Source organism: Etheostoma spectabile, chromosome 1 (assembly GCF_008692095.1).
Source record: "Etheostoma spectabile isolate EspeVRDwgs_2016 chromosome 1, UIUC_Espe_1.0, whole genome shotgun sequence".
NCBI lineage: Eukaryota > Metazoa > Chordata > Actinopteri > Perciformes > Percidae > Etheostoma > Etheostoma spectabile.
In genome coordinates, this window is record NC_045733.1 from 7,881,997 (window position 1) to 7,954,085 (window position 72,089).

Sequence of the window (72,089 nt, forward strand, 5' to 3'; positions counted from 1 at the left end):
CCAGGTCTAAAGAGCGACATCCGATGGAGGGACCGACTCTCGGAGATGCACGGCTCAAGGTAAAAAAAACAAAACAACACTCTCGCACTCTTAGGACAGACATACTACAGCGCATCTGACATGATTGACATGCTGACAGAAGTTGAGTTGCTCGGCAGACAGTCTCGTCTTTACTCTGACATCCTCACACAGGCTCACTCTGATGTTTACCTGACTGGATGCTTTTGCACGAACTGCGCACTTAGGAGTGGAATTAATTTGTACACAAACGGTTGCTGGATGCTCTGTGCAACGTGCACCAAACTATACGTGTGCGCTGACTTTGTGTTGCGGGCTGTGCTCTTGTTGTGTTGTGGATTGCACCACGATGCCATGATAGGGGCGTAATCTCATGCGCACTTTCTCAAAATCATATCACGCTCAGTGATACGCTTGAGGTGATGCTGCTAATGCAGAGGCAGACTGAGGATGCGGGGGCAGCCATACAGTCTGCAGTTTGACTGACAAGTTAATGTCACACTGAACAGATGGAACAGGTAGCCAAACGTGTAGCATGCCATAAGGAAAATCCCAAATTCCCACAGCTTTAAACAGTGAGCGATACGTCAGAAAGTGGTCTTTTATAACTTATATTTTGTTTTGATGTGCAATTGTAGACAGCGTAACAAATCAAAAATTGGATAGTTGCAACAAATCAGATGAACATCTGTAGATTGTTTTATGTCTATTGTGAAGTTAAAGCTCCTGTTTTATTTCAATACAAATAAAATAAAGTAAAAGTAGAATTATAGGGGAAAATTCGATTGATTTGTGTCAAAGATTTTAAAACCATGAGAGTCAGCCTTTAAATCCCATCATAATTAAGAAAATGTTATTCATCTTGACATAAACAATAGAAGCATAGCATACTGTATCTGGCATGCATTTGTTAACTTAAAACTGCATTAACACATATAATACTTTTACTTTAATATTGAAAAAAATGACTATTTGTAACTTGAATTGGATCACCTACAGTGATAGGCCGACTGAGAAATATTTCCTAACTCCCCAGAAAGATCTTTGTATCTTTTGGGCTTCTTTGAGCTCATTGTTGTGGATTTGTGACTTACACATTGACTGTTGTTGCCACTCAATAACCTTGTGTCCAGCAGCAAATAAGCTATGATAACACCACTGTATGCTACTTATCCAGCATTATACAGTAATTATAACTCTCTATGTGTAATAGACAATATTTTGCCACTGAGTTAGCCACAACTTAACAAAGCACAGATATGTCAAAGTTTTAAAATGAGAGATATCTATATGCACAAGAATGAGGTGTCACAGCAAACAGAAAGTAAAACTGCTTTGGATCGTCTTTAACGGTTTGACTGGAGGCACGTGGTGAGATCCTATCAATTGAACCATTTCAAGCACCTCATGATGAGAACAACAGCATAATGGCCAAATATCTCTGGTTATTAACAATCTGGGTTATGTGTGAAGTTGCTGCAGCTAAACTAAGCTTAACTAAGGATGCTCCTACAGTGGGGGTTCTCAAATTATATATTTTTAAAGAGTTGTTATTTCTTTAGAATGTATTTGCATTTTGTAAACACAGGGCAAGTGAAGATGTGTCTCTCCTGTTGATGGATTTTGTTGCCGAACAGAGAGTAAATCATTTGAGGACAGAAATAGTTAAAATGATAGACATAATAATGTAAGAGTTGTTGAAGATAATCCTGGTTTCTTTGTGATCTCATCACTTCAGTGTTAATAGATGTTACATAGGAGGTGCTTTCAAGGGAGAGATCACTGCCCAGGTTTCTATTATTGTGACATCTCTTGAGATGACAGGCTTATCCAGTGCCAGCTTTACTTAGCAGGGCAGGGAGAGCTGGCGGGAGGTTTTAGTTTGAAAGGTAAATGCTGTGAAGGTTCTGTAAAAGCAAGTGCACAGTTTGACAATGTTACAGAGCTGAGTGAACGTGAGGCAGGGTGTACTACTACGACTGACTAATTGTGTTTCAAATTGGGTCTTTGAGTGCACAATGGGGAATGGGATTGTTCTGAGCTCCCCACTGAAGCACCCAAGGATGAGAAAGTTGTCAGATTTGTAGGTCAGGCTGCAGGGGCTGTTGTTAGGCAGACTTGCGCACAGCTCGAGATGTCACAGCGGTTTGATACTGGGCTGCATTTGATGGCAAGTGTTTGTTTTAAGTTTCAATTGCTTGCAGCGGTACCCCTGCTCCTCAGTTCCCTTTTTCAACTTTCATAGTGTCATGTTTCCTTTGCATATGTCAGAGTTTTATGCCTTCTGTTCTTTGTCTTCAGTTGGCTCCTTTTCTTTATTCTTACAATGTTTGCTGTTCATTTTCTCCAACATGCTGAGTTAAAATCTTAATTGATTTTACAGTGTTAGAGGGAATTGCAGGAGTGTACCCTAATCCCATCTGGAGCTTATCAGAGCCTGACCCGGTTTTGGTGTGCTACGTTAGTGTGTAGCTCCACTGGGACCTGTCCCCTCCCCGTGCTGACAAAGGGAAGAAGGCCAAAGCAGGCCCATCCTAGCCCAGCCCAACACAATCTGAGCATAACATTGCCTTCTCCAAAGAACTAAAAGTTGATTACAGTGAAAGTTCCCCCCTCCTTCTTTCATTGTAGGTCACTTGGTCTTCTCTCCTTCATTTTGGAAAGGGCTTCCGGGGATATTTTGCCCTACAAAAAAATAATTATCTTATCTCCCTAATTCCCAATTATTATGCACAGGCTTATTTAAGAAAAAGGATTAGATTTTCTCTCTTTTTTTGGTAGCTGCACCAGCGAGTAGGGGGATGAATTTGAATGTGACACTCCTCTCCTCCGCTGCAGTGAGGGGTCCTACACTAGGATAAACTGGGGGAGGAGAGAGCACAGTGAGGCTGTCATGTAAGTCGTCTCCTCTGGGGCCACCTCTCGGTGTGTGCTGCTTCCTGCCATAGGTAGAAGCCTCAGTGTTAATGCTGCTGGGGCGTCAAGCTGCTCGCTCTCCTTTCCTCTCCCTCCCATTGAGAAGCCAACAGCTCTACTCTCAAAGCACAGCAATGGAGAAGGTAAGAGTTTAGTGTCAGCATTGTTTCCTATCTTTGCACAGCTAGAGATAGTTTATTTTGTGCAGCAGTTTCTGTGTTGCACTGTTGATCCCGTGATTGAATTCCTTCAGAGCATTTTGGGCCTTTCTATGTAGAATTGGCATGCTTGCTATATTTGTGTTGCTCTCATCCCACCCTGAGAGGCATGTAAGATATTAGGGAGACCCTGCCATTGCATTTGGACAAAGAATAGGGTTTTAAAACTGGATTTGGTCCCAAGGTGGTGTTCGCTGCTTCTAAATTGGTTGGAAGGGTGAACTGCAGAGAATGAATTTCCCTGCAGGGATTAATAAAGTCTTACTTAGGTGAAACTATCTGCACTGTGCATCATCTTACTAAGTGTCTGTTGGCAGCTTTCATGCTCTAAATTAGGCTCATATCTGAATCAAAATCAGATTTTGTATTTCATAATAAAATCCTCATTTTAACACATTATATGTCTTTCCCTTTAACATGTATATACGTGGTAATGTTTAAACTGTGAAAGGTTGGGAAATTAATTCAATGTTTAAATGATTTTGCCAGCACACAAATGATGCAGTAGCACAGTTTAAGTTTTTACTCACATTCTCTTTTAAAGTCTCATGAGAACAGATAACATCTCTTTGATGTGTGATTTAACCCTTAGTGAAGCTGCAACACCAAAGTTTCTGACACATGCCACCTTGCATTTTTTTTTAATTTGCCTGTTTGTTTGTGTGTGTGTGTGTGGTGTGCGCGCGCGCGTGCGTGTGTGTGTACACTGTTTGTTTGTGTCTTTCAGAGTTGCTCAGAGTGCTCAGTGCCGACACTTGCACAGAGCCTGTGTACGATCTGCAACAAGTGGTTGTGTTACCAGTGCACAGATGTGCATCAGCATCAGAGAGCCCCTGCCACTTCCCAGTACACTGATATGCACCAGCAACCAAGGCCCAGTGGCACCCAGTGTCCTGACCTGCACCAGAGAAGTTCCAGCTCCCTGCCTCCAACTGGACAAGGCAAGATATTTACATGTTTCAAGATGTCTTTTGTTACCTCCATTTTCCTGCTGATGACAGATTATGAGTGGGGCTACGCAGTCTGCCTCTCTCTCTGTCTTTGTTTCCCCTATGGTACACTGTTTGTTAATCAAGTCTCAGTAGGAACCATTGCAATGAATAATGCATGACAGTGGCGATGGTTGATAATAGTTCCTGTAGATCCCTGTGTTTTGTTACACCCTTTTTTAATGTGGCCCAGATTCTAAACTGCTCACATGATTACATTTTTGCTAATATTAGTGTGTTGCTATTTAAAGACCCTCAAGTAAGCCTGGCAGCTTTGTTGCCAGATGCTTTTGCAGGTCTGCATTGCACAAGTTGTCAAATCATAACAAATAAGTCCTGGATACCTTTTATTGTTACTGTTTGGTTTATGTACTTGTGAGAAAAAGCTGCATGACTGCACTCACAGACAGGATGTGGTCAGTTATATCAGGTTGATGCACATGGGGGGATGCTCATCTCTTTACCACAGAGAGGTGAGATGATGTGCCGGCATGAGGGGGTTGGTTGAGGTAAGTCGGCCAGCAGAGAGCAGTAGGGCTGCGTTCCTTAGCCATATCCAGCTATTGTTAGATAGAGCTTCTGTGGGCCAACAGTTTTTACAGTGACCTATTTAGAAATGTGTGAGAGAGATTTTGAATGTGTGAATTAGTATGTGTGTGTGGTTGGTGCATCAACGTCAGTTTGGACAGCACTGAAATATTGTTCACACACATCTCAACACTCTTTAACACAGCCTCATTGCAACCTTAACTTGCAACCTATTTCCCGCAATTGTATCATCATTTTCTTATCAAAGTGCATAGGTAGGCCAGTTTTAATGGTCATTACAGTTTACTTATAACCTGCTGTCCCACTTGTAGCACTATGTTAACGTTTCACAGACTGCTTATAGCCTACTATGAAAAGAGACATAAAATATTTTATTAATAAGTATTGAGAGATTAGGCTTTCATATTTTACGTATTGTGATCATTTTGAAAAAGAAGGCCCTGTTGAAAATATAATAAACAAAATATGCAACTACAAATATTGTGTCTCCCCATGTTCAAAACAGTTCAAAACAGCAATGTAATCATGCTGAAAACCCCCAAAGTATTACAAGGGGTCTACTGATAAAATACAACTCTTTTACCTGAAATCTGTTCTTTATGGGTTGATAAACTCAATCCATGCTTTCCAACGTTTGTCAAATATCTCTTGTTTCAAGGAAAGCATCACATTAAACCATTTTACAAAGGGGTGGTCCTTGGCATAACATTTTTTTCGTAATGGCTTTTTTAAATAACTGGCGACCAGCATTATTCTAAATATGAACACAATTCTAACTTTAATCAAATGTAATTTAGTTCCTCTAATCAATTATTGGTAACTTTTAGGTTATGAAAACTCCCAGTTAGTTAGTAAGTGTTGGTGTTTGTTCTCTCCAAACACTTTCTAAACTTTGTGTACACACTGACGGTCCTCCTCTGGCTGTTTGTGTGAATTTCTTATTGACTGTTGCTGAAGCTCCATGCTCTCTCCCCCTCCCTCCGTCTGTCTTTTAGGTCCGGGGTCGTATCCTTGTTCCCTTCTCATGTGCCACTCTCACAGACAGGAGCCCTTGGAGCTGTTTTGTGAGTCATGCGACCTTCTGTGCTGTAGCAGCTGTCACCTGTCCTCCCACAAAAACCACAGGTCAGTCCTCAGATATACAGCACAAGGACACTGCAGAGAAGGGTAAACCACAGGTTAAAAACTTCCTCCGAGCAACAACTCTCTTTAACTGCCTTGTCACTTTTATCATCTGTATCTGCATACACTACCCTTGGCATGCCTAATAGCTTTTAAGTATTCATACACTTTTGTTTTCTGTGTTGTTACAGTACAGTAGCTGCCTCTAAGGTCACCTGCATAATGTCTTGTCCCAAGACGAAGCCATTTTAATTCTGGTGTTCCCGAAGAAGAATTTATTAGTGAACTTTCTACATGGTGGATGTTGTTGTCTCTCATGTGTTCAGGGTGGTGCAGATTGGGAAGGCCCTACAGGATCAGCAGTGGCTGTTTGAGAACCTGATAGTGCAGGTGGATGAGCGGAGGACTGCAGTGGAGAACAATGCTAAGCAGATAGAAGACAGGTTAGTTTAGACTTAGACAGAGTCTTAAACATAGTCTCAAATCTGAGAAACTTCTGCCACAAATCCTCAATAATTTGACAGTGTGAAATATAGCAAACTAACGCATAAATGAATGTCTGAAATTCTGCTCTCTTCTTCTCCATTTGGGATTTTTCTGCCAAGACATTTATTTTCTCCGTTCTGTCTTTGTAGACTTCATGGAGTAAAGATTGCACACAGGAAAGCAGAGAACCAGATTAAAATGGCAAAGATGATTATGATGAACGAGCTTAACAAACGAGCCAACCTATTAATAGAGCAACTGGAGGTAATTACTTTCTTTTTCTTTCCTTCTTATCGTTCAGCCAGCCGTGAATCTACATACAAAGAATCGGTAACCCCCATGATGTAATCAGTCCTGAAAGCAAGCAAACGAAAACCCATAATAATCTGTCAAAGATGCTCAAGACACATCTCAGTAATTACATCTGTCAAAAAAATAAATAAAAAAAAGATCCATTGATTTAGCCCTTGCTCCAGCCATGACTCTATGTGTTCCAGTAATTACTAGATGTTTTTTATGGGTTTTGTCACAGAAAATCTCAGAGGACTTCCAGCAGCGTCTGGAGGACCAGCTGCAGGGGGCAATAGAGATATGTGGCCAGCTGGACCATGTTCAGAAGTTCATCACCTGGGCTACAACCCACCACCGTAGAGGCCCGGTACTCTTCAGCAGGGCTCTGGTACGCTGACAAAGCAGGGAATAGACGTTCACTGTTTAATTGTAACACACACATTCCTATGATGAAGTATTAATATAATACATATTCTTCTTTTAGATTTCTCTCCAGATGCAGCAACTGCTTGAGTCATCACTCCACTCAGACTCGTGGACTCCTGTCAAGATCAAATTCAACTGGGATGCTAGTTACTGGACCAAGCAGATTTCCTCTTTAGGTACAATTAGTGTTGATGGAGTGAGATGGTTAAATTACAGTGGTTGTATAACAGTTCAACATTTTCTGCATGACAATATAATGTGAATTTGCTTTTTTTAGTTTTTGAAGGCTTTAAGCATAATTAGTAATGCTAGTTAATTTGCTTCCAATGTACTGCTATCAATATTTTTTTTAACAAAAGGACATACAGTACAGGCCAAAAGTTTGAACACACCTTCTCATTCAATGTGTTTCCTTTATTTTCATGACTATTTACATGGTAGATTATCACTGAAGGCATCAAAATTATGAATGAACACATGCGGATTTATGTACTTAACAAAAAAGTGGGAAATAACTGAAAACATGTCTTATATTCTAGTTTCTTCAAAGTAGCCACCATTTGCCTTTTTTGATAGTGCTGCAAACCCTTGGTGTTCTCTCAATGAGCTTCATGAGGTATTCACCTGAAATGGTTTTCACTTCACAGGTGTGCCTTGTCAGGGTTAATTAGTGGAATTTCTTGCCTTATTAATGGAGTTGGGACCATCAGTTGTGTTGTACAGAAGTCAGGTTGATACACAGCCGACAGCCCCATTGGACAACTGTTAGAATTAATATTATGGCAAGAACCAATCTTAAGTGAAGAGAAACGAGTGGCCATCATTACTTTGAGAAATGAAGGTCACTCGGTCTGGAAAATTGCGAAAACTTCGAATGTGTCCCCAGGTGCAATCGCAAAACCATCAAGCGCTGCAACGAAACTGGCTCACATGAGGACCTTCCAAGAAAGGAAGACCAAGAGTCACTTCAGCTGCTGAGGATAAGTTCATCTGAGTCACCAGCCTCAGAAGTCACAAGTTAACAGCAGCTCAGATTAGAGACCAGATGAATACCACACAGAGTTTTAGAAGCAGACACATCTCTAGAACAACTGTTAAGAGGAGACTGCACAAATCAGGCCTACATGGTCAAATAGCAGCTAGGAAACCACTGCTAAGGAGAGGCAACAAGCAGAAGAGATTTGTTTGGGCCAAGAAACACAAGGAATGGACATTAGACCAGTGGAAATCTGAGCTTTGGTCTGATGAGTCCAAGTTTGAGATCTTTGGTTCCAACCGCCATGTCTTTGTGCGACAGAGAAAAGGTGACCGGGTGGATTCTACATGCCTGGTTTCCACCGTGAAGCATGGAGGAGGAGGTGTGATGGTGTGGGGGTGTGTTGCTGGTGACACTGTTGGGGATTTATTCAAAATTGAAGGCATACTGAACCAGCATGGCTGCCACAGCATCCTACAGCGACATGCAACATCCTATCCGGTTTGTGTTTTGTTGGACCATCATTTATTTTTCAACTGGACAATGACCCCAAACACACCTCTAGGCTGTGTAAGGGCTATTTGACCAAGAAAAAGAGTGATGGAGTGCTGCGCCTCCACAGTCAACGGACCTGAACCTAATCAAGATGGTTTGGGGTGAACTGGACCGCAGAGTGAAGGCAAACGGGCCAACAAGGGCTGAGCATCTCTGGGAACTCCTTCAAGAATGTTGGGAAACCATTTCAGGTGACTACCTCTTGAAGCTCATCAAGAGAATGCCAAGAGTGTGCAAAGCAGTAATCAGAGCAAAGGGTGGCTACTTTGAAGAAACTAGAATAGAAGACATATTTTCAGTTATTTCATACTTATTTATAAAATACATAATTCCACATGTGTTCATTCATAGTTTTTATGCCTTCAGTAATAATCTACAATGTAAATAGTCATGAAAATAAAGGAAATGCATTGAATGTGAAGATGGTTCCAAACTTTTGGCCTGCACACCTTCTCATTTTGAAGAACTTTCTACTGCATAGTTGAAATAAATCATTTTCTGTTTAAATGTACATACATTACTTTATTATTAATTTGAATGTTTGCAGGACATATTACATAGTTTTTTAACAGTCCTCTTAATGTGACTCTGCAGGTCAGCTGACTGTTGAAGGAGGAAACTGCACTTATCCTCAGGGCTTGGCCTGCTCCAGTATTCTGAGGCCTCAGCCCATTCCCTGCTTAGGTCTGTCGTCTGTGTGTCATAGGGGACCAGAACCAGGCTGTGGGTACCAGAACTGCTGCGAGCCCCAGATGTGTTGCCTTCATGGCATTCCCTCTCAGCCAGATCCGTCCAGTCTGGAAAAAAGCCAGCTGGAAGTCCCACTTTATAACTCCAGCTGTGTTCAGCCTGCCCTTACCTCTGCCTCCTTGCACCAGAGCCAGCAGCTCCAGAGGTTTTGGGAGCAAGATAGCCCATCGCAATGTCCTCCCCCTTCATCACCTGTCCCAATCATGGGACCAATCCAGTTTAACTGTCGAGGATCTACATCTCAACCACAGGCTGCTGCCTCTCAGCCCAAGTCTCAAACTAAATCTTATCTCTGTCGTCAACAACCGAGAGAAGTTTTTCCAGACAGCCAGGCTCAGCCGAGTGCAGCCCATACCAGGCAAGGCCAACATCAGAGGAAGCTGTCGACCGGCACGGCTCCGCAGCAAGATCTCAGCCACACAGCCGTGGACAGAGATGTGATGACTGAAGAGAACTGTGAGGAGAGCTGCAGAGTGGAGGAGGCTCGTACAAATGAGCTGCTGGATGTGGAGCTCTGGCAGGACAGAAGGGAGCAGAGTCCTGTTCAACACAGCAGCAGCAGCAGCAGCAGCAGCAGCAGCAGCAGCAGCAGCAGCTCCATGTTCCTCCTGTAGCAGAGCTGAGAAAAGAGCTGCAGAGAAACAGACCTGCATTGATGCTGAGAGACCACAAAGATAGCAGGGTGAGAGATTAAGTTAACTATAAACTACACTAGTAATTGCAGTACAGTATGTTAGTTCTTTTTAGCATAAACACAGCATTAAAAAAACAAAGGATCCCTTTAATTTGATTTTGGCAAGTTTTGGCAAAGATATGCACTGAAAGTTAATTTTGCTGGGAAATAAAACATTATAATCAATTACTAAAAATAGAAAAAGCAGTTGACAGTTAATTTCACCCCAGGGTCCATTCAGTAGCTGCTCTGCAGCTTTAATTCGTATCACTTGATACAACATTCATTAGGCCATCTTGACCATAAAATAACCTTTACAAGTTAAATGACAAGAAAAATACATAGAGTAGATATGTATTTGTAATTCAAATTAGCTGTTATAACTAGGGGAATTAATTCTAATTTCCCATACACTTCTACAAGGGATTTACTCAATTTAAGAATCCATTGAAGTGTACTTGCACAAGTATATGCACAAGTTAAGCCTAACTATGATAAATTACATATTACATACAAACACATTTGTCTTGCCTAGCAATATATTTGTGATTAGCCAATATCAGTCAGTAATACTACTTATGTGTTCTAGTTGGAGTCAATAACATAAAAGCATAGTCTTAGTTAAGCAACATAGTTATGAACATTGTTTGAAAATTGGGTGTATTTGTGATCAACATTGGCGGGTACTTTGAGTTTTTTTTTGTTTTCACACGTGGTTCTGCAAAGTTTCTAAATCCACAATCAAATTTGAACCCAACTCACAACTCACGAAATGGTAGACCACAAAAGACTGTTTACACACAGCTCTCAAAAACCACAATGTATCAGTCAGAGTCAGGCCTATTTCCTATTAAACAGAAATGTTCAAACACTTAGACAAGATAAAGGCAACATTAGACCAATTAGAAAACATTGGTCTTCATGTAGTAAACAACATTGTGTAGTGACATGTTTTACATATGATAAGTAATTAGTGTATTTCTGAAATGTTGAAGTTTAGGGGAGTGTTGAATTTGAGGTGGTACTCAGTTTTAATTAATATCTGTAACAACTGAAACTAAAGGAACACTTTTTTTTAATGCCAGAATGATCACTTCCCACAGTTGACAGCTAGCCTGAAACAGATGGTGCAACAGAAATGCTTCTGCTTTTATGAAGAAAGGATGATGGAAAACAAAGAGCTGCTCTGACAATTAAAGCTCAGCTGTTTATAGCATTGCATCCCAAAACCATCAAAACACTGTTCATCATAAACACACTTGATGCCAGAGGTCTGGGCAGCCACATAATCACCTCTCCAAAAATTCACAGGGTGCACTTTTACGGACACAAATATGTATTATTCTTGCATTTTCAGGTAACACTGTGTCTGAAAATCACATAAAACCACTTGGGTGCAGTCATTTATGTACTTAACCTGTCATTAATGAGTCGCTAAGGGAATAGAGAGAGCTGCCAGTTTGATTTCAGTTCTGCACTCTGAGATAATTCCTACACCCCTCCATCGTTCCAGAGAGAAGGATTATACTCTATTTTCCTCCACAGTCTGAATCCTGCATACCTCTCCCAAGGGGCATGGATCAGGTAAGTGTTTTAATCGCATGATACTTAGGCGCACACGCTCGGTGTCAGCGTGGCCTGAATATGTATGATGGTGCACTAGAAAAGAAAAAAAAAGAGGAAGGAGGGATGTGTTAAAAAAGAACCTTGTGTTTAATGATTTGTCAGCCCTCTTGCTTCCATTAGCTGAAGACACGGTTGAGGTGTTTAAAGCAGCTTTTCGAGACACTTGCATTAGTTAAATTGTAATGGAAGAGAGAAGGAGAGGATAGTAGTAAGTGATTTGCTTTTCTGGTTTAACCAAATGGCCACACTGACTGCACCCGTGATAGTGAATTTACATTTCATAATTGGTCTTGTAACCAAACCTTTCATTGCCTGCACTATAACAATAAGTAATATTTGCAGCTGTGTGGGCCATTCTCCATGTTTGTAAGGATTGAGTTGTTGAGAATTAGTCTCAGAACAGGCTCTGAATTATGTTTTTCTTTCATTTAATGTCTGCCTGTGTGTGTGCTTGTGTGACACTCAAGATTGTTTCCATTGCACACATCCCACTCCTTTTCTCTCCTGTCTGTTAATAGCTTGAACAGGGGCATCTGTGCATATGATGCAGCTTGGAAACCTGCTCAGTTTTGCATGTTTGTGTTTCTGACAGAGATCCACATCCCTGGAGGTGTCGGTGACAGCCCACAAGTGTGTAACTGATGTGCAGAGCAGCAGACTCAGCCCTAGTTTAGTGTGCACGAGGAAGGAAAGACGCTCTCAGAGCATCCCGGCAGAACTGGCAGCCCCATCCACCAGCCCTTACACTGAAAGGGCCACAGGATGTACTCGCGGCCTACAGGCAGGAGCTGCAACTAAGGTAACCCTGCAGAATGTAATCACATGGGGAGGAAGTGCAGCTTAGCTGTCAGATAGAATAGAAGCGATCACTGTTGTGGTGTACATGTGAGTTCTGGCTTTGCAAAGGAATAGTAATAACAGTCATACATAGTACCACTGAAAAAAATACTATATATTACTCTGATGTAGGACTCCAACACACTATTATTTTCACTACTGATTAATATGCTCTCAATTTTTTGATTGTTTGATTAATCTTTTGGTTGCTAAAACATCAAAAAAATTTTTAAATGTCCATCAGAGCTTCCCAGAGCCCAGAGTCATGTCTTCAGATTGCTTTTTTTTGTCCAACCAACAGTTTGGAACCCAAAAAGATACATTCAATTATATTTACAGATGTTGGGTAGTAATACTAAAGTTGTAAAAAACCTTTAGTGGCCCCAGAGGACAATGTATGAAGTCCAATAAAGTGCCTCAGGTGAGGCAGCGTCAGTTGGGGCGGAAGACTACATGTTTAAAGATTAAAAAATCTCATCTCTCATCTTTGCCAATGCCTAACATTTCAAGGCTACATTTGCCACTACTAGCATAACATACTCAAATCTATGACCTGTTGGCGGTTGAGTTGCATTGGTGGTAATGTCAGCACCATGCTTTGACAGCAAAGAAAAATGTGTGGAATACAAATTTAAGATATCCCTGGTTCTGCTGCATCAATTTTAATCGTTTTTGATTGTGTGTCCGACAGTGTTATAAGTGCAATGCTAAATGGAGTACTTTTCTTAAAGGTGCCCTGCCACACAAAAAACGTTTTTACTTGCATTTTTTGAAATATATTAGGTCCATATGTGTTTGTGTTATGTTGTGAATGTGAAAATGAACTGCTACATCCTCTGTCAGCTCTAGCCGCTAAAAAGAAAGAAGCGGAGAAATCTGTTCAATTACAAAACCTGGTCAGTCTAACGTCATGTTGCCTGAGCTCATAACTATTCATAAGTTAGCCCAGTTGCGCTGGGTAAAGGATGCTGATAGCCAGCCTCTCACTGGCTAGCTGTTAGCCAATCAGAGTCAAGCAGTTTAGCTCGTTGAAAATAATGAGAACTTGGACAAATCAAGCTGAGTCTTCCTGCAGGCTTTCTATACCACGCTAGAATGGCTTGGAACAAGGTAACCAAGGCATTTTTTCCACAAAAAATGTTACAGAGCCCATGGTAGAACTCCAGACATTACTACAAAGTAATGAAATACATGTGGCAGGGACCTTAAACAAAAAGGTGGAAAAATATAAATTCAGATCAAGAATGAACTTTGAAACCTGCATTTAAACGCAGTAGCTTTAGATATGATTGGTGATGTAGTTCTCTGTTAGGAAAGCATTTTGACAATATCCAAACTTTCGCATCAATTGTGCATGCTTCTATAAATTAAATAAATCCTTTGCATGTTGTTGTTTGGACAATAAGAACATCATGGTCAAGTTACATATACTAATAAGGTCACATAATACATTTTACATAATGTTTGCTTTGTTCTCAGTATGTCAGTATGGATCCCAGACAGAGGAGAGCTTCAGATGGGGTGCTTTGTGTGGTCAAGGAAACTTCGTCTGACACATCGCCCTCCACAGGCCACCGGTCTCCTCTACTATCTTATAAAACAGAGCCAGGTGCTAGAAAATGTTTGTACTTTGTAATATTGTAATTTCTACTTACCCTGCGATTATTTCTCATTCCTCAAAAAAACTAAATACAACGTTTGTGAATACATGCTCATGATCTATCTTCTTTTTTTTTTTTTTTTTTTTAGATCATTCTGTTACTTATGGTAATGAAGACATTGATTATGAGGCCAAGGGGAAATGCAGGGTGTCAAGAAACAGCCACAACAGGTGTGAAATAGCTGTCCAGTCAAACATATGTCCAGGTACAAAACATGAAGATAAGGTTTAATCATTCTTTCTCTACTTGCCTCTAAAGTAACAGAGATGTCCAGAATGACTTAGGACGGCCCAGGGTTCCAGTGGTTTGCTTGGAACGTCTCAAAATACTTGTGTCTCAACTCCCCCCACATGGACGAAGGCAGAGCGACCCTTTACCCGCCAGCGGGACGGAGAAGAGCGAAATGCTCCCGCAGCAGAGAGACTGGCATGATGCGGTACCTAAAGTATGTCTTATTTCTTTGCATACAGTAGAGGAAAGGGGATCCAAACACCAGAGCATTTAAAAAAATTTAAGTAAAGCTGAATTTATTTTATTGGCCAAAATCATTCTTTTATAAAATTATTATAAATTTACTACCTAATAGCTAATATATTTTCACAGCAGAAAAAAACAATTATTGAAATTAAAAGAACATATGTATGTAGAGAGAGATATATAATCTCTCTATATACAGTGGGGCTCAAAAGTTTGGGCACCCCAAGTAAAAATTTGTATTAATGTGCATAAAGAAACCAAGAAAAGATGTAAAAATCTCCGAAAGGCATCAAATGACAGAATATACATTCGTATAATATGTCACAAAAAGTAAGATTTTATTTCCATCCTTTATACTTTCAAAATAACATAAAACAAAAAAATGGTGTCTGCAAAAGTTTGGGCACCCTGCAGAGTTTTATAGCATGCACCGCCCCCTTTGGAAAACTGAGACCTGACAGTGTCATGATGGATTGTTCTCAATCATTGTCTGGAAAGACCAGGTGATGTCAATCTTAAGGTTTTAAATACCCAGACTCATCTGACCTTGCCCCAACAATCAGCACCATGGCTTCTTCTAAGAAGTTGTCTAGAAAACTAAAACTGAAAATAGTTGACGCTCACAAAGCAGGAGAAGGCTATAAGAAAGCATAGATATAATAAGATAGCAAAGCGTTTTCAGATGCCAATATCCTCTGTTTGGAATGTAATTAAGAAATGTCAGTCATCAGGAACAGTGGAAGTTAAAGCAAGATCTGGAAGACCAAGAAAAATATCAGACAGAACAGCCCGCAGGATTGTGAGAAAAGCATGTCAAAACCCACGTTTGACTGCACGATCCATCTAGACCTGGCAGACCTGGAGTTGTGGTACACCATTCCACCATAAAGAGATACTTGAACATATATGGTCTTCATGGAAGAGTCACCAGAAGAAAACCTCTTCTACGTCCCCACCACAAAAATATTCAATAAAATTTCAGCAATATTTGGACTCTAACTTGAGAGGCATTTGTGAAAAAGCTGAAGTGAAAGAGAGGATGGCTTCTACAAATGGATAATCATCCTAAACACACCTCAAAATCTATGGTGGATTACATCAAGAGGCGTAAATTGAAGGTTTTGCCATGGCCTTCACAATCTCCAGACCTCAACAAAATTGAAAATCTATGGATAGACCTTAAAAGAGCACTGCGTGACAGACAGCCCAGAAATCTCACAGAACTGGAAGACTTTTGGAAGGAAGAATGGGCGAAGATACCTCAAACAAGAATTGAAAGACTCTTGGCTGGCTACAAGAAGCGTTTACAAGCTGTGATACTTGCCAAAGGGGCAGTAAAAAGTATTAACTTTGCAGGGTGCCCAAACTTTTTGCAGATGCCATTTTTTTGTTTTCTGTTATTTTGAAAGTGTAAATGACAGAAACAAAATCTAACTTTTTGTGACAGATAATACCAATGTCTGATCTGTCTTTTGATGCCTTTTTGAGATTTTTCCATCTTTTCTTGGCTTCTTTATGCACATTAATACAAATTTTTACCTTGGGAGCCCAAACTTTTGAGCCCCACTGTACATAACTATCCATGCCAAAATGTGATTTGAATTGATGTGCCATTATATTATTATATCACCTTGTCATGTACTGTATATGGTGGAGTTTTGAATGTCAATACTGTACTTTATGGACACCAACTGCAATGTAACCATAGCAGATATCAAAAACTAAATCTCTTGTGTACAGTATTTTGTTCAGGCAGAGTTCCTGGATAACTGCTTATGTTTAAACAACATTTAACATATAATAAGTTCTGGCTTCCGTAAGTTAAGGTATTAACAACACTGTGTTGTGTCTAGAAAGGCAGATTAGACATGATGTACAGTATAGAAATGCTTGATATAGGGTTTCATACCTTATGCATGAATATATGTATGTAATGTATGTCATTTGTTTAATGTAGTGTAAGAATGATAGCTTCTAATTATTATTTTATTTAATACATCTTAGGAATCACTAGAGATTCTAGTTAACATGCCGTTAAAATGTTTGATTCATCAAATAAATTTAATACATACTGTATATAATATAATAAAAACATTCTTCTTTTCTTCTGTGTTGTAAACCTAGGGGATAGCTGGAGGCTCCGAGATCGCAAAGACCACCCGCTCATTTACAGCGTCACCATATGCAGAGCAACAGAACCGTAATCAGTCTAACACACACTCGACCACCAGTGAGTTTGACAGCCGAGGTAGAGTCAGCTCTCATAAAGCATCCATGCTTCCGACTGCTGACCCTAAATATGTGCCAAAGAGTTACTCTGCGCTGGATCCCGACTCTGACTCTGATCCCAGATCAGTCTCAGAGGACGCAATTGTTTCCAGGGTGGATCCAGACCCACAGCTAGACTCTGATGCATCACCAGATTCTGACCCAAATGCAGATTCTTCATCTGAGAAATCAGTGACTGCAGAAGAGACGGGGCTCTGCGGTGATACTGATACCGCAGGGGAGTCAGAGCCAAGTCTTGAATATGAGGCAGACCCAGAATCAGATGCAGGAGCGGGATCAGAGGATGGCCAACAGCTGGAAGCTGATGCAGAATCAGGCGATGCTGAAACCGAGTCAGACATACACCCTGACTATGATCACAGTTTTCAGGCAGAGACTGACTCTGACGTTGTATCTGATCAGCCTCCAGACTCGCAGGGCTCTGTAGCGTCTGAGCTTGACATTGAATCTGAACCTGAACTGACAACTGACGACCCACAACCGCTTCGCTCTGACCTGGAAGAGGAGTCCCCTATTAGTGCTGCTCAGAGGCCACTTCTGATTGAAAACCCTCTCGCTCAAAGAGGCACAGAGAAAGTCCAGTCTGACCAGGACAATGCCGAGATGGAGAGTGAGGACTTTTGTGCCGTGTGTCTGATTGGAGGGGACCTGCTGTGCTGTGACCGCTGTCCAAAGGTTTTTCATCTGTCTTGCCACATCCCGTCTCTGCTAAGCTTTCCCTCGTAAGCTTCTTTACCAGAAATGTATCCAGTACATTAAACATTATCTTCTTATCTCGTATCAAACTGTTTTTTTTTTAGCTGTTACTGTCAACATGATGTTGTTTCTTATCCTGTTCAGAGGTGACTGGGTGTGCAACCTGTGCAGAGACGTCTTGCAGCCAGAGGTTAAGTATGACTGTGAGAATGAGAGAACATCTGGAGAACACACATTGGCACACGGATTGGCTGCATGTGACCAGAGAGTATGTTATTTTATTAGATGCATTAATAATATTGATAGCTTATGGATTTCTGTAACTGTGTTCCTTTTCCTGCATTTATAATAATTTTCTTTCATGTTTGGTTGATTGTAGAGATGTGAGCGGCTGATTCTTTTGATCCTCAGTAACGTTCTGAGTGCTCCCTTCCATGAGCCTGTCAGTCCACTTGTAAGTAATTACTCTTTTATTACAGACCAGTTACAGAAAAGGCTAATTCATTTTATGTAAACTGTATATTGCATTAATTTTTTATTATACTTACAGGAACACAGTACAGTAGCATCACGAAAAGTTTTCCTCTTGTTTCGTCATACATTAACCCTCTGAGCCCGAGACACTCGCCCACGGATAAAAAAGTACCTCTGATTCATAGTTTAATAACTTTTGAACCATACAAGCGATTTACTCACTTTTGGTTTTGTTTAAATCCTGACGTTTTCGCGTTTACAGCGGTCTTTCTAGCCTCTACAGGGGATTTTCTATCCAGCCTGGAACTTCAGCCTCTTTGGGCTTTAAATCCATACTGTTATATCCAAGATTAATTCACTTTATATCCATAATTCATCGCGTTTTGGCTCATTTCTGCCGCTGGCTCGCTCCTCCATCTCTGCCCTGTCTCTCCCGTCTATTGTTTCAAGAAGTACATGCCCATATATGGGAGATAAAGGCACCCCTCTTGTATGGAAGGCCAGAGGGGACAAAAATGCCTATATACTCTATGGAAGGCCAAATGGTGCACTATTTAGACACATATTTGCTTGTATAACATTGCTGTGGGTGTAATATCAATAAATATGACATTATTATGTTATTATTGGCATAAGTAAATGTCCTGAGAGCAAAACGTCTTGACTTTTTTGGAAAAAATGCATGTATTTTGTCAACTGTACAAGTTATAATGATTATTTCTTCACAGTTTGACTCCCAAGACATATGAGAAGTGTTTTAGAATGGAAAATGGCTTAGGTTTTACTTATATGTCTGTGATATCAATACATATCTGGAAGATTCATTCATTCATTCATTTATTTATTTATTTATTTATTTATCTTTAAGGCCCTACAACCATTTTTAACATGCAAGTGACCTCACTGCAACCCAAATATTCTAATAACCCAGTTTGTCCTAAAAAAAAATGATGTTCATATCTTGACTGTAGACAACAGGGTTGATGTTTTACAAGCTTTTTTATAAAATAAATCCAGATGGAAATTAAACTGTAAAAATGGCCTCAGGGCCCCCAGGGTTAACACACTTTGATTGCTATTATATTTTGTCAGTACTACTATATTTGTAAATACCTTTTAGTTATCCTAACACTTTTTAACAGTCAAACTGAAACACTGGTGGTGAGCTCCAGGTCCTGCAGCTGCGGACGGCCCATCAGTGGGTATAACGCGTGCCTTTTAAATTAAAATGGCGATAGTACCTTGCTGTCCCCAGCCGTCCTGTTGGCTCAGAGTTCCACAGACTAAGTCCACAGGTATAAATTAGTTTTGCACCAAATGTATCACAAGAAGTGTTGCAAAAGTCGATGTGCGTAGACTCGCCGCTATGTGATGCGAGAGAGCTCATTGCAGTGACAGGTTCAAGAGGTTGGAATCACTGAGTTGTGGTTGTACTGAAAAAGTGACTCAAGTGAAAAAAAAAATATGAGTACAGACTTTTTCTACAAGCTCTCAAATCATATTCTACAAGTGCTCATCATATCTACGCGCTCTCATGTTTTGCACCATATTTTGCACCATATTTACCTTCATACATTTACTTGATGCATTTTAAATGCAGAAATTGCAGAGTTATGAGTTAAATATTTTGGAATGAGTCACACAAAACTAAAGTGTGTGGGTGGATTATGTCTAAAACAATGTTTTTGATGTCTTTGCTTTCATGCAGGCTCGTCATTACTACCAGATCATTAAGAGGCCTATGGACCTGTCCGTGATCAGGGCCAAACTCAACAAGAGGAATACTCAACATTATAACTCACCAGAACAGTTTGTTGCTGATGTCTATCTCATGTTTCGCAACTGTGCAAAGTTTAATTATGTAAGTTAAGAATTGATATCTTGCATGCCTCATAATTACAAATCAATCCTCGTTTAAATTATAAATATAATACTCATTAGGCAGGACTTCATTAGCACTGATCTTAGTGTAATAGCTCTTTTTCTCTCTGATCACAGCCTGACTCAGAGGTGGCCCAAGCAGGCCGCAGCCTCGAGGCGTTCTTCACCTCCAAGCTTAAGGAAGTTTTCTCAGACAGAGTTTTCCTTGCGGCTGAGGCGGACTCTGACAGTGATGAGTATGATGAGGCCTACAGGACCACTGAGAGTGGCTTCCCCTGGCCAGAGAGGAGAGAGCACTGCCACAGGAAGAGGAAGAGGAGACACTCTCTCAAGTCAAGGAGACAACACTTCTAACCAGAGGTGAATGAAGTGCAGCCATGGACACAAATATGCTGTGTTTGTGGGTAATTATACTGTTTTTATTTAGCAGCTTGTGGGGCTGTAACAGTGTTCATTCTGTAATCTTTTTTGGGGTTTGCAATAATATCACAGTGCTGCCATCCAATGGCAGCTTAACATACTGAAACAATACTTCGTTTCAGTATCACAAATATTTGAAGGACTAAAAAATGCCGAAGGAATTATTATCCCTCCAGACTTCATCTGTTCAGAGAAGTAGAAAATGTAAAAATCTGATTAGAAAAGGTTTTGGTTACATACAGTATGTTACACATTAGGAAACATTTCTCATTGGAGAAGAAAGACAAATCAAAGTTTGTTGGGTTGCTTATGCAGCTTAAAAACATTTTATAGCAGTGTATTGAGATTATGCTGTAATAGTTTAATTATCATATCATATTTTGAGTATTGATAATACTGCTTAAGATGCGCTAGAAATAACATTTATTATTTACATTCAGACCTCCTAAAATGAAATACCCGGTGTAATGTGTTTGTACAAAGAGGATGCTGTAGTTGGATGTTTATTATTCTCACTTTGCATCTTTATTAAGTGGATTAGGTGAACATAGCTCTGATTATACACAGCACTTTGAAACTTTGATATGGGTAAATACTGCATCTACCATATTAGTAAACGCTCAATATATGTGTAACTGTATAGAACGTATTTTACTATATTTGTCATTTTATTTACTAAATGATTGCAGGCAATTATCATAGGTTTAATTATTGATATAATGATGTGTCTCAGTTGTTTTTTTCAAAAAGCAGCTGTGAATCCTATTGACTTTTTTTTGACTGAGTCTTTATGACCAGAGTGATACAGAATGTGAGAGGGCACTATGACCAATGTTAGAGCTTATATGTATTTTCATGTTTGTTAGAGGATTTAACACCCAGAGGAAATGATCCAAGAACATTTTAATTTGACATTAAACCATAAATTTAATTTTTACATACATTATGTAAACTTTCAATTCCATCCATGCTTCAGCAACATGTTGTACTCCTCTATTACCTAAATATCTCACGCTTAATAAGAGTGTAAGGTAGTGATTTAATTGAGTATTGATGATTATTTGTAGAGCCACCCTGTCGAGAGAAAACACAACATTTTATATTAACCACTGTTGTAGAGCATTTTCTGTTTTTTAAATATGTTTTACTTGCTTTGTGCAGCTTAATGTAGATTTCACTTGACATTAAAAGTAATTACTGGAAAAAGTATTGACTGTGCACACCTTGATTGTGAATATACAGTATATGTAATGTTACTTGCTTTGAAATCAGTTAATGTAATAATATTTCTTATTGTATGAAGGAAGACGGATAAACTATAGTTACTGTCAATGTTTCAGGATAATTTCTTTAATTTTTTTGTAACAGTCATTAATAAATGCACATATATTAATATCAAAAAAATGCATTCAAGATAATTCTTTTTAAATATATTTTGCAATTATTAATCATATGTTACAGGAGACAAACAAATGGGAAAGAAACTGTGTTTTACATTTACAGCACCACACTTTACTGTCAATGTTTCTACTGTAATCTACTGTATACGCAGCACTAAATATGAATTGCAACCATTTATAGTTGGACTTCCAGGTTTGGCAGAAGGATATTGTGATTTTTTTCACCTTCTTCCTAAAAACTAAGAAGCAAATTTATCTACATTTCTTAACATTTTTTCACCTTTAGTTACTTTGGGATGTGACACATCAGTAAAAAAAAAAAAAAAAAACTTTTTGATAAAAAGGATTTTTCCCGGCATGGTTTCTTCTAAATGCTTTTCCCACTTTATAGGTGTTTAAATTTTTTCTGGTAATTTAATTTTAAAAGGGTTTCGGAGGTTTAGGGGACTAAAAAACTGATTTTGGCTTTTTTTTGGATTTCCCTTTCTAACTATTTAATGTTTTTCTTGAAAAATTCTATGAAGATGCTGATTGAAATACCTTCCAAATTTCCCCCTCTCTAAGGACAGTAAAAAAATCCAGTTTTTGTGTTGGATGATAAAACATGGTTTGCATCTTTAAGTGGTGAGGTGAGAAAGGGGCCAAAATGGAATTTTTTTTTTAGAAAACTGCAGGGTGTTTTTAAAAAATTTTTGTAGAAAAATCCCCCAACAGGACATAAAAATTTCATAAGCCTTTAAAATTTTGGGAAAGAAAAATTAAAAAAATTAATTAATTAAGAAACAAAATTAACAATAAATGCCCCACGCTTTTTCCTGATACAATTAGCAAAATAATTTTATTAAAGAAGATGCAAGGATCAGTTTTGAGAGGATTCTCACAATAAAGCAGGGTGAATTAACCAAACTGTAGTTCAAAATGAAGTATTGCTAACATAATATGTCAAATACACATATAAAATCCGTATCAGTTTTTGGAGTAGTTTCAGTTAGATATTTATACAGTTTTTTAATTCTGTTTTCCAAAAAAGAGGTATGGCTGAAACCGCAAGCTAAATTTAGCTTGAACAAGGCGTTCAGCAAAGGCCTCATTGCTTTTGAAACTTCTGTGACATTCGAAAACGATTAGTGAGTGGAATCTTCTCACACATCATGTGGTCTGACACCAAAGAGTCTAACTCCAAAAGCCTCTGTGACTGTCAATACCGTTGAAGAGTTAAAGCCCCAAAGTTCCCTTAAACAAACAGTTTGTTTGATATAGTTTTGGGAATTCTACTGAAGGCACTGCACTACCAATAATGTCACTGAGAGATCACATGTATCTCCATGTTTCCAGATGTGTTACACCCCTTTCGATGTTTTAATGCACTTTATTTATAGATTGATGTTATAGCAGCAAGAGAGCTGAAGGAGCTGGAGTTGGGAGGATGAGAAGGGGTGCTTTTTTGCCCTAAGTATGGCCTTTAAGCTGGACATTTTCATCAGACTGTGTGATTGTAACCCAGACCTTAACCATCTATCAAACTGCTGATGGGTCAGCAACCAGCCTGAGGGGTAGCACCTCGCTGAAAATTCTTCTCAGGGCAAAAACATTATATTAAATATGATTTTGGCAAGTTTACTAAGCCACCAGCAGAAATCCATCTTCTTCTAATCTTAACCTTTTTGACACTTGACCTTAGAAACATTTGTTTACAGCTCAGAATGTTTTAGCCATTTAGCACCATTAAACTTCCAGTTAAGATATTCTTTAAATGCTGTTTGAATCCAATTGTCTGATTGGAAAGCATGAGAGAAAGAGAGATGCAGCTTGCAGGAGTCTGTCTTCAGCACAGACATGATGTCAACCCACTGCCTGGCTCTGAGGCTTTTTTACCGAGAAGACACTGCAGGCTCCAGCCTTACCTCACACACAAGCTATTGTGAAAATGAGTTGAAAATATTGAATTGCATACAAACAATATTGTGATTGTGTCTCAAATTTAAGGGGAATAGTTCTTAAGTGTTCTTAAAAACCCAGCACAGTATCTGCAATATGTTGTAGATTTAGCAATGGAATGTATCTTAATAGGTAAATTGATTTCTGGAGAAAGCTTTTAAGACAAATCCCTGGTGGTGTGATGAAGTGTTATTGTTGTTCAACTGAAATAAGATGACTCCTCTTTACAGATGCTGTCCAAGTTGCAGTTGACATTAAGGTAGTTGTCAGTGTTATAATGTGCTGTACAATTATCATTGTTTATCCAGTTACAAGAATAAAATTCCATTTTTGATATAATCTAAAAATGCTAATATTTCTTCTATATATTCAACTGTTTCTTTTAATAAAGGAAGCATACAGCTACAAGTCAGAGGTGTTATATGTACACTGTTTTGGTCAGGGGGTATCTTGCTATGTTTTATACTTGAATAAGATTTGTGACATTTCAGTCAGCTGACCTGGAGTAAAAACATTATATGATAATAATGAGACACCTCTGTGACTTTTGATGAGCAATAAAAAGTGCAGACAGAGAAGCACTGAGATAAAAATTGGAGCTGACAAGTGAAGCAGTCTGTGAACTGAAAGTTTGAAGTAATTTTGTGCTGTGGTGGGGGAAGAGAGGGGAAGCTGTAGCTTTGTGCCTATAAGTAAATCCATTCTATGGTCTATGGGTTTGGGTTTGCAACATGTCTGTGGTATCACCATTTTTAGGGATTCGAACATCCTGATTATTCTCTCTAACATGACTTTTTTTCCAGAGGGGAACCTTTACATACTCACATACATATCTTTGGAAAGTTGTGTATGATCAATTTGTTGTGGCCTGGTGCCACTTTTGTTTAAAAAGGCTGATCCTGTAATATGATATTTGTTTCATACGAGGACAAACAAAGAAGTATTTTACACTTTTTTAATGCCCAGTCTTGTGTGTAATCGTGTGTGTGTTGGGCTGGGGGGTGCTCCTTTAATGTCCAACCTTCTTTTAATGTCTAAATGTTTCTGATTATTTTATTGTTCTACCTACCCAAGGTCTACCAACAGAAAATGGAAATATGCTAAATGTAATGTTCTTTGTACATTGTCCTGCATACATACCTGTACACATACATGTTTATATACAGTAAAGTAAAATTACATAACATAACATATACTTTTCTTATGGGTTTTACACTGTGTTTCTGTTAACCTCACTTTAATTATGTCATGTCAATTTAAGGTGAGTCAACAAAAGTTATGTCAAAAAACTGCTAATAGTATAGTATGTAAAAAAAAGTGATAAAGTCATAGTATAGTGTCGAAAAAAGACAGAATTGTACGTTGAAAAAAGTCCTAGTTGGTTTATATACAATGGTATGTCAAAAAGTGATTAAGTCAAAGTATGGTGGGTCGAAAAAAGGTGACAAAAAATGTCATAGTATGTACAGTATGTTGAAAAAAGTGATTAAAAAGTCATATGTTGAAAAATCTCATAGTATATAGTATGTAGAAAAAAAAACATCATGAATAGCACCAGCATGGACATCAAACCTGAGTCAGAGACTGTAACGATTATTTGCTGGGTGCCTGTTGGCAGCAGTGCAAACCACTGAGCCAGTGTGCCACCATCAGATTTATTTTGAAAACAGTAATAGCATAGCATGTCAAAAAAAGCTATTAAAAAGTAAAAGTATGGTATGTCAAAAAAATATCATTAACACGTCATAGTGTAGTATGTTGAAAAAAGTGATAACAAAGCCATTATATAGTATGTCAAAAAAGTGCTAAAGTCATAGTATAGTATGTCAAGGAAAGTAATAAATTCATAGTGTAGTATGTTGAAAAAAGTCATAGTATAGTAAAAAGTGATAAAAAAAAAAGTAATTGTTTGTATGTTCCAGAAATGCTTGTTACTAACCTAGCTCTGGGGAGTCATTCCCCGGAGTCCTTATGTTCTTTTTTTGCCCAGCCTGTTTCCTTGGATCAGGGAGGCTCCAAAATCATGGTAGCAGCTGTCACCATGGTCCTGCTACACGTTCTGCGGTGCCATGTTCATCTGCTACACTCTGCGGTGCCCTGCTACGTCCTGCTGTGCCTTGTAATGCCGCACAGTGCCCTGCTATGCCATGAACTACTACAAAGAACTGCTACAAACTACTATTTTTTCTATTTTTGTTATTTCCACTAACCCCAACTGGCCCGTCAGATGCCGCCTACCAAGAGCCTGGGTCTGTCCGAGGTTTCTGCCTAAAAGGAAGTTTTTCCTCGCCACTGTCGCGCTGTTGCTTGCTCTGGAGGAAACTACTAGAACTGTTGGATCCTTGTAAGTTCTGGAGTGTGGTCTAGACCTACTCTATCTGTAAAGTGTCTTGAGATCTTTTGTTATGAATTGATACTATAAATAAAATTGAATTGAATTGAATAGCACCAGCCTGGACTGGGTATCAAACATGAGTTAGAGTCTGTAATGATTACTTGCTGGTTGACTGTTGGCAGCAGTGCTAACCATCGAGCCAGTGTTGAAAACAGAAAAAAATAGCATATTGTGTCAAAAAAAGCCATTAAAAAGTATGGTATGTCAACAAAAGCCATTAAAACAACATAGTATAGTATGTCAGAAAAAGTAATAAGATTTCATAGTAAAGTACGTCAAAAGAGTGATAAAGTCATAGTCATGTATGTTGAAAAAAGTGATAAAGTCATGGTATATTATGCCAAGAAAAGTAAGAACAAAGTCATAGTGTAATATGTCGAAAAAATTCACAGTATAGTATGTTGAAAAAAGTGATAAAAAGTCATGGTATAGTTTAGCGTGTCAAAAAACCTCAATGAAAAGTACATTGAAACAAGTGATGACAAAGTCATAGTATAGTATGTCAAGAAAAATTGACGAAAAAGTCAAAGTACAGTATAGTGAAAAAAGTCATTGCAAAGTAATATTATTATGTCAAAAAAGTCAAAGTATTGCATGTCAAAAAAAGTCATAGTACTGTATTTTATAAAAAGGATAAAAGTTATAGTATAGTATTTTGAAATAGTCATAGTCTAAAATGTTTACAAAAAGAATCATGATACAGTTTGTTGAAAAAAAGTCAATGTAAAGTACATCAAAAAAATAAGTAACAAAGTCATACTATAGTATGTCAAAATAATCAACAAAAAAGTCATAGTATAAAATATCAAAAAAAGTCATGGTATATAGTGTGTCAAAAATAGTGATAAAGTCATGGTATAGTCGAAAAAAGTCTTGACAGACATGTAGGAAAAAGTGCTAAAAGAGTCTTAATATGTATGTCAAAAAAGCCATAGTATAGTACGTTGAAAAAAAATTATAACAAAGTCATAGTATAGTATGACAAATATTAAAAAGTCAACCTTTGAAAATCCCCACCTGTCACGGGGTTCAACGAAGTGGAACACCCAAATGCATCAACAGACAGTTAGTGGTGAGCTTGAAGATTCAATCAAAATCAAAAGAAATACAACCAAAGGAATCCTCTGGTTAGCAGGCAAAAATCATTCCAGAATGTAGAGAAAGCTAAAAAACAGGATTACAAAAAAACTGGAACACATGACCTGACAACAGACAAAGACAACAAGGTGAACTACGGAAAGGTGACACCAGGGCTCAAGAACAGGTGAAACTCATCAGGGTGGGGCAGACGATCACAAAGGCGGGAAATCACAAGGCAGGAAGTAAAACAAGACATGACAAGGAAGAAAAACAGACAACAAAACAAAGCAGGAAACTGGAACATACACAAACATGACACTTCCTTCCCTTCTGACTGGCAAATCACTTAACATCACCATCAGTGACCTATTGTGTAAACTGCATATTTAAAGGTTCTCATTTCAATAGGTTTTACATTTATAAATGTATTGACAAACCACCTGAAATATTTCTCAGACATCCTCCTACAACTTTCACAGGTTTGTGTAAAACCTTGAAAAATCTTTTAAAATTTTCAGTGACCTATTGTGTAAAAAATGTACATTTTAAAGTTATCATTTCAATAGTTTTCTTATTTCTGACTATACTGACAGCAAATCACCACTAACATTTCTCAGACATCCTCAGACACCCGCCAGATATTATTTCTCAGACTTCCTCACAACTTTCAGAGCTGTTAATTTGTTAATGGGACGGTAAAAGACAAGCCGGGACTGGACATTGAACAGAGTCTGCAGTGACTACTTGCTGGCAGCAGTGCTAACCATTGAGCCAGTGTGCCACCAAAGAATTGTTGAAAACAGTAATAGAAAAGTATGTCAAAAAAAGCCTTTCAAAAAAAGTCATATAGTAGATCAAAAAAGTCATGGTATAGTATGTCGAAAAAAGTGATAGTATAGCATGTTGGAAAAAGTGATAAAAAGTCATAGTATGGTGTATTGAAAAAAAGTTTATAGTATTGTACACATTTAAAAGTCCAAGAGTAGTATGTCAAAAAAAAGGCCAGGCTGAGGATTGAACCTGGGTCAGGGTCTGCAGGGACTACTTCCTGGCTGCCTGTTGGCACTTGTACTAACCACTGAGCCAGTGTGCCTGCTAAACATTAAAGTTAAAAACAATAATAGCATGGTATGTCAAAAAAAAGCCATCAACAAGGGATAGTATAGTATGTAGAAAAAAAAATCAAAGTAATGTAGGTTGAAAAAAATAGCAAGCCCGAACTGGGAATCAAACATGGGTCAGAGTCTAACTACTAATGCAAAAACTGTAAAAGATATTAAAAAGCCGATTAATTTTCTTATACCTGCATGTTTTGTTTTGTGAATAAAGTTTGCAGGATGTCTGCAGAGGATTTAAAGATTGCGCCATTGCTGCTGATGCATTCTAAGAAATGCAAGATGCCTTTTTGTGATGAATTGTGGTCATTGTCCTTGTTACTATACAAAATACACAAAATTAAAAAAAAAAGGTTTTGGTTTGAAGGTATTTATAATAGTCCCCTGTATCTAAGAGCAGAGTCAGCCTTCAAAGGTTTGTGTTGCGACGATTACGAGAGAAACACATGGTTTTCTTTACCACTAAAGTTTGCAATTTTATTGACTGCAAAACTCCAGAGTTTCATATAAAAGGATCTCTGTGACTCTACTGCCAAACCGCTAATTTAATCTGTTTTGGCACCCTTCTCGTTTAAATATGTATCACTTTTTTTTTTTTTTTCTTTTACAGTTTTCTGCAGTGGGTTATAATTTGTCTTATGTTTAAATATTTTCATAGCTTATGTAGTCAGATCAGTTGATAGAGCATGTGCTGCGTTTGAGCTCCGCATCCACCTTTGCTGAGTTGAAGCAGCGGGTGCTTCCTGGAGGAGTCTGTGAACTGGTCAGATGAATTCGGGCTGGTGTACCACATCAGCGACAGACTGTCCTTCCTCAACACCAAAAGAATCCCGCAGCAGTACAAAGAGAGCTGTAAGGAGTGCCAAGATTAAAATTCAGGCTGCCAAATGAGAGATAAGGTTAAAGATTTACAGAGCCGCAATACAAAAATGTGGCTTCTGTCCTGAGTTTGGAGCGAAAGGGGTGTATGAAAGTCTGCTCTTAAAACTGCTTTGATTTTAGGAATAAACTAATACACCACTTATTGTTAACTTTTCATGTATGATGTCATTACGATGTTATTATCCGTTTAAAATCCTAGTTTTTGTAGGACTATGTTGAATTGCTACTCTGGTAATCTTCACAGTTGATTAATTGCAAAACACTTCAAAGTGTTAACTCTCTAAGGTTGTCTTTATCTTATTTCTGAACAGGTAACCATGGCTGAATTGATTCAAAATGAATTGTACTAAAAACTCAGACAAACCCTTTAGGTTTGTCCACTAGATGGAGACTGTGGACCAAGAAAAATCCAGGGTGCCACAGGAAAAAAACTGGTTCTCTATTCACTTATATAGCCTTTAAGATAATGTATGGTCATTGTGCACGATGTAAAGTTCTGTTTTGGTCACGTTTTTATTAAAGTAAGGTCTAGTTCACGTTGTCGACACAGACCACCATGGATGTATTAAGAAAACGACACGACCCCCTGTTCATTCATTCGAGTTTTGTCCCTCTTCGCTTTCCCTAGTCACTCGCCGAAAAAGTTTTTGCGTGAAGACCATGGAAGACCAACCCTCTGAATGAAAATGATCTTCTCTCATAAGAGGTAAGAAAATTTGACTGAATCTGCAGCAGCAGTCATATTGTATATAAGGTACATTCACAATTGTATCGCTATGGACGTCTTTTTTCGCTTTTACACGTAAGTATCATGGCAAAAGCAGACACTTGTGCAATTTCATGTTTCGTTGCCATGGCAACGTGTTGCATGGGGGCACGCTAGCGTTAGTTTACCTAATAGTGACTGTTACCTAAAAGTTTTCTTTTCTATTGCATATTTCAACAAAATTAGCGTTACATTAGTTTGTTGGAACGTTACAAGAAAGCTAAATGTCTCTAATATGTATTTTAATATCCCAGGCTTTTGAAATAGGCGTTAATGGCTATTTCTAACATTAAGTTAGCTTGGTCAAGTGGTAGCGTTAGCTAAAAAGTTAAAGCAGTAACGTTAATCTCGAAGATTTTCCTTTAAATGAATATCTGTTAAAAGCTAAGTCACTAACGTTATGAAGGAGGTAGCTAACGTTAACACACAACGATTAAGCCTATGACCCACTGATTAAAGTATTGCAATATTTGTACTGTATTTATTACAAACTGGGCGTCTGGCGGGACATCTCCCGGAAGAAATCCTGTAGTACAGTCCCCCCCATTGTATCCAAAGGCTTTTAACGTAAAGGTGGATCAAACCAAAAATGCACACAATTCTGAAAACTTGAAACTCCTGTGTTAACAACTAGACTCCAGACCAGAGAAATATATTGCTATTCATTCCATAGAAATAGAATAAGATTCATTCCTAAGTAGTTTAAGTTACTGCTGCTGGAGCAGTGGATATCGATTATGTTAATATGTTTAAACGCTTCAAGCACGTGTATACTGAATATGTTCACAAGCTGTTACCTCCTGTATGCCCCCGAGCTAGGTGAACTAATGGTACTAAATTTACATTTTCAAGTCAGATAAAGTTAGACATCGTTTGTCATCGTTTTAAACCTGAATCTGAATTCTAACTGGGAAAAAAAACACACTAACATATTTAGTGAAGAGAGTCAACATTATCAGCTTGGCAGTTGGACAATGAATGATTTCTAACTGAAGGTGTAGACATCTGTGTTTTCTGATGTGAATGTGCTGACTTCTCTTTGGGTTGTCATTGAAATGAATTTGATTTGTTGTTGTTTCTGCTATGGCCTACATTTTTCTAGAGGTCTGCCCTCCTAGCTTCCCAAGGCTGAGCCCAGCAAAGGCAGAGATTAGCCTTAACCAGGATTAAACCAATGAGAAAATTTGAATTTGTTGGCCCTTATCTCCTAGCAACATGTGGAGTGCTCTGAGCAAATGACAGAATTTGATCCTTTCCTTCCTTTAAGCAAAGCATGTCCTCATGCCAATAGACATTTATCAAACATGACCATTGGAGACAGAAGGAATTCCTGGAGCAGCCTTTAAATTATTTGTTCATGGGAACACCACATTTATTACTTGTTTGCTGAGTGTAGGAATAGCAATTTAAAGAACCTTCTTTTTGTCAGTCCTGTAGTCCATCTGTTGTCCAGTATATTTTCACAGCTCTTTAGTCAGTCTGTTGTATGCTTTAACATATTCTTGGTATTGCATTTAGACCACAGGCTTTGATAATCTCTCTGCATAATATTAGGAGCCACCTCATAACTTAGTAGATGGGCTCTATATTTGCATTCTAAACATGCAATTTCTTGCCTCATCAGGTAATGTAATTCCACGCTTCATTAGGACTGTGAAGTTTATCATTTGTCATCAAAGCCAAACTGTCAATAAATGATTAAGTTTCACATGAGGAAAATGTAATATTTTTGGCTTAAGCAAAAGAAAGAGCAGTGTACATTTTAATTCCAGTAAGTTAGATTCTCTCTTTGTTAGTTTTTCAGGCTATATTTTAGTAGCTGCTTGTTACAGCTTGTGGCACCATTATTAGAAAGCTGCTTAAGCCTAATTTATTCTGCTATTTATTCCATTAAAGAAAGCAAAGACCCTGTTTATTAATTGGAATGTGTAATATATTGATGGTCTGGTTGAGATTGAAAAGTGTTTACTGGATACACCACTGCTGACTTTTGGTATGCTGCAGTTGTTCTACTGGCGATAGCCACCTATAAATGGCATTAGGACTGCAAATAACGATTATTTCCATCATTGATAAGGTGTAACCAGTTAGTTAATTAAAAATGACAGAAAATAGTGATAAACATCTGTCATTTGTCACAGCCAAAGGTGATATCTTCACGCATCTTCTTTGGCCAGAACAACAGTCCAACAATGTTCAACTGGCAACTATATAAACAGTGATGTGCAGAAAAGTTTCACATTTGAAAAGCTGAACTTCCCCACAATTTTCTTAATAAATAACTGAAACCAATAATTAATGGTCACTTCACTTTTATGACCACATAACTTTAACCAATATAGTCAGTGGAATTTGTTTTCAGAGCAGTTTGGTGGCAAGACAAATTCACAGAGTTTTGCAGCATTGCAAATTCACAAATGTCAAGATAACATATCACACAATAAATGATAACCTTGATATTAGGTTGGTAAAGAAAGGTGGAGATGTAAGCGCATGAAGCAAAGATGCAGAGATAGCCTCAGAGTAAGGAGTCCGTTTGCAGATGGAAAGTATCATTCTTGAAACAAGATGTTTTGACCTATAGAGCAGAAATTGTTGGTGATTAATTTCATTATGATTAACTCATTGATTAATCAACAAATATGTTCAGCATATCACCTACCGATAGATACACCTTCCTACTTGCAGGTGCCCTTAAAACTGCTGGCTCAGCAACAGTAGTATTGCCATTTATACAACATTGTCAGACTTGTCTTAGTCCTGTTCAACAGTTTTATAGTGCAGGATGTAAAGGACACTGTAGCCCTGGGGTGAGTAGCAATCTTATTGACATTAAGGGTGGGAAAAAGAGAGTAAATATATATAACATTGAGTTAATGAAAGACAAGCAGGTTTAAGGAAAGAAAAGTTGCACAGGATCAGAGTCATCCTTTGTATGTCCATGCTCCCTTTGTTCCAAAGTGACATTGATTTTTTGTGCTAAGTTCTTAGACAATATCCCCCACACTCCTGGTCATTAGGCACAATGTATTTGTTCACTCAGTAGTGTAAATAAACACAAATTGCAATCTGACAGAATGATGGAAAGATGAGGCAAGTATGGGCTTGACTTGTGATGAACCTTCGGCTCTAATTACTTCCTGCTGAAACTGGAGAGGAGGCAGACTCAATGTAAAAGGTGGACCACGGCCTGTGCTTCTTTCTTTTCTAAGGATTGGGGTGTGTACTGATGTTTGCTCATCTTTTAGCGTGTCTGTTTGTAAACAAAGGCCGTTATGTTTTGACAATGTTAATTTGTGCTGTCTACTATTATTTAGTCATTATTTGACGTAGTTAATAATTACCTCCGCCAAGGACATTATGTTTTTGGTTCAGTTTGTCCGTTTCTTTGTTTGTTTGTCTGTCAGCAGGATTACGGCTTTACTGATACAAAAATTCACACTACATTAACATTGTGAGATAGAGCATGCCTTGGCGGAGGCTTGCGCTCTCTGAGTGTCCTTCTAGTTATATATTTATTCTTGGGTCAGTCCTCTATGTAGAGATGGTATCAAAGGGATCCATGCACATAATTTGGTAATACTGCAACTATGACTTAATCAAGTCAATAACAGAAGAATAAGCATTCTAAATCTGGTCTTTCAAGCAGGTTTTGAAATTGAACGTTATATACAGTTACCTAGACTAGTGATAGACGGATTTTATCGGCCGGCCGATATATCTGGCCGATATTTGCGGCCAATACGCGGCTGTTGCGTTTGCTGATAGTTTTTTCCTGGCATTATTTACAGACAAGCGTCCACAGGCAGCTCTGTGCTGCTGGAGACGCTGCAGTTCACGTGCAGACCATACACTCCCCCTCCAGCACTAGCACCATGGCAGTCTTAAATTACAAATCAAGCACTTTATTTCAATGGCTACTTTTCAAGTTTATTGTTTTCTTAAATTATTTAAATGTGTTAACAAAGGGACCTGATTATATCTATCTTATAAATTGTCAGCAAGCAATGGATTATCAAGGCTGTGTTGTAGATGTTGATGAAAGCCTTTTACCCCTGCACAGTTAACCATATGCAGTGCACCCATCCATATGATGCACATTGCACACATAATATGGGTGATATGAGTGATATCAATGTAAGATGATTGCAGAAGTGACACTGATCTTTGTTTTTGTTTATTATTTTTAAAGAAATGGCAGATCAGATTCCGAAAATCAATCCAGTGTGGCACTGTTTACATTTTTGTAAATTGAGGGAGCAAGAGCTGTAGCGGCTCCAAATATCGGCCCAAGAAAATCGGCATCCCGTATTGGTCATTGGCTGATGAAAAGAAGAAGAAAAAAAGACATCGGTACTCAAAAATCCATATTGGTGAATCCCTAACCTGGACTGAAAATGTAGCCTTAATGGAAGACATTTTAGGTGAACAGGTGGCACATTAGCACAATTCTTACCCATTACTGCTGAGAGGTTTTATTTCCAGCAATTTGGTCATGCAACAAACACAAGTGGCCAAGTTGCATGCTGGGATAGAATCATGTCCTTGTTACTGCATTAGTGTTTTTCAGGTCAGCTCCACTGAAGAGTGGTGAGTTTTGGGAGGAATATGAGGGACCTCGTGCGTATTACAGTCTGCCCTCCTAGTGAAGTTCCTTACTGGTGGGTAAAAAGAGTTGCTAGCTTTTCCCAGTAGCATTCACATTTTCCAAAAAATTTTACTTTCACAGAAGACACATAGATACTGTGTGTGGTGGAATTTTCAGCTTACGGACTTATGCTATGTATGTTGAGACAGCGGTACCCCAGCAGGTCTCATTTAGGTCAGTGTCCAACATCGCCTGTGTCCATCAGTGTCCAGTGTCCATCACAACCTGTCTCAGACAAGGAATAGTTCAACTCTGTCTCTACAGATTTAGAGAGTCAGCTGCGTGATAAGGGAATGTTTTGTTGGTGTCAGTGGGAACAGGGTAAAGGGGCCTGACACACTTTAGTATGCATCCCAGAAAAAGATAGACTCAACTATGTTTTAGGTAAGCAAATGTGTTTACGGCGCCCGCAGTATCTTTGTTTACATTAAAGGTTGAGCTAAACTTAGTCATCAAAGTCTACCGAACCTTACTACTAATACTGTGTTAGTGTTGTTCAGGGTTCAAATGCAGTAATTCTTGGGTGCATTTGGACAACAAGTCTGATCATTTTTTGGTTTCATTTATACCTCCATCCCTTCAAGTCATCAGTTTGTGTTTGTCTTTGGGTGCAAGCTGCAGTGTCAACATTTAAGTCATTAAGTTAAAAAACAGAAACAAGTAAGTAATCTATTTTGTGTTTTGACCGTTAGTTTGATCTGTAGTATTAGAAACTAGGCCTAGAGGTTGCAGATAGACAACCCAATCTTAAAGCAATTCAAAACCTATGTCTCTTAGTGACCCTTTTTAAGGTCAGACTTCTCACCCTGACCTGACACTGATATCCAATTTCCTTTGCATTGGGGATCTGGGGCTAAGGACCAGACACCTCCATTAGGAGACACGTGAGGTGCACAGGACCCTTCTCCTCCAGTCATTTCAAGTCCCCAGTGATACACTCATCACATGCCTCTGTCTTCCACAAATGAGCTATGATTGAGGTGATTGGAATTTCCAGAGGCTGTCACAATCGTTTTGATTGGGAAATAGACAGGAGATAATGGGAGAGACAGGCCTGTTATGAGAGCCCTGTCTGGGTTAAAATAATGCATCAGAGGGACGAGGTTAAAGACACCGCTTCCTTGTTAATAATTAATTGCTGTGCATGTGATGGATCCACTTCATCGCTCCGAGTCATCACTTGATAATTGCTTTACATTTAATTTGGCTTTAGAGACTCAAGCTGGGTAAATTGTGCTTAAAGTTAATATGAGCTCAGACTGTCTTCAATACTGGTAAAATAAGCTTCAATTATAATTATGTTGTTAATTTCTTAAGACTTTTTTGAAACTAGCAGGGATGATTGTTTGTGTTTGTTATAGTGGTTGGTAATATTATATTTTGAGATATTGACATATTGGATACAAAACTGTGAATTTGGTAAACTGAATGTTATTGTCTCAGTTAGGGCTGAAGCAAAAAGTGTTGACGCTATGGATGAAAAGAAGTCACACGCAGACGTACAAAAGTAAACATGGAGATCACTTTGTACTATCACTTTTTATTGACATACACTTCGACACTTCCTTAATCCCTAAGGGGCAATTCATTTTTACAGTCTATCCCATCCATGTCATAAAGAAGTACAAGAAGAACAACAACAATCAGCATCAACATCAACATGAAAGTGACAGCAAGAGCATAGATCAACGATTTGTATTCAGCAGCCTAATGGTTGAAGGAATTAAATATTTGCACACCGATTACTTTCTGTGCAGGAACATAATAGTGCCAACCTGATTGCATAACTTTACTAAAAAGTGCATGGCCAAGTTGAATTCCTATTTTATCAGCTCTCTGGACCACCAGGTCTTTCATTTGGACTCCAGTGATCTTATAGCAGACCTTAACAATGTTCACAAACTTATGTTGGACTTAAAAAACACTAGATTTTGAGAAATCTACTGCATTCATGTTTTAATGCGTTGTCAAAGAAATGCAGAAAATGCTAAATAACTTTTTGAATTTCTTTTATGGACAGCCAATCATCCTATGCCCTGACACAGAATTTCAGAGACATAATGACTGCATCTCTAGATGACACAAGTCTGTGCTAGGGGATTGGACATGAACATGTTGTCCCTACAGACCAGCAGTGACACTTTGGAGAGGAATGTGCCTTTAATACGCCTGGACGATGATGCTGACCTCAGGGTATGGAGAGCTTCCTTTTTTAACAATGTTTTTATTAATTTTCATTGCAAATACAATTCTCAATAGATTTTGATTTGTTGGATACAGGTGCAGCAAAATCATCTCAGGGTCAAGTGGAATGTCCACAGACTAGATGAACATAGTTTTATTGATCTCCTTTTGTCACACTCCCAGACACAGTGCATAAATGTTCCTTTTAGCCTCATTGCATTTAAAACAAAAGTCAGGTGTCTTATTGTGCTATTCAATTTAATAGGAGTTGGGTATGTCTGCATTAGCAAATTATATTGTAGCTTTAAATTTAACATTTAAAGTTTGCTGTTTTTTTCTGAGATGCGTCACAAGTTTTCTTTTAAGTCCGCCCTCCATGTCTCAGATTTAACAATCAGTGTTTCTTTAGAGCCAGATGCAAGCCAGTTATATATTGATGAAATCAAACCCCTCTCATTGCAATTTTTTGTTAAAATGTCTTCTAAAGATCAGAGTGCAGGGATTTCTACTAATTGGTTTTGCATTGAAGAAACAAAGTTCCTCACTTGGAGATATTTAAAAAAATGTTTTCTTTTCATACCTTAGAGAGATTTCTTCAAAGGTCATTAGTATCCCTTCTTTACAGAGGTTATCTACTATACTTATTCCTTCTTTTTCTTTGCCTATATCTGGAATCCTGCATCCAGCTTGCCTGGTTTAAATAAAACATTGCCCCACACCTGGCTGAATTGTGACAGAAAGTCCAATATGTTCACATACTCTTTTACCTCATAACATACATTAATCATAAAAACTATAGGATGAGCAGTATGTGTTCTGAAGTACTTTAGTGTGGCTGAAATGGAGAGCTTCTTTACATGAATCTACTGCAGTCTTGGTATGGGGCCACCACTGAGAAGTCACACATACTCACTGGTGACCTCTATAGTACACTCTTATCTGCACCAGAAGAGAATCAAACTTCACTTTGCTGCTGTATAGCCCCCCTTCATTGGGGAATTTGACTGCCCGCTTTGCCAAATCCAAAGCAGCCAGTGCTCAGCCTTGCATGCACACAGATAATGATCAAGTTAATTAGACCTGAGATTGAACGAACTGCAGCGGCAACTTAATCATTTGTAACTTGATTAGAAATACTATATTCTGAACCTCCAGAGACCTGAAAAATGTTCAGCTTTTTTTTTCAGAGAGCTTGAAATTAGGATGTACTTTGGAATTTAGGTCTTGAGTTAAGACATAATGTTTTTACAATCCCAAACTGTAAAATTATACTAAAGTCTTACACACAAGCTAAAGGTAAATCCTTTGTTGTATCTGATTGACAGTAAGGTGTAGATTACACATGTATCAACGTTTTCTTTCTTATCCCCATAGGAAATCTATGAATTTGGAAGGAAATTGGGTCAAGGTAGCTTTGGAGTTGTTTATGAAGCCACTCACATTGAGACACAGACAAAATGGGCTATTAAGGAGGTTTGCAGACCAGCGGTAAGTGCATTTTGCATCCCTCTGGCAGGGTCTGTTTTTTTTAAATAACAAAAAGTTGCCCTAATAAGAATGTTTAATGTTTTGGAAGAAACAAATGCCCACAACCATGCTGAAACTCCATCAACTGTGATTTGACTTTCTGTCACTTCAGGCAGGAAGTTCGAAAGCCGAGATGCTAGAGCTCGAAATAAACATTCTCAAACAAGTGAATCATGCTCACATAATACATCTCCAGGAAGTCTACCACACGACTAAGGTGAGCATTGCTAATCTTTAAGTAACAAACTCAATGTCAGCCCAGTTGAGAGAGTAGGATAGATGTAATGCATGTGACATACCATAATATTTGATTACTCAGAAATATTAATAATAAGCACAGACAAATTGACTGTATTGTTAGTTGCATTTTCTCTGCTTGTTTCTAGATGACTTATTTGGTTACTGAGCTGTGCGTTGGAGGTGAACTGAAGCACTTGTTGCAGCGGAAAAAGTTCCTCACAGAGGATGAGACAAGGCATATCATCTGTAGCTTAGCCGATGCCGTTGTTTACCTGCACAAAAGAGGTAATGTCATCCTACAGATTGACATTTTGACAGTGTTACAAATCATTTTAACACTAGCTGACAATCTAGTCTTTGGTGACCTCCAGTGATTGGAGCCCTCGCCTTGATGCTCACTACACTCTGAAATCCCTGATAGGGGTGTTTACAGGTGTATGACAACACATGGATGGGGTTACTATTTTAACATACATGAAAGTTGTAACCAGAAGACAATTGAACCAATGCTTTTCAGCTTGTTGTGAAGTTACTCCATACTCTTACAGTTATTATACTGTAGTGTGGAACAAGTAGTACTGGATTATGTTTTAGTCTAGGGTGTTTTATATTTTTTGAATAAATACAAAGGTGGAACTGGAAATCACCTCAGGCCTGCTGTGTTTTGAAAAAAACTGTGATTCAGTTAAATTATAAAAGTATCCCTGTGCCATTAATATACTGATTTATAATGTTTTGACATGGAAAGTCCCTCTCTGCTGGTTTTCCTCACTCTAAAAACTTGAACATTAAAAAAGTGCTTGGGTTTTCATTTAAAACAAACCCTTTTGAAAAAAACCAATTTGGCTTAAATTTTTTTTGGATTTTCTCAGTTTATAAAATACTGCTGTCCTTAACTATACAAAGACTCTTTTTTCCTTTACGAAACTTATTTTGAGTGTAATGTTACACACCCCTGGCATCATAGCTTTTTTCAGCCAAGTACTGTCATTCTCTGTTGCATTTTAATAAAAAAAGTAATTTATGAAGCTGAAATTAGGAGTTGCGCTGCCAGCAAGCAGTCTTAAAAACAGGTATCGTTGACAGATATCTTACATGGGTGAAGGAAAGAAAGAACATGTAGTGTTTGTTTTTTGCACACCAGTTGGTCTAACGCACCTTTCACACACCATCAACACTTTTGCGTTTTATAATTGGTTGCTTCAAACAGTGAAGTGAAAAAGGCCGGCCCTGGACAAGTTGTATTTTTCCTCCTGCCTTCTCTCACTCCACCAAGTTTTGTTAACGAGGCCCTTCAACCTGGCCTACTGTAAGCAAAGCATTGTTCTTACTGGTCGTTACTGTTGATTTCCCTAGGAATTCATTTGGCATTTAATAGAGAAAATCCGCAACACAGCAGTGACAACTGCAGCGTTGTGTCCCTCATTTTTTGTCCTATAAACCCCCTTTTCCCCCCAGGGTCTTACAGACTAGGCCCGGGGACTTGAAATTTGAAAATTCTTGTGCAGAATGATCTTGGGGGATGATAGGGCGGGTTTAAATATCAAGGTAAATTTGGTACAGAAACTGTGAAACTTTCTATCACTCCTTTGCTTCTTATCCATTCTTTCATACTTAGTACAGGCCTCTGAAGTGCACTTTTTCTTTTCCCACTATCTCCTCTGTATTTAGTAAAGGCTTTAACTACTACCTCATTATTAGAGACTTCCTCTGGTCTTCCTTTATACCTCTATACCTTTACACAGAGAGACTGTATCTTTAAACAAATTAACAGCTGAGCACAGCATGTTGTTTGCACTGACAATGAGCAGAAAACTGGTGTGTGATCTAAAACAAGTCTAGATCACAGCATAGACGTAACTGTCTCTGTTTTTCTCTCCTCTTTGTCTCACACACACATACAATAACACCCACATACTGTAATGTACATGCTCTGAGAAAGTGTTCCTGTGTGGCACTGCATTCATTTATTTAACTTCACAGGAATTGGCCTTCTCTTCTGTATTTTCTTTGCTTTTTTAATAATGTCTTACCCCTTTACAAATATGTGCACCCGTACAGCCTAAACAGCTATGATGCTATTCATGTAAATTAAAACTGTTTGTGCTCAAGCTCCAGACTGGTTTTCCTGACAAAAGCACACTTAAAAAAGACTTCAATGTGGGTTCTGTCAGCACATCTAAATGAAGTTTATTTTCATGTTTCATGTGTGCTATTCTCTACCTAGGTGACAGACTTTGGATTATCGGTGAAGACAGGTGGTGTAGGGATTGAGAACATGATGACGGAGGCCTGTGGGACTCTTATCTATATGGGTATGGTGCCTATATCTCCTACAGCATGCTAGTAGACCACACAGATGACCACAGGGATAAAGCTCTAAGTTTGAATGAGTGCCATCTTCCACAGTATCTTTTTGGTTCTACCACTGTGAGGTGCCAATGTTGGAAATTAAATTACATAGTGGTTTTAAGTTTGTAAGTGTGATTCTAGTTTTTGCATGCAGAATGTATCAGGTATATTTTATATCTATATGTGTAAAGTATACTGTAAAGGTACCCTACACAGTTTTTAACCTATAGTGATGCTATGGAGCAATGTTTGTATTAGCAGGTCCCTATGTTGTTTGTATTTCAAGCTATACTAGCAATTGCACATTACTGCAGAGTGTAGATTGTGGTAGTACAAATGTGTAGTGCATGCAAGCTACAATATGACATCCCCGGTTTCATGCTATTCCACTCATAGACATCTGGTGGAGGTGAAGTGCCAAAGAATGTGGCAAAATAAAAGACAGAAGACTGCTAGGCAATTGTAACATGCATATAAACAATTCAGGTTTCAAAGTTTGTAAAAGGAGTTGGCTTTGTGAATGTTTTATGAGAATGGAAATGCACTCAGCATGTTTGGTGAGAAACACTGAATGTGAACATTTTCACTTTGCATGCTTGGCAACATTTGTTGCATTTACCTACATAACAACCAACCTACAAAACAGTTCCGGCATGGACCAGCTGTAAATCATGACTCATGTTCTTTTGGTCTGCAGTGTTTCCTTGTGAGTATACTGATAAGCATGATACAAATATTATGGGATTTGCTTAAAACATTGCTCCACAAGTGGTCAAAAACTAGTTTTAACTTAGTGGCCAGGAAATTTTTCATATCTCACACAAAGAAAAGTCATACATTTGTGTATGCATGTGAATTTCAGCACCTGAAATGATGAGTGGTCGTGGTTACAGCCAGTGGTGTGATGTGTGGAGCATAGGAGTCGTTATGTATATGTTGTAAGTAGACACACACATACTATATAAACATATACAGCCATCCATCCATCCATCCATCCATAGTATATGTCATACATACAATATGTACAAACTGTGAATAAATGTGTCTGAGCTGTGTCTCCTTCAGGCTGTGTGGGGAGCCTCCGTTTGTGTCCAAAACAAAGGCGAACCTACTTAAGGAGATTATGAACAAAGAAGTAAAATTTACTCAACCCATCTGGGCCACAGTCAGTGATGCAGGTGACAGTTAATAATAAATGAATAAAAAATGTAATCCTGCAAAAAAAAGGCCATATTGTTTGTGATATGGAGTGAATTTATTTTTTAATTGATAAACAGACAAGGATGTTGCATACATGCAGCTTTACTGTTTAGATTGTCACTAACAAACTCACCAATTGGCTTAACTCTGTCTCAACAGCAAAAAATCTATTGACTTGCCTGCTGAAGGCGGACCCTGCCTACCGTATGTCTGCTAATCAGCTACTAGAAAACCCCTGGATTACAGTAAGGCAATGATCGTTCCAGCTGTATTTATAAACTTTACTAAATGAGTCACACGAGGAGCTCTTATTGGGTGCTTTGTCCAACAGGGTGACACTAATGTGCCTGCTATGCCGTCCAATGTGCTGGAGATGATGCGCAACCACCTGGAACAGAAAGAGAGTAAGACGATGATGAAGATTGAACTTAATTCTTATAAATGAATGGTCATGAGGAGATAATTTGAATAAACAACATTGTGCAAGTGTATACATTTATATAATATATATCCAATATGATGGATGAAGCGTAGGCAAAACATCATACAGTGGAGAGTACTTAGGAAGGAGGAGGGATGGAGAGAGGGATTAACTAAAGCCATGTGAGGTAACTTGATGTTTATGTTATTTAAAATCATCCACAACAGGAACACAGACTCTGGAGGACTTGTCCCTCACCTCTTCTGAGGGCACACTGGACCCAACCCCGCTCCCCAGGGTCGCTTCAACAGAATCCGTTAGCAACTGCAGGAGGGACACTGAAAGAGACAGCAGTTTTTGCCCACCCTCCACATCCACTAACACGGTACTGTATTTATGTTTAGCACAGCTTTAAATTTTGACCTTACCTACTTATATGTGTTTTTTTATTCAGGACTCTTAACTTTATATGGCTTCCAAATCATTTTAAAGATGTAAAGTCTCTTCTTATCTGTTTAGGTACTGAGCACACATAGGTAAGCAACAAAACTGGTCCTGAATATACCATAATAATCATATCATCTACATCATAAGAATATACATAGAAGAATAGGTAGTAACCTTAACATTCACCTTTTTAGATTTAGCAAAGGTACTTTTTTAGTTAGGTACTTTAAACTCCCAGCTGCACATGGGTTTACATTGCAATGGGCAGACAAAACCTTTGAGGTGTGCTAATGTTGCAAGTTACTGTATTTAACAGTTTCTGATTTGTATAGATTCATGTCAATGTGGTGATTATGATTGTCAATCTCATATTGTTTACAAGACAGGTTTAAAACAAAACAAATCAAAATTGAATTTAGTAATTCTACAACTGTATAGTTCAGCCCTTAGCTACTCAATATGGTCATGGAATCCAGGTTTCCATCTGTCTTCTTTCCCTTTGGGTTATTCTTGTATCTTGGAATAAAGTGGTGGCGGTGATCTAAATTTAAAACTACAAATATTTACAGCTGTACATTCTGGATTTTTAACACAAGCTTTACCTGCCTTTGTGCTTTCATATTGCCATGCATGCACCACTAGATGGTGCCAGATTTACCTATTACAGAAGATGGCAATAAAGGTGTAGCGATGCAGCAGTTTTTTAAATAGATGTGATAGTTAATTCAGTTATGTAAGAAGAATATGAATCTTATCCCTGCAGTCTGATGCCAGTGGGAAACCCTCCATACAGCCAAGTGCAAAGCAGCGCAGGCTTCGGGACAAGAAGGACGTCAGTACAGGACAGAAACCAGCCTCTGAGCTAAGTAAGGCAGACGACCAGACCCCTTCTACCTCCAGCAAAAGTAGGACTGGCTCCCGCAAACTCTAAGACCAATACCTGTTTAGAATGAAAAGACTAAACTAAAGGGAGCCATGTCACTTATATAGAGTGAAAGAGAACCATATTAAGAGAACATACATAGTTGGGCAAAAGAAATTGAGCACAAAAGAGAAAAAACATTACTTGGACCTTATTTTGTTTATACACTTTATTTATTGTAATTATTTTTATTTCATGAAATTCTGTGTTTTAGCAGTTATGTGAATGAAACAGCTGTGGATGGTGCAACCCTCTATGGTGATTACCAGAACCTAAGCAGTGACAGCAGTGTCAAATAAATGGGCTTCATATGCAAGTGTAAAAATATTATATTAAGTCTGAGAAAACTGCAGCTAAGGGTCCAGCCTCAGCAGTGCCTCGTGCCAAAGGAAAGAGTCCTCTGGACAAATGCCAACTGTTTGAGAACGTCATGCAGCCCCAATACAGACACACACGTTTATAGTGGCCACAAACAGGGATTTAATGAGTTTTGTCAGATATTACTGGTGGCATCTGATTGAAGGCTTTTATTATACAACAGGTACCTAGATGAGTAAAGAGAGCTACCCAGGAGATTTGAACACAGCTAATTCCTTAATGAAACTGTTATTTAGTAATTGACTTACTACCTAACAGCATACCTTGTCATTCTTAGTCATCTTTCTATTTAAATACACTGTAAATGTATGGCTATAATAATGATTAAATCTCTTATGTAAAAAGTGAATATTAATTTATTACTTTGGGAAAAAAATAATTATTAGCTAAAGGTCAAAGGGTGTAATAATCTGGTATTATATTTTCAACATTATTAGTAGCTAGGGGCTATTTCAAATACATAAGGTATATGTCTATTATTATTACTATTATATATATATACATATTTAAATAAGACTTTAAATGTGCCAAATATCACAAAACACAGAACTGTTTCACAAACTTTTTGACTATTTTATTTTCAATAACATGAACATGTTTTTTTTATTGTTTTATAATTACATGCTAAATTGCTGAGACTACTCATATCAAGAGTACAGGAAATTAGTTGGATATCATTTCCCAATGCCAAAGCATTATCATTCTTTTTTCTGCTCTGACCTCTCAATTCCAAAACGCCCTGTATGCAGTGACTGCACCCACTCAGTGTCAAAACAGAAAAACCGTCACACAGACTGGTTACGCTCCGTCTGAATGCAGAGGATTGGGACTGAGGGCAGCCACGGGTCTAATCTCGTTTGGAGGCCATTGAAAGCAGTAGGAGCTACTTTGAGGGCACTGCCATTCAAGCACAGGTTTTTCCGCTGTAGAGAGAATAATCCCCAGCATAGATACAACATTAAAGTAGCCAAGCATAACACACAGAGGCTGAATTTCAAATCCACCCATTTGCATCTTGAAGTGAATGAGTTCCAACAATGTGGCTCTATGTTCATGCACAGGCTCTGTGCATTAGTGTGTCAGTAAATGTAGTGTGCATTTGTGGAAACAGTTTTCAAAAGGTTGTTCTACATTGCAGGGAATAGGTAATTGTCTTAAAAGTGTGGAAACAGTATGCTAACCTGTATCAAACTAAGTCCAGACATACTGGTCACAGGTGATGTTTCTTAAGATAGTGAGTAGATATGCAACACTGTTCACTCAAAATGATGAAAATGAGAAGGAATAGCATGTGAATAGTCTTTGATTCAAGCTGCTTGCCAAAAGACTGCAACATTACTGCAACATAATTGACATATGGTCTGCCTTTGGTTTACTCTGACTGGTATAAACAGCAGATGGAGCTGTAGTAAATTGCTGAATTCCTTTCCTTGAGTTAATCTGACAGGAGAGGGCTATCCCTAAAGCTTACTATCTGGTTTTGTGCATGAAGATGTGTAATTTAAATTGATTGCTTGAGTCACTGCCCATTAGAACTGTGATGTCCATGTAACGTGTCGCTAATTAATATGTTGTATGGTCATGTCTTCATGGTCCATTCAAACAAAATAAATGGTTAAGACATGCTTCTTTTTGGGTGCTGTTTCATTCACAAAATGTGATTTTGAAAAACAAAAACAATGATTTGTCTTAGTTAAACTTATTTTCCCTTAAGACTACCACACTGGAGGTCTGTTTAGACAACCTTCTGTATGGATCATTTCTGTCAGAAGAGGAGATGGGATTTGAGCATATGGTCCTTATTGTCTTGTGCCAGACGTTTGATTAATTATAGGGGAAACATGAAGACAAAAAAAATCTCCAAATTGACTTGTGCAAGCAGAATATGGCCTACCAGTAGTAATAGGAGTGCTTGTTCATGACTCAGGGTGGAACACATTTAAAGAGACTTGAACACATCAAGAAAATATGTGAAAATCTGTGTTTACGTATATGATGAAAGTAAGTTCAGATATTGTTAAAATACTATCAGTTTGTCTTGTTGTATTGTACGCCAGGAGCTTCCACTTTTACTTTTGCTCCTTTGGCCAAAACAACAGAGAAAAGAGGTGGGAGGGGAGGGAGGAGAGAATGAAAGAGGCTGTATGGTGGATAGGTTAGGGGCGTGAATTTGGGACAAAGCATGGAAGCAAAGGAAATTAGAAAATTCGGCGGGATGGAACAAGGGATGTGGACCCCCCCAATCCCTCCCTCCTTTTCCTCCAGCAGTGCTCCTGACAGATGGAAGTAAGGGTGGGTGGGTTGACGGGCTGGAGGGATTAAAACTCTGCAGCCCCATTTTGGAGCCTGACGAGTGTCACTCCTACAAAGCTGGGGTGCAGAGAGGCACTTGTGGCGAGAGTCGCAGGGCGTGTAAAGTCGGTGCAGGCAGGCTAATGTCAAAAGAGGCAAGGATGCTTCCCCTGCTTCAACCCCCCTCTGCTCCATCCACCTTTAACCACTGAGGAGCGTGGAGGGAGCTGCTAGGAGAGGGGAGGGGGGTGTATCTCAATAACCTTAATAGAGCTTCCTTTAATTAATCAGCTCATCTGCAGAGGGCCGATACCTGCAGCTGAACCCCCACCCCTTCATCCTCATCCCAAACACAACATCCTCACACTGCTGCTGTGACATTGTGGTAATGAGGTAACACAGCTACAATGTCATGGAAATGTTGCAGAGACGTTATCTGTGGGAGCTCATCACACATGCTGATGTTCCTGATCCCCTTCAATGTTTACGTTGTGTGTGGAGGTGCGTGTGCATCTGTGCCCCCCCCAAAAAAAAACGGCAAACAATAACAGACACATATGGCCAAATGGTGGAAGGAAACCATGATGCCTCTATTTCCACAGAAGAAGAGGGGGAGGTGGGGACCCTGCCTCAAGTGAACATTTGAAACAGATGGCAATTTCAAAGCAAGCCTCATCAATCTTTGTTGACACTACCCATTTTTAAAACTATACTCTTATTTAGGATATTTGCAATTATAATACATACTGTACGCTCATTTGAATATCAAATTAATTACCAAACACACTGGAGTAAATACCTCTTTTATAAGTCCTTGTTAAAAGTGAAAAGTTCTTGACTACGGTTGGATGGCGTGTTAATTTACAGTGATATCTAATCCCAAATTACTTCACATAAAAGGCATTACTATACATATTTTAATGGAGAGGTGGTTGTTTTCTAAGCAATTTTCTGCTAGAGTACATTTTTAATTTATTCATATTTAATTTATTGGTCTCTGCATACCCGCTCAGTTAAACTAATCAACACCATGTATGGGCCTCTTTAAGCCACATCCCTCCTTGGCAGGCAGACAGGCAGCCTCTGAATTAGGATAAGCTGGAGGATACCACCGCTTTTCTCACAAATAACCTTTTATTCAGAGGGAAAAAAAGGTGGGAAATTAAAAATATGCCCACGCCTTGATGCAAACATGTCAATTTCTGTGGATAGTAACCATTGTCACTGCTGCTGTCAGAACATCATCCTCTTTTCGTTACTTCCTGCCCTCAAACTCCTCTGTCCTTGAATTGGTATGTATGACAGAATGACTGGAGTTCTTATCACCTGACTGCGCAATACTCTCCAAATAGCTATCGACCCAGTGACACACCTTGAGGAGCGATCTACACAACCTTACACATGGAAATTATTTCAATTAATTACCATTCCCCTTTGACAAGGCGGAGAGGATGGGGGGGAAATGGGTGGGTGGGGGGGAACAAAGGAGCCCAGACAACAGGAGCATTTCTCTGGTGTAATGTGCACCATGTGCAATGAGCAGCAGAAAGGTCATTTGACACATTTCTGCCAGAATTAATTCATTTATTTCAAGCACTTAATTTTGTAGTCACCTCATTGGTGCACGGCTTGGCAGTGCACTGAGAGGTTGCATTACCACAAGTGGAGGCTTGTTTCCTACCCAACAGCTAGTGCTGACCACAGGTCGGTGGGAATGCCTCAGAGCAGCGAGATAGTGAAATGGAGTGTGGGAGATCCAATCACCTCTTCTATCATAGGAAAATCGCCTCCATCACCTTCAGCGTAATTGGAGCATTCATTACAGTTCAGTAAAAATGCAGGTTGCCATTAGATGGGCAATTTAAAAGTAGGCTTCTGGAGAATGAGAGACTTGAGGGGTCACGATACAGGGTCACAGTCAAGTAAATAATGGGAATTGGTCCCATGAGGCTTAGAAAACCACAAAGCCTGTGGTCACGCACCAAAATATAACTCAGCACAGGAGAGAGGCAGGAATTCAATCATCAGACAGAAAATAAAATGCCCCCTGTGCCCTCTCAACATCACAATAATTACAAATAGAAAGTCCGATACAATTTACCATCTTATAATTACTCTAATCTGATTAGTTTAGGAGGTGCCGTGATACATGTGTGACAACTGGAAACTATTCCGTAATTGTAATGCTTACATTAAAGATTTCAAAATTACAAGCACGTACAGCTTGAAGATTGTACATTAAACTGTGTTTGGCACGCACCAAGATGCTATGACCACGTATACTGTATGTACCACGTATATCAGATTGAGAAGTTGATCATCAAATTTATCTCTTGTTGAAGTGTAGTCTAACATGGTAACTTTTAGTAGGGAGAATGTTGCCTTCAGCTGCCACTAGAGGCCTCAGTCTGGCTAAAAGTTGCACTACTTTGTTTTATATGTACAGTTTTGCTGTTTGGGTTTTTTGTTGTGTTTTTACATTTGTCTTCAGGGAAACATTTTGCTAAAAGCAAAAGCAGAAACATTTGCTTGATCAAAGGAAGCATATTTAATGTGTTTAGGTTTGAAAACGGAGTTGTTACTTATGTTCTGAAGGTTATTTTTTTCAAAACTTTGTTTTCAACAATAGCTCATCGGCTTATGTGTACTTCCCTAACCGCAAACATGCCTGAAGTCACTAGTGATAACATGATTTTAGATTCTCTTTTTAAAGGTTTAAACACTCTCGCAACAAATCTGCGTATTTCTCTCTTTGTGGAGCTCCCACTAATGATGTTATTTTGCAGAGAAAATGCGTCTGCATTAAATATGAATACACATTATGATGAAACAATTAGGTAACGGTCTTTTGTGTAGCCTGTTTAAGTATCTGGATGCTTAAAGAAAATGTAATGACATAAACAAAGCTGTGGAGTAGTATTCACAAATTAGCCTCATTTCTCAGTGGAAAATAATGTAATTAGAGAGTTTTGCACTGAGAAAACCCACACAGGCCCTTTCTTGTCAAGACTGAACGTTTATAATTTATGAAATGAGATAATAATCAATTATAAATATGCTTCTATTGGAAGGGATGCCCAGAGGTTCATGATAGGATGACACCCGGCCTCTGAGTCAGGGGCTCTCACAGAGTGTGCTTTCCTCAAGCCCTTTTACCACTCAGAAGGCAGATTGGACTTACTCACTCACACTCAGCTACTCCGCATTATTGTCCATTATCACACTGTGGTCCATGTGTAAGGTGACAGTGGTGCTCTGGTGGAGAGGCGACAGGGGGACCTAGACTGCAATAACATATTATTAGCTTTTTTCACAGCTCCACTGGGCTGGATTTACACTGGATATCCAGAGACCTCCAAGGGCAGCCCACTGTCACTGCGGTGTCCACCAGCACAGCAAATGCCAGAAATACTCAGGTGTGTGAGGACTGAATAGCCACACACACACACACACACACACACACACACAGCGTGTGTATGTAATCAGTGACAGGTCTTTTCCAATTAGCCTCAGTGTGCTGTCATTCTTGTGTACTATTGTAGTAGTGCATGTTCTGTAAACTGCCATCATTGTGGTGTGTCTGAGTAAAACATAGATAGATAGTTAGATAGATCGATAGATAGATAGATAGATAGATAGATAGACAGATAGATAGATAGATAGATAGATAGATAGATAGATAGATAGATAGATAGATAGATAGATAGATAGATAGATAGATAGATAGATAGATCAGAGTGCTCTTTGATGGTGGCACATCTGCCGCTCCCTTTTAAATGGGAGATGTTCTTGTCCTTGGTAATGTTAACAGTCTCCATTGTGACTGATGCTTCTTGTCCCAGCCCTGTTTATAAAACAGTCAGAACTTCGTTGAGGGACAATAACATCAGCCAGGCTCAATTATGGTGACATTTTGCTGACATGCAGATTGCCTCCCCTCAATCTTTTTTTATGTAAAATACTGATGTGCCAGTCACATATGGATGGATGAACTTTGGGAGAATCAATGGTATTGATGAATCATAGATCATACAAGTCAACAAGACTGACACTAGGAGAGTGAATTCATAGCACACAGAAAATCAATATTAAATTGTAATCATAATCAGACAAAGTGAGTTATGTATAATCAATAGCACAATTATGATAGAACTTGTCCTTTCATACAGACAATAAGTTTATTACAGCATGAGCTTGTGAAGATGTCGATGCATTGTTAATGGTACTGTATCCCTTTAGTTATTCATGGTGAACCTCATTATCTCAGGCAGCTTATTTAATGAGATGATCCCAAAAAATCCAAAAATCCAAAGTATACCGAGGACTCTTTGGAAACTTCGGAAGTTGATCTGAAATATCTTGGAAGAAGATTGTTGGGAGGAGAGTAAAATAAGGCAGCTAAATCCAGTGATGGAAGAAGTATTCAGATCCTTTACTTAAGAAAAAGCACTAATACCACACTGTGAAAATAAAAGTAAAAGTATTGCAGTGAAAATGTTACTTAAGTAAAAGTGTGTAAGTATCATAAGGAAACTGTACTTAAAGTATTAAAAGTAAAAGGACTCAATGCAGAAAAACTTTAAAAACTGGATAAGATTAAAACAGTTCTGTTTAATTGGCTAATCATTTCAGCTGTACTTGTAGGCTTTTATATTGTTTGGTAATTTACAAAAAATTTGTTATGTGTTCAAAACAAATCCTAATTTGTAAAGTCACTAGTAACTAAAGCTGTCAGATTAATGTAGTAAAAAGTACAACATGTCTCTCTAAAAGTAAAAGTAGCAGTAGTAGTAAAAGTAGAAAGTGGCATGAAAAAAAAAGACGTAAAGTACGAAGTAAAGTACCTCAAACTTAAGTACAGTACTTGAGTAAATGTACTGTGTTACATTCCACCACTGGCTAAATCCAGTAAGACGATGGCAATTGATTGTCCTTCGCTGTGCCCTGAAAGAAATGTTTTGCATGTTTTTTTAATTTGCAGTTAATTTGCACACCAAAAAGAACTGCTATAAGCTTAAAGTGTATCCAGATAAAGGACTTTTTATCTTCTTATTCAAGTAACTAATGAATTAAAAAACAAATTAATTTAAATTTTAAAGATATATGTGAAAAAATGCATCCTATTCACAAAACCATTAACATCTGTCATTCAGACAGCACATTGAACCAAATCTGCTTTTCTTCTTCCAGACTAAAATACTGTTTTAAAAGCTGAAATAAATCCAAGTTCAGTTACAAGCAAAATGGCATCAGTATAACAAACGAGCAGAAATGGATGTGTGTGTGTTAGCACAAGTAACCCTACACTGAGCAGAATAACACTTACACACATTTTTGTTAGTGCGAATAAATAACCAAGGAAAAGGTGGCAGAGCAGAAGTAAGCACAGATGATGAAGTTCAGAATTTAAATCTTAAATCCGAATCTGAAAAGGTTTTAATTGCCACGATAAGTAAACGTATGTTAAAGAATTTGCCTTGGTGAAAGGTGCTTACATAAACAAACAAACAAACATATTAAACATTAATGTGAAATAAAAAATAAATACAGAAAGAAGTTGTGATGAGGATAAACGCATAAGTTGAACATACTTGAAACATTTGTATCCAGAGTTAATTTTGACATTAGTGGAGGATCAAACATAGGCAGTTTGGTTTAACATTTACATGTCCTGTCAGGCACAAGGACTTCACGATTGGTGGCACAATCAAGGGTTGAAGAGCAAACACAAACAGATTAAACTTCAGACAGGGAAATCTGTGTTTCATATTTGCTCTGTATGTCATATTAAATGAGTCAAGGAGGAATTATTGTTGAGCAGACACAGGAAAGGGGAGCCGAGGGAAGCCACGGATTGGAAAATGTGAGCTGACATACTGTAAAGCAGCAAATCAAGATAATATATCTGGTTGGTGGAAAGATATCTACACACATGTCTAATAACTTCCGTTCACATGATGACCTCCTATAAATAGGCTTATACACCCCATACATAAACTGCAGTCTGCCACATTTTCTTTTCTTATACCCTTGTAAAAAATAAAAATAGGGAATAAGAATCACATTTTTATTAATTTAACATGTTGGGAAAAAGCATGCTTGTTTGTAGCATTGAATGAAATCTAAACTGTTTGGTTTCAATGAAAACTCCACAGGGTTCTGTAACTGTGTTAGGAATTGCATTACTTCTTACTGTTGCAGAGCCCCGATGCACTTTGATATAACAATTTGTAAGATAATGTAATCTGAGTCCAACATTCTGTCTTGGGAAGACATGTTGCATGCAGAATGTTGTAAAAGAAAAACAGAATCTATTCAGTGAGATAGCTGCAGCGAGGTAGGAAAATCCGTGGACATACTTCTGAGGTTTGTTAGTTAGCGCCTTCAACCTCCATGAGGAGATAGAGAAATACAGGAAGGTTATAAAACGCCAAAACACAAAGCAACAAAAAGCATCAGCAAGTGGCTCTGGCCGACGTATAGGCTGCCAGTTAAATTGTCTGTATCACATGATAGTGTTTATATGTGGTGCCATGAGTAGATACTTCCATCTTCACAAGTTAGTGTAACAGTTGTATACTCTTTGCAGACTATTCTGCTGGTGAGCAAGCTGTTTTAAAGTTGAGGGTCAACCCCAGTGTTTACCTCTTGTTGTACAATGTGGTACTGTTGAACAGGCCCTTTCAAGCCATCTGCGTCTCTTTGCTCCTCAAACTTAGTTCAAGTTCAAAGCCCTTTAGCTAGCAAAACTCTTGGCCAGAAGGCGCACACATTTTGACTGAGGAAGTAATTGAGCACAAAACAACCCTCTTTCCATTTCCAACGTGTGTACTTACATTTTCAGCCTACTTCTGTTGCATATTTTCTCTTTACATTCAATTACAATGTTTAATCAAGTTCAAAGTGTAAGATGCTTATAGTGAATCATGGCCTCCGAACTATCATTGTTGCTTCATACCATGTGGGGTAAGTTTAAAAAAAAATGTTTTTTCTGGGATTTGGGTGACCTGACCCTTTAAACCTAACCTTCTTAACCTTACATAAAGTTGTTATACTTCACTGTCAGCTAACGCAAAACTGTGTGTTTTGTAATAGCAGCTTCCTGTATATAGCACATCTGCTCCCCGACTCAAACTCAACAAGGCCTGACAAAGCTTAAGGCTTAGGTCTGGTTCAGTTATTTTTAAATGTAATTTATTAAGAAATGTATCTCTCATTCTCTCTGATATGTGCTATATGTTGCAATTCAATATTCAAATACCCAGTGGTAAGAGGGAGAGAAAGAAGAAGAAGAGTGTAGCCAATGAAATGCATTTGCCTGGCGAGTTAACAGTCAGTAATGGATGAAATAAAGCAAAACTACTGTATTGCTTCAGGTCTCAAATGTGGCAGCACCAGTAAAGTTTAGTCATGTTGGGTCTTAGAAATACAGGTATTAGATTAGATACATTTTTCAAAATTGTCAAATTTATTTGCATATATTCAAAAACATGGCAACTTTTATCTTTCAAGTCAAACACTGCAACATTAAATTTAATGTACTTTTTAAAATGCACAAAGGAGTTTTAGTGATATTCATAAGCAGATCCGTAAGACCACAATCTACATATGCACAATTATACCGTAATCGTATATTCTCACTCTCCCCCCCCCCTCTTTTTCGCACACATAAACACAAACATGAGTATTTATGCAACTAAAGAGGTATTGATATATCTTCAACTATGAATATAATCATCGAAACAAGCTCTCTCTCTCTCTCTCTCTCCTGCCTTAATTAACTTTTTATCTTCATTATTTCCACTTAACTTTTGACAGTTTGAAGGCCACAGATTGTTTACTTTTCCCTCGAATGTTCAGTGTGCAACGTATTGTTAGAGATGAGCTCCTCTTAGAAAAAAGGTGTGTGAGGTTGAAGACCTGCACCTTAACTTGTTAGAGTCAGACACCTCTTTGCCCTTCACTCTGTTGTCTTTCATTCACTGGCTTTTGTTGATTAACCATAATGAGGTGACTTACTATAGATCCCGGGCCAACACCCTCCTTTAGTGAGGTTCTACAGATAAAAAAGTCCATCCAGGCAGCCATCATAGTAGGTCAGAAAAAATCAGATGGAGGGGCTTTCTTGTGTCTGGCAGCCGACACTTTCAAATGTTAATGGAGAGGGGCGAACAAAGTTGAAGTGGATCTGAAAATGGTAATTGTCCCTAATTCATGTAAATAGGTTTCTTAATGGGGGAATTAAGCATTTTAAATATGCAATTGGAGGCAATCAGTCCTTTCATTTGGTGGGGTGGCACAGGTGTAGTGGATTGAAATTCATCTTTCACACAGGGTGGCTCATTTGTCATTTGGCTGTGTTCAGGCATGGATGACAGGGACTGCAGGTGAGGTCCTTCTGCACTGTTATGTACAGATACCGGTGAGTGAAAGACATTGCTAAACCTTTAATTGTGTTCTTGTTGTTGACCGTATGAAGATAGCAGAAAAAGCAATTAACTCCAATCAATACTGTTAAAAACAGCCAATGCAAAGATATAATTTATTCTCACCACTATACTATATGCTGTATATGTATATATATATATATATATATATATATATATATATATATATATATATATATATATATATATATATAAACACAGCAATATAAGTTGTGCCATCTCTGAATAGAAAAAAATGAGTGTAGCACACAACACAACAAAGGAAGGGGGCCTACCTACATACATATCACAGACAGAGGAGCAGCAGAGTAGACAGCTCTGACTTATTATTCTGATCATCTCAAACAGACAATAAACCAGGAGGTCATGTTTCAGCATGTAATAACATGGTGTAGCAGCAGGACCAGAGACAGAGGGAAACTCACAGGCAGCGCGAATGGGCTATGAATCAAATGGACAATGTATTGTCTCAAAAAATGACTTATTAGTCAATATAAAGGGGGATACTGTGTCTTTGAGGTGTAAATAGCCATGGCTGTGCAGAGAAGAGGAGGCGGCCCTGGTTAATGAACGAGACAAGAAAAAACCTTGTATAAAAGGACAAACCAGATCACAAGATTTCAACCCCATTAGCTGCTACTCACAGGGAATGATAATAATGATAAAGGGTGGTAGGGCCTTTTGATTTCGGAGTAGCAAACTGTGTTGTCTTGAGAAAAAATCTTTTCCTGGAGGAGAATCAAAGAGCAGTTCATTTTCACACTGACCTTCAGGGCTCAAGGCGGCCAGACAAGGGCACAAACAGATTGAGAATTAATTGGTGCAATTAACATTTTGTGATTATAAGGACTTCAGATCAATACCCTATGCAAATAGCAGTATTGATGTGCGGCAGAAACCTTGTTAATTGTGTTTGGCGAACAAACAGGTCCCTGTGCTACTATTCCATAATGGAACAGGAGGCACGGACAGGTTCAAACTGCTGACCACTTTAGATGCATGAGGATATGCAGCAGTTTCTCTCTCCCCCATCCTACCAGTCCACCCCTTCACCCTCCACTCTGCTCAAGACTTTTAAGAAAAGTTGCAGAGTTTGATGATCTCGGTTGCTTTTAAGTTGGCCCTTTTAGTGGCTCTCTGGAGAGGCTCTTAAAGGCTGGATGATGATCCTTCAGTGTTTCTCTGATCACCAAGCTCATGTCAGGTGGCAGCAGATTACACAAATGGTCTTCTGCCTCCTTTCTTTTACAGTTTTTAACAGTGGGACTGGGCATGTAAAGAAGAATTGAAACACTCTGTGCCGACAGCCATTGAAATGAATTAGTTTCAGCTTTATTGCTACGGACTGGATTTTCCACTCTCGTTATTAAACTGTGTTAAAAATGCACTTTCATTTCAGATAAGTACCAGTAATCCTGTTTGCGGACCACAGCAGATGAAGTTAAATATAATTTAAGCAGAAATGGAAATGCGTGGAACAATGTAATCACTGAAAGTGAGATTGAAGTGATGCTATTCTTATCATTATTATTATTTTCATTACTGTTGGGGTGGAAAGACACAGCAATGGCAGCAGCCACAGCAAGCAGAAGGTGAGAAAGGAGGGAAAAAACAAATCCATCCAATATCCAATATAACTATCAGAGCCAATAAATTCCTGCTCACTACTGCCCATCTCACTTTTTCTTTCAGTGACAATTAGGTTGCAGATTGTAGCAGGGCTTACATCGCCTTGAAGAAACACATAGAGCTGGCAAGGTACAAAAGGCATACTGTTAATTAGCTGAGTTTACTGGCCGAAGGAACAGTTAGCAGGGTCTTTTATGTGCTGTACTGCAGGGGCTCTGGTGTTGGTGTAATGAGTAGTTTCTTAATATGTGCATATCTGTCTTTAGCAGTGTTGTCACATTTGCCAGGATGTAGCACAAAAGGCCGGGGCAAGAACAAAGCACAGTTGTGACAGAAAATACTTTTTTATTTATGTTTTTTTTTATCTTCCATTCAGTTTATAAATGGATTTTACCAAATTGAAATGATTGGTATTAAAATAACTCTATACCCCATTTCACAATCAGAGAAAATGTGGTTTTCAAGAGTAGCATTACAGGTTAAATAAAAATTTAACAATTGACATCTTATTAGCCATTCGTTAGCGTGCTAATTACAGCTAATTCTTTTCAATTTTGGGCTGTGGTCCTTTAGGCATTAGCCTTAATCTCCCTGGTGAGGAAGTTGGTGTAGTAAACAGAAAGCACTAAAGGGAAAGTGGACATGGAATTAAACCATCATACTTATGCCTAACAAACACCACCACTTACTGGGTTATTTGATGATGACTGGAATATAAATACTTTTCTGTTAAGTTTGTTTGTGTAGTGTGACCCCATTATAGTGAATGTAATAAAACACATACACTGATGGTTTCCAGCTTGAGGCTTAGGTGCCTGAAGAGGGGACAAAAATAAAGATTCATATCATTATGCAAAATATAGTTCTGTGTGTGTAACATTTTAAGTTGAGTTCTAAAAGACGTTGGAATGACCAAAAAAAACACATTTTCTTTGTATTGGAAATCATTGTGTAATTAATATGGATACCAGACTCATTTCAATGGGGGCATATAGCAACCTTTTGGTCATGCGGTTTAACAGAATCCATTCATACGTTTAGGTAGTTGCTGCATGATGAACTTCCTCTTTCACTGGATCAATTAATGTCGACGGTCAAGAATGTAAAAGTCAAGATTCAATAGAACTGCAAACACATGAGGATGAAGATCAATCCACAAGTAAACATCAATGTAAGAGGACTGAGGTTCCTCTGGAAGCTGGTTTAAAGTAAACATTGCTGGGAGGATGAAGATTATTGTGGCGATGATGACTCTGATTCCATCTATTATTGCACCTGTTGTCAAATTGATTGCATCTCTGCGGTAGAAGAGAGGAGACCAAACCTTCTACCTAAGCCATCAACATATAAGAGATACATAATGAGGACATGTGAACTATTTCTTAGGCACTATTATAGTGACAAAAATAAGGCAGATAGTAAATCATAAATGAAATGCCCATCTACGGTCGGGCTGTGGAGAGCAGGTGAAAAATACACAATAGTATTGCATTTTTAGGCGTTGGTTCAAGAAGACCTTGTCAAGAATGATGCCTCTCCCGTAGCTATAGTTAATAGTAAGGGAACACTCCGGAAATTAGAATCCACTTCTTTCTAAATGCACCACCTGTGAAGCGAGGACATCTGAGAGAAAAAAAATGGAAGGTACATGTCATTTCTATAGGTTTCTGAGACACAGGGAAAGGAGAACAGCCAATCTGTGAGATGTAATGGATATGTCAAGAATTGCTAAATCATAGGTGTCCGAGGCAGAAAGACAACTATCCCAAACATAATGTCATTCTGGAGGCAGGAAAGAGGCAAAAACAGGAAAGAAGAGGGGAGGAAATGACACGGGTGGATGAAGTATTGCATTTAAATTTAGCAAAAATGAGAAAAATATTAACTGTTTTGCTGCGTACTGTTCTTGATTATTACCTATTTGGCATCTCTGTCCGTGTGCATTATGGAAATGAAGTAATGCTACTTTGCTTAACAATAACACACTGACTTTGAATCCTCTTACTTAAGGTTTGATTGCTTCTTGACGGTGGTTTTAAATGAATTGTGTTGAGGAGTGATAAAGAGCTTATTGCTAGGAATAAAAGCCCAGAGCAATGAAGAAAAGCTACACATGGAGTGGCTAGGCGATACAGGCTATTACGGTGAGGGAATGGTGTCCTTGACTGCCAGGACGGCTTAGAATTTTATTTCATCTTGTTTTGCTGGCTGCTGACAATGATGCGTGACTCTGGCACCGGAGGAAGAGGGCAAGCATGAGAGCCATTTTAGATCTCATTTACATATAGTGTGTCTATGGCAGCATGAAAATAATCATGTTTGAATGTGTGTGCATGTACATATGAGGATGCAATGTTCAGGAGACATGAATACAGTATGTGTACATGCAGGTGTATTTGTGCATTAAATAAAAAGCTTATTAAATAAGCTTTTTGGGGATTTTTTTAACAGAGTGGTATTTTAGGGAAAGTAATGTTTATCATTCTCCTTGTGTTGCATGTGTTTGTGAAAACACACTCGCTCTGACCTCTATCGCTCACATGCACTGAAGCCCCCAAACCTCATGTAAATTCGGACAATGGAGGACTCGGGGACTCTGGGAATTGTTGTTTATCAGTGCAGTGAAACGAACGGTTGAGCTGTAATGGCCCTCCAGTGGGTTCAGTGTGTAAACTTCTCTGTGCAACAGCAGTAGTTTGAGGCCTCCCCTCTGAGCTGCACATCTCTGTGTTATTTTGGTTGGCTGCTTCATTTGGGTGGGAGCAGTTCATTTGGAGGTTATCACTACTTGTCAAGGTGATTCAGTGCTTTTGTTGCATAAAGTGGCTCAAATGAGGCAGCAACATCTCCAAAGAAACCTCATCTTTGCTGTTTTATTTCTGCCTATGAAGTATCCTCAGAGTATGTTCACCCTCAAAAGTTGTAACTTTAATTAAGATATTCTTATAAAACCAGTACAGTGCCTATTCAAAATGTGCATAATTGGAGCGTGCTTATTCCTTAGCCACTGGTATTGCTGCTTGCAGCTTTCTTGAGAACCACTCATCCAAACATCTTTACATTCAACACTTTACATCCTTGTGCCTGAGTTCTGAGCAATACACTTGCCATGATCATGATGCTGAATAATACATTTGCTAACAGCCAGGTATTTAGGACCAGGCTATGTCAGGAAACAAAAGCCTTCATTACAAATGCTTGAAATGTTTGTGTTTGCCACAATGTAACATCTCTTTTTTCATCTCAAAAAACTTGCACTGTACACTGTACTTCCTTTGTTTCCAGTTGATTTGTTTTAAAACAGGAATCCTTCAAAAGGGTTCTAAAGCACTTGATAGTTACATTTACATGTATGATATTGTGCAAATAATAAAGCTAAATCTAACATGTCCCAGGAAAAAAAGTCAGCCTCCTTACCAGTTGATGACCCTCATGGATAAGTTAGGTCAGTGCTAAATTAGGATTAATTGACTTAAAATATGTACTTGTGTACTTAACTAATTCACGTAGGGAGGCAAATGTTTAGTTATGTATGAAAATGAACTTACAAGTAAACTTACGAAAGTCACTTCAAATAAATAGGGTGACTTTAGGTTTCCCAGAGGACACAAACACTGGTCTCCAGGATGAAATTTGTATATACACAGCAGTGAACGGTTGTCTCGCTGATACCAAATGTCTCTGCCACAACCTTTTATTCTGCACAGGTGGCCAACTTGTACAATGCTAACTCTCTCCATTTAGTCAAAAAATTTAGCTTCTAACCTCTTTGATTTAGCAAGCCGGTGTGCAATCTACAACCATGCGTAACGTCAACTTACTATGCGTTGCGTAGTGTAGTTTATTTGCTATGAACCAGTTGATGGAAACACTTCTAATTCACATTTTATTTTTGCAACATTTTAAAAGTTTGCTTATAATTCGCTTGACAATTAGATGGAAACATGACTACAGTTATTTGTTTGAATTCTTTTGTCATCTTTTAGCTAAGATTAGACTGCGACCAGTGATTTAAAAGTAATATACTAAAAAAGTCTTTAAAATCAAATTGTTAATTAACGGGGTCCACTTAAGCTGAAAAATAAAAAAAACACTATGTGGAAAACCAGACAGAAAATCTCACAGAAGAACATAGTTTATTCTAAGCAACAAATTCCAAGCGCCGACTTCTTGACTTTGTGAGTCAGGCATGCCAAAAGCTGTTACTCCTTAAGTAAAGTATATGTCCACTAATTATCTCATATGATGCTGCGTGTTTTCAGGCATACAGAAAATAATGATCGTGTGCCACAAAGTGCTTGAAAAATTGCAGGGGTGAAACCTCACCCTCTGATAGGTTTAGGCATTTCAGACATCCTTTTCCAAAGAGATTTGGTCAGAGCTTTTCCTCTACTTAAACACAGAAACACTGAGGATCAATTTGTGGGATTAGTGGACAGTGCTGAGATAAAGTTGGTGCTGAAGAGGCCCACATGACTATCGTCCCCCCAGTGTCCTGCTAAAGTCCTCTTAGCTTCATTCCTGGCCACAGACTAAGCCCATCCAAACCCCAAATGCAATCACAACCCCAGCTCAGTCAGACCCCTCAGAATCATCATTTCAACAACACCAGCCTAAATTGCAGCTCTGTCCCCGATCTCCAGCCCTCCCTGCCTCGTCTCCTCCCAGAACTTTATTTAATGAGTGAAGTTATTTGGTGGGTGTTGCGGGTCTTACGCCAGGCCTGGAGAAACAGAGGAGGAGCTTTCAAAAACCATCGGCAAACAAATGGGATTTAACACACAAGAGGCTCTGATGGCCTATTAATTCTGCTTTGGCTGGCATCCAGAATGAGCCCAGCTTCTCTCCTAATTGGAGAGAGGCTAATTTCTATCAGAGGTATCAGGAGACTTTTTTCTCTGTGCAGGATGCATCCACATAACTTTAATGGATTCATTTAAGGGCTATGGCACGCAGACATTGATTAGATTGCCGCTGAGGCCCTTCTGCTGGTTGCTTGACATAGGCAGCAAATGAAATGTGACCTCTGGTAAAAGGCCTGAACCAGCCAGCCCCACTCTAGTCCATTAGCTCAGAACCTTTCCCAATAGCATTTAATTAATGAAGTGATTTGAAAAAGGGTGAACATTTACCAATCCCTGAAACTGGAAAATAGTGGGCATATAAAGTAACGGAAACCACAAGAGCAACAAGAATTGCAACATCCCCAGTCTTAAAAAAACCCTGACACAAAATAAGAGTTGGGCTGCAGAGTGATTTTTTGTGAGGATTCCGGCCTTGAGACAAGATAATCCAACCACAAACCACATACAGACGTGAGGTAATGAGTTGGTTAAGGAAAATTACCTCTCTTTGGCTGGATTGCTTAAATATTTGTCGGGTGGAGTTAATCAGGGAAATGTAAAACAGAGGAGAGAAAAATATTTTCCATTTTTGTCTGTAGAAAGAATTTACCAGTATGTTCGTCTTGGCCGTATAGCTGTGATCTACACTCTTCAGCACCACTTTAGATCTGATTTCTGGAATTCACATTTTGTACAGTCATTCCTTTTTAACTAGGATCCCTTTCAATATGCAAACTCTTTTTTCAGACAATTGGAAAAGGAGCTGTAGCACAATAGTTCTCCTCAATGTCAAAAGAAAGACAAGCACCAGATCTCTGTTGGTGCATATGTTACATTACTTATGTTTCTAATTGAATTCATTTATTTATCTTCAATTAATAATTTATGATGCAACGCACAGTGATATGCAAATGAACAATTTAAATTTAATGAGTTTTTAATGACCAAACAAATAATTAGTTGAGACCGGTGTGGTGTGCATGTAATTTGAGGAGGAATGGATTTGAGAGCTTTGTTCAATGTTTGAGTGCAGACAGGCTAATTTACTTATAGAGCAGCTTAATGCAGCAAGAGAACTACGTGGTTCATACAAAAGCATTGGAAAGTCATTACCTCAAGGTCATTAGGAAGTTTTCAAAAGGCCAGTTGTGGACATGTAATGCTAAAGAAATAAAGCAAACTATTACATTCCACACATAGCAAATAGCAAAAAAGAGGCACATGCACTGCATATAACTCAAACTCTGACAAAGGAAAAATCCAATATGGATATCCTAAATAGTCTAACTATTCCCATTGGTGGGGGTGGGGGGAAGAAGGCGGGGGGCTACATGCCACTGGAGCCAAATGGCATTTGATAATGGCTTTTTTCTGCAAACCCAAAAGACATTGTTAAGATTTACATTTTCAAATATATGCTGACCTTTTTCCCTCCTCTCCTCCGTTCGCTTGTCATCAGCACTGTAATTGAATCAATATATTTCTTGATCAGCCCAGAGATTGAATAAGGTTACAGGAAGCCATGTGTGGCCATTAAAAATCATTATTTTACTCAAATTGAGCAGAGATGGCACAGACCATTCAGGGTTCAAAATGAAATTATATTAGAGTCTATTACACTTTTACAATTATAGAGACGTTCCAATATTACAACGTGAAATGAAGTTGTAATAAAAAGCCCAGGGGTGTATTACTAAGAAATGGCCCAACTATTTTTTTTTCACTTTCACACTGTTATTGAATTGATAAAGAGAACTTGGTGACAATACATTCACTCATAAGTGACCTTATTCATGAAAAATAGAGGAGCCTGTTTTAGTTGCTCCATTTTCTTACTTTAACTTCGCTGTGGAGCTGTTTTTTGCCTGCAAGACTTTGAGTCATTAACAGTGTACACATTTACATTTCCTCACACACACTTTCAGGACAAGTGGTACTAATGAAGCCACTAAAGCAGTTACTGCTTTAATTGACTTTAAGCATACATTTATTTTAATTATTCATTTATTTTCTGGGGTATGGGATTTTGCTTTATGCACACGTCTGAGCAGCAAAAGCGGCTAATTAAATTGCCCAATTGAGTTCTGCAATTGGAAGACAAAGTTTCAATCCTGTTAATCCAATACTTCAGAAAAAAAGTGGAAAATTAAATTAAACCACACTATTAAATGATACTTCTTAGTCTAAACTCTTGCAAATTATGTCTAACTATCAAATTAGATAAAACTCCAATTTTAATTGGCTTACTCATTGAAATGAATAACACTTATCAGCAATCAACTTATCAACGCCGCATGAAATAAGAATGAGCAGGACAAGAAATAAAGGCGTTCCTTTCGGCTTTGCAGTCATTCTTAAGGTCTAGTTTTCTATAGTTTACACATTCAAAGATCAGGCTCAGTGTATCTCAAATTAGACACTTATGTGGCTTAACACTTATGAAGTGGTGACCTGTGATTTGTCTGTGCAGTCACGTCCATCTTGTAATGCTGTGGAAGAGGTTCATTTTCTTCAGTTGTTATACTTCTGTTTCACTTAAGGCACAGCCCCTCTGGCCAATTAGGCGTGATGGTCACAATGTCTGCAGAGCTCTAACAGTGTGCTCCTTAAAGCCTGTCAAATGACAGTGAGCGGGGAAACCCAGTCGCCTGGAAACGACGCCGCTCCCACTGCCATCATCATCATCGCTGAATGTAAATAGCCTTTCATCTCAGGTGGAACAGAGCCATTGAGCGTGCACATCTCTGCTGTCCTGTTTAAACTCTGCATACAGAAGGATGAACTGTAATGAAAGGACCATTTACACCATCTATTCCACCTCCACCTCTCCAGAGCTTTTGAATATAAAACCTCAGAGCGGAACGTTTATGAAACACATAATGACAATCTAAATCAGTGGGCGGCTTCAATCTACAAGGATTAGTGGGCTCGATGTAGTTCAACACGTGAAGGCAAACTTGTCGACTTATTTCTGTAAGAGCTTCAGAAGTCCTCCCTGAGCGAGTAAGGGAGGGGGGAACACTCCACTATGGCACAGATCTCTGGCAGCAAATTAGGGACTGTGCTATCTGTTCAGTATGGAAAAAAAAGAGGCCGTGAGATACTTGGCCTGTCACATTTTTCAGGTTGAGGGAAATAACTGTGTGGAGGATTTTTACTTTAATGATATGCCCAGAACATTACTGCCTCAACACAGCAAGGTACCTCTGCAGACAGGGAGTGATATGACTGTGTACACTGGTGTGTTTAAAACAGACACCACTGTTCATTAGAGGTCTGAGAGAGAGAGAATTTTCTGTCATTTGCTCACACTCAGCAGTTACAAAACTAAAGTCATCACAAGATCAAAGTAATAACCCAGGTCATGCAGTGTGCTGGAGCCCTTTGTGAAGTTAAGTAAAATAAATAAATAAATAAAATGAAATAAAGTAATTACAGAGATTAAAGAAGACTGTAAAACTGAAACACTTGCTGTCACATCTCATTTGGGGATGGGAAATTTGGCTCATACTCCCCACAATGCCACATGTAGGACCTATTTAGATCAAAAGAAGTCTGGTTAATGGACATGTTTCTGAGCATAAACATAATCAACGATCAACATAATCAACAATCAAAGTGTTCAACGCTCAATATCTTAAGAAGGAAACCTTTCTTTCAACAAAGTTCATAACAAGCAATTGGTCAGAGCCCTGGATTTTAGGAAGGTAGTGGGGGTGGTTCGCGATCACCGAAGGTTTGCATCATGTGGATGCGCCGCGTTGTTGTCTTTACTTAAAATTCCTCATGGGAGCGCCAGAAATTATGTCTAATAGCTTTAATTGTGACAAACAGGTCACAATAAATTGTCGTGCTTTTCCAGCAACCTGTTTTAATGGACATTTTTTAAAATTCAATCATCAATCTATCAGTAATAAAGACTGATATTGCAATCTCTTAGGCCTACATGTAGGTATACCTACATTTAAATAAACACACGTTAATGGAATTTATGAATTTTTTTTCTTCATTTTACTCTGTTTTTTTTGTCAGTCAGGGCCAGGCAACAGCTGTGAGGGAGAGCACATGTCGTCCCCCCCTCCCGTGCTGGACCACCACCCCGAGCCTGTCTCCTGACAGCAGAGGGGCTGGAAAAACAAGCCGAAATATGTCCATCAATGGCAGAAAGAACAAAAGAATGACACTTTAAAAGACAAACGTTGGGACTGTGCTGGACACTGGCACCCTGTTTTCCTGAGCGATGTTGTGCAGAACCCCACAGGCTAAAACAATGTTGAAGACTTTTTCTGGTTTGCAAGCTATAGTAGGGTCCCCCCCCACCGTGGCTCGTGTGGGTAGACTACGTGTGCACTGTTGCTCGGCTCATAGAGGTCTTCTAAAAGAGCTAGATCTGCCATTGTTGATAGGTGACCAACTGATGACTTCTCCTTCTCCTGTTACATGCTGCACCGCAAGTCCACACTGACTCAAAAACTTGTGTACACAACGTCAGACCAGATGTGACATTTATTCGCAGCCAACGATCACGTTTAAATTGACAAATGCCGAGCTTTGCATAGGAATTAGGATACGCCCGTCCTACGCTGTTTTTGGTTATATGCACGTTTCATAAATGAGGGCCAATAAATGCGTGCCACACTAGCACCTAGGCAAACATTATAACGTGTGTTACAAAGTGAGTGTTTGTCACGGATGTAAAGGCTGGACTGTTTGGAGCAGTTTGTGAACATTGTTTTCTGTTGGAGATGGAATTTGGGCTTTTTCACTTTGCAAACCTATAACATGCACAAAAAAGATATATAACATATAATATATAACCCTAACATAAAGGAAAGGGAAAAGGCCAAAAAGCATAATATGAACAATTTAAATCTGTAAGGTGTGACGAGACTTGTGACTAGAGTTAAACTATGTGGGTATGTCATTGACATTGATCTAAACAATGGATGATTACACTTTTCGGAGTAAATGTACGGACGAACAGTTACACACGTACATAAATACCAGTTCACACCAGGTGCTTCAGCCGCTTTACTCTGCAGTCTGACTCTCTCCTTCCTCAGCCAAACTGGCTGGCTCGCTCTATCACCCTGGTTTGTTGGAGGCCCGATGGTGATGAATGTCTTTTCCTTTTTGTGATGTCCCCTGTACTGCTACAGCATGCCAGGCAGAATGAAAAACAGATTAAAGAGGCAGGAAACCGACACAGAGAGGATGTTTGGCTGTTGGCTATTGAGTTATCAGCCCTTTTCACACCTAATGAAACAACTTTCAGCACTGCAGCTTATTAAATATCCCCCAGTCACTGGGCAGAGCTGCAGAGTTGCCAGGCCCTGAGAAAGCTACGTTAGATTTTAATTAAAAACAAACAAATTACCCGGAGCTCCATGCATCCAGGAAATTTAACTCAATCCAAATAGGACCTAACTTTCTTAACTGTTGAATGATACAGGTACAATTTTGAAAAAAACACCCAAATGTCTTTCAATGCTGAGAGGAGAGTTAATACATCAAAAGACTTTTATAGACCAAAAAATATATGCAAATGGAAGTGAGATAAGACGGTAAGAATACTGGGTCCAAACATGCACAAATACACCCGGTGAGCCCAGCAAATAGGAAATCCTCACTGGCTGATTTATTATTTGATAATCAATCCAATCTTGTTAACCTTCACTGTGGCCACTTATCTTCACATCCACAATTATTCTGAAAATCATACTAAAAAAGAGGTTAACAACAATGTCGGCATCCTTTGTTCTTGCAGAATTTGAATGGATTTAATCTTAAAAGCTAAACATGCCCTTTCAGGTGTAAATTCTTCCATGATGAAGATGTCATATCATAGCTATCTTTTTCTTAGTAGATCTAGGTCTTTTGAAACAGAAATATAATTAGCACATTATGCCTGTCTGTGTTCATAATGATGTTTAAAAAAAAAATGTTCCTTCATCACTTGGTTCAACAGTTTCTTCCGTGTGCAAGTTGTATCATTACTTTGATTCTCTCTCTGCCTCCAGCCTCACAAAAGCAACACTCACACATCTGGTTTTAAGGGCATCATTGTCTCTTCTTATAGCAGGGCAGCGTGTGTTTTAGCTGTGGACACTGATGAGATCTTCCCATTTTAAAAAGATTCAGCTCATTACTGAAGTATAGGTATGAGGTATTGTATGAACAAGTACATTAACATTTTTTCTTAGACAAATGAAGACAGAGTGGAAGTGAAGAATTGGCTGCGAGGCTGAAGGGCATCTGTCCCAGGCAGCTAAACCAATGTGGACTATTTCTTCTTCTTGTTCTCCAGGCCTTTTCCTCTCAACGTCGCTCCTTTTTCTCCCTCTGGATTTCAGCTGTCCTCCAGCTGCACACATAGCAGGCTTGTTCGTTTCATTTGGATTTGACCCCTGCTTACCTCACTTCCGAGTGGGCTTCATTAAATGTGTTTTTGGTTCTTTCAGGGCCGTTTCTCTCTCTTTCTTTCTCTCTCTCTACTAAGGGGGAGAATTGTAACAAAAGGAAAGCCTCTAATGTGCAATTCTCAGTGGAGAGGGTGACCCCAACTTTAGGGAGAAAAAGAACCTGAGGATAATAGCAAATGAAGCCAAGGGCTGCGTTAATGGGCAGACGTAGCACACAGGGTTTCCGGTACTGCTTTAACTGACAGACATGTTTATTAATACTCAGCACTTTTTTTATCAAAGTGGAAGAAATATGAATATTCATCCTCATTTATATTTCAAGGCATTTCCATTCCTGAGGGGGCCTTGGTAGGTTTTGACCAATTTCCATCCCTATTACGGAAATGACAGTTCTCACTCTCGGGCCCTGACAGAGGTCTTCCCAATGCACTGGAGGTCTTACGAGGAGGGAGCCTGCGCCCGTTCCCAGCTGTCCACAAACACTCATTAACAGAGGAAAATATCCAACGGAATCTCTGTGAGAATTTTTAATCACACAAAGGTCCTGCTAATTAGGCAGCTGATGGGGCATGGAGAGCACAAGGACGAATTCTTTAAACAAAGGACTAGAAACTTTAGGAGCCTTAATTACTCGGGCAAAGAGTTCATTCCAGAATGGCAGAGCACATCATTCCGCTAATGAGACCAAGTGGCAGCACATATTAGTGAGAAATAATGTGGAAAGTTCAATTATATTGTGCTTTTGGAGCCTTTTCCCTCTTTCCCTCCCTGCTACTTATGCACACACATAAGACAAAGCCTGGGCCAGTGCGGGAAGGAGGCAGGGGCGGAGGACATGTAATCACTGGCACCAGCACTTCGTTCTTCACGTGTGTCTTGGCAGGCTTGATCATCTTAATTGCCCATTAGTATGTTCTCCTGTTTGAAAATGAATATCATTATGGCACACGGTTCTAGCCTCTGCTGGAGAAAGATTTGCTGCAATCTCACCGTTCAGTGGCACATGTGTCTTGAATTCCAAACACACAATTGACTACCAATGTGCAGTACCCAACCATTAGAACTGCCATGAATTAAAAGGGCAAAGGCCATGTTAATTACCAGGAGGTAAGATCAACTATTTTTTTCTCACTACATGGACACATTTTCTTAAAGAACATGTTGTAGATGTGGCCCTGTCGTTTTTGTGTTGTTCTGAATTCTGTTGTGAATTCAGTTTCCCCACATGGACTGTCTTTAGGGACAAGAGGAAAGGATAAAAATCATTCTCTAGTGATTTTCCGAGACTTAATGTGCTGCATTTCTTTACAGGTATGCTCATGCCAATATATCAAAAACACTGTCATTGGTGAAACATCCTGCTATTGAGGATTAAGTTCCATGTCACAGCCATTACTGAAAAAAATGACACCAAAGTTTTTAAGTCCTCAGACGACATTATTATCACTATTTTGGAGACAAAGTTATACCCACTTGTATTTAGCTAATAACATTATCTCCAATCTGTAACTTTGTTTCACACAGTGTATGGGTAAATAATTGTGGATGACAATCAAATAATGTGCTACTGAAAGGGTAATATATGCGCATTCTCACCTGCGTAAAATGTTGTATTAAAATCCTAATGCCCACATCAGGAGGTGCCTAGATACCAATTACAGCAAGCAGGAAGCAAATTTCCCGTGAAATAAAACAGCTAATGGGAAATGGAGGGCGGCAGGCTGCATTCCTTATTGCCCGCTAAGCTGGAACAAAAAAGAGAGGCAGGCAGAGGTGGATGTCCACAACCGGCCTGGTTTAACCACACTGGAGCCAAATACATAATTTTGATATTTGGAAATGGGGCCATTAAATATGATTGCAATGATACAATATATTCATTCTTTAAATCAAGAAATTGGTGTTCCCTTTGTTCTATTTCCCTGTTGAAATTAAGAGAGGGTCCACACATGACACAGACAGATGGATGACAAATGACCCAAAGTAAGGTCTTGGGCCAGACTCAGATCCATGATGTTGTGATTTTTGCCATAATCATTTTTATATGTTCTATTAGCAAACCGACACCAAGTGCACTTAGTTAAGACCCATACTTGAACACACCAATTAAGGACACCAATCATTTGCTCTTAACTTCCAAACAATTCGGAGATATCTAGAGACCGATGGAAGTTGGAAGTTGGTGCAGCCAAAGATTGTTCAGACACATATGTAAAACATACAAAAAGATACGTTAGTGTGCAAAGACCATGAGATATTTAGACCTTTAGTCCGAGTTCCAAAAACCATGCATCCAACAATTACCACACTGTAAAGCGAGCAATAACTTGCTTGAGTAATTTTCTCAAACTTGACAAAGGTTCTTCAGAGCCACAGAAGACATTATAAAACTGTTCATGTACTGCTCATGAATTGACTTTGACATGTAGAATTGGTGAAGTGCCCCATTACAAAAGAAATTTGGAAATCAAAAGGATGTCGACTGTGCGCCCCTCCTTACAGTCTGCAGAAAGCCTTACCCAGAGAGAATAATCTGACCAGAGAAGAACCACCAGTGAGGGAACCTATTGATTTTTTCTCCCCGTGTTCTCTCTCCCAGAGTTGTTTGTTTCTTTTTGCTCATTGCCCCTGTTTTATTTACAGGCAGTGGGATCAATAGAGACACTTCCTCACTTGCTTGTTTCCAGCTTTATAAAAACACATCTTTCAGCCTCTTAAGCACACTGGCATATCTACATCATTTCTCCAGTGGTTCAATAATTTGGCTTCAATTGACTGACAAGGGTAATTGTGCAAGAAGGTGGCCGTATAGAATGAGATGAAATGTTGCAGCACTGAAGTGAACTGTATATTTGTTGACCACTCATCTGAGCTGTCATGAACTTGTCATGAAAATAGCGCCTGAATATCGAACTCTGCAGCCGTCAGTTCTTAAGAGAAACTAGTAAAATGTGCTGTGAAGACTTTTGTAAGTAAAACTGGGCTCGCTTAGTAGGAACAGTCAGATTTAGGATTTTCTGTAGGAATTTTTTAACTTGTTTAGATGAGAGATCAATATGAGGACGCCATCATCTTCCTGCTCAACCGCATCTACACCCAGCTGGTCAGGCCGGCGAGCACGGTGAGGGTCATGTTTTTTGACTTCTCCAGTGCTTTCAACACCATCCGGCCGGCCCTGCTGGGTGAGAAGCTGACAGCGATGCAGGTGGATCCCCCCCTTGTGTCCTGGATTGTTGACTACCTGACTGGCAGACCACAGTATGTGCGCCTGCAACAGTGTGTGTCAGACAGCGTGGTCAGCAACACCGGGACCCCGCAGGGGACTGTCCTCTCTCCCTTCCTCTTCACCATCTACACCACAGACTTCAACTACCACACAGAGTCCTGCCATCTTCGGAAGTTTTCTGATGACTCTGCTGTGGTTGGATGTATCAGCAAGGGGGACGAGGCTGAGTACAGAGCTGTGGTGGGGGACTTTGTCACATGGAGTGAGCAGAACCATCTACAGCTCAACGTGACAAAGACCAAGGAGCTGGTGGTGGATCTAAGGAGAGCCAAGGCAGCAGTGAGCCCTGTTTCCATCCAGGGGGTCAGTGTGGACATTGTGGAGGACTACAAATACCTGGGAGTGTACTTAGATAATAAAACTGGACTGGGCCAAGAACACTCAAGCCCTCTACAGGAAGGGCCAAAGCCATCTCTATTTTCTGAGGAGGCTGAGGTCCTTCAACATCTGCCGGACAATGCTGAGGATGTTTTATGAGTCTGTGGTGGCCAGTGCTATCCTCTTTGCGGTTGCAAGCTGGGGCAGCAGGCTGAGGGTAGCGGACACCAACAGACTCAACAAACTGATTCGCAAGGCCAGTGACGTTGTGGGGGTGGATCTGGACTCTCTATTGGTGGTGTCAGAGAGGAGGACGCTGTCCAAACTACATGCCATCTTGGACAATGTCTCGCACCCACTCCATGGCTTGTTGCTCAATCACAGGAGCACTTTCAGTGAAAGACTCCTTCTCCAAAAATGCACCACAGAGCGCCACAGGAAGTCATTCCTGCCTGTGGCCATCAAACTTTATAACTCCTCCCTCTAAATGTCTGACACGCAGACACTTAGAGAGGTTGAAACTGGACAATATTATCTGTATTATCTGTTTTGTGCAATAACACTGGCCTGACGTGTGCAATTCTCAACTAATACAATTATTATTATTATTATTTTACATTTCACCA

General features: G+C 39.0%; 2 protein-coding genes across 4 annotated transcripts; both read left to right on the forward strand.

Annotated features, from left to right (window-relative positions):
* The first annotated feature begins 2,806 nt into the window (after positions 1 to 2,806).
* Positions 2,807 to 21,748, forward strand: LOC116688403 (E3 ubiquitin-protein ligase TRIM33). Its single transcript, XM_074783854.1, is given in 18 exon segments — positions 2,807 to 3,077; positions 3,880 to 4,093; positions 5,686 to 5,815; positions 6,139 to 6,255; positions 6,448 to 6,562; positions 6,831 to 6,977; positions 7,074 to 7,191; positions 9,141 to 9,841; positions 9,844 to 9,978; positions 12,188 to 12,394; positions 13,912 to 14,041; positions 14,182 to 14,263; positions 14,352 to 14,538; positions 16,695 to 17,581; positions 17,700 to 17,823; positions 17,935 to 18,009; positions 19,738 to 19,890; positions 20,028 to 21,748. Coding segments are annotated over 18 exon segments (3,852 nt in total). The 5' UTR covers positions 2,807 to 2,984; the 3' UTR covers positions 20,265 to 21,748.
* A 7,848-nt stretch (positions 21,749 to 29,596) lies between these two features.
* stk33 (serine/threonine kinase 33) lies at positions 29,597 to 45,850 on the forward strand. 3 transcript variants are annotated; one of them, XM_032514461.1, is made up of 14 exons: positions 29,656 to 29,846; positions 34,636 to 34,728; positions 36,575 to 36,747; positions 38,113 to 38,226; positions 38,378 to 38,482; positions 38,652 to 38,790; positions 39,974 to 40,053; positions 40,733 to 40,820; positions 41,720 to 41,795; positions 41,923 to 42,035; positions 42,217 to 42,302; positions 42,389 to 42,461; positions 42,706 to 42,863; positions 43,689 to 45,850. In XM_032514461.1, exons 7-14 carry the CDS (start codon positions 40,015 to 40,017, stop codon positions 43,854 to 43,856), a joined length of 801 nt encoding a protein of 266 aa, XP_032370352.1. In that variant the 5' UTR covers positions 29,656 to 29,846; positions 34,636 to 34,728; positions 36,575 to 36,747; positions 38,113 to 38,226; positions 38,378 to 38,482; positions 38,652 to 38,790; positions 39,974 to 40,014; the 3' UTR covers positions 43,857 to 45,850. The 3 variants fall into 3 exon arrangements, with proteins under 3 accessions (XP_032370344.1, XP_032370352.1, XP_032370359.1); XM_032514453.1 differs by lacking the exon at positions 34,636 to 34,728 and having other exon boundaries at positions 29,597 to 29,846; XM_032514468.1 differs by lacking the exons at positions 29,656 to 29,846; positions 34,636 to 34,728; positions 36,575 to 36,747; ... (3 more) ...; positions 39,974 to 40,053; positions 40,733 to 40,820 and adding an exon at positions 40,870 to 41,563.
* The last annotated feature ends 26,239 nt before the right edge of the window (positions 45,851 to 72,089 follow it).

What these genes read in the sequence shown, in the direction of transcription:
- stk33 (XM_032514453.1), top strand. Translation starts at nt 40,015, where the DNA reads ATGATCTTGGGGGATGATAGGGCGGGTTTAAATATCAAG. An exon ending in GGGCGGGTTTAAATATCAAG is followed by an intron (nt 40,054 to 40,732) that starts GTAAATTTGGTA and finishes TTCTCTACCTAG; the next exon opens with GTGACAGACTTTGGATTATC. An exon ending in CCTCCACATCCACTAACACG is followed by an intron (nt 42,864 to 43,688) that starts GTACTGTATTTA and finishes TTATCCCTGCAG; the next exon opens with TCTGATGCCAGTGGGAAACC.